This window comes from Zeus faber, assembly GCF_960531495.2.
Source record: "Zeus faber genome assembly, chromosome: 12".
NCBI lineage: Eukaryota > Metazoa > Chordata > Actinopteri > Zeiformes > Zeidae > Zeus > Zeus faber.
The window spans coordinates 8,802,721-8,863,668 of NC_137196.1; the positions used below are offsets into that span (position 1 = coordinate 8,802,721).

A 60,948-nucleotide genomic window follows, 5' to 3' on the forward strand; every position below is an offset into this window, starting at 1 on the left:
AGGAATCATAAACACACGTCACATATCGAATGGAGCAGGAATGTTTCGACTTTAAGACTTTATTTTACATATTGGGCTGATTGTTGACTTAACAAGGTTCACTGTAAGATTTACCCAAGCACCGCTGCATAATCTTAAGAGTTTACAGACAATATTTTGAGACCAACTAAATATTAGAAGGCAATACCCACAAGGAATTCATATTGCAACATTTTAGGTACTTAAATATAATAATACAGCTTGGTGATGGCAAGGATGCTCACCTGAAAGTGATCCAGCATCTGTTTCCATGACAACACCAGGAGGGCCTCTTTGCGGACCTTTTTCGGGATTTCCGAGTAGAGCAAGGAGTTCTCTCTGCTTCCGTAAGGCATTCCTGGTTTTGGGCAGAGGCAGAAGTCAGCGGACAAGAATTGTCAGTTTGGAGTAAAGCCCTTCGGCTCCGGCAGGGCGGAGCTATTTGAGTACGGGAGGACAGAGGACGGCCAACTCACCGAGGTAGTAGAGCCGATGGGAGTGGGAGCCACTCTCGTCCTTTTTCTGCACAAACTGGAAGTCATGGGGTGCCTTGTTGGCAATCATGCCCGAGTACTTCCTGCTGCAGTGGATGATGTCGCGGAGGCCGTCCCAGGAGTGCTTCTCCACGTAGAACTGAGACGGGACATCCTCCATCTCTACCACCTCCGTGCTGTCCGAAAGGCCATCCACCGCCGTCATGCTCACAGTAACACAGCTGGAGGAGGGGGTTAATACATGTTTAATGAAAACATGTAGGGGGGTCACAGCACAAATATGTGTAGATGTTAAACAAAAGAACACTGGCTTTAAGTTTTATAAGTACATGAATAGAAGTCCCATTAAGTAAATATTTCAAATTTTTCTTTATTTTAACACAAGTTCACTCATTTTACACGAACAACTCCACTCTTTTAGTATATAGAATGATGTGGGTTGTACAAACTCAATATTTTTACTTATGGTTACAAAACCTTATAAAGGATTTTTGTGATTGAATAAAATATTTCCATATTCGCACCACCTTGTAAAATCTCATAGCATAAATGTAATATTTCATGATGCAGACCATAAAATGCAATATAGTAAGTAGTAATAGTTCAAATTTCAATGAGGCAAGGTAACTTCTTTAATCTTGAACTTCCTCATCATTTCTAACAGTGTAGCTGCAAATGTATTCATCATATGGTCAACAAATAACACCCTGAAACCACGTCCGAGATATCACTCAGGAAAATTATGCAAAAGCATTTGCATAATTTGCAGAGACACCTTCCTCTAAAAACGAGTGCTAATGGTATGTGGAGCGCCCCGTACCTTTTCCAGATACCCTCTGTATTGTCGCAAAGCTTGACCTTCTTGACTCTATGCATTCACTGGTCGGCACACCGCACCGCGACTCTGCAACCTACGAACAGCAAACATGTTTAACTCTGCGATGGGGTCCACTTTTACAGCGTTGAATGGTAATATTTTGATACAAGAAAACGCAAACGCATGTGTCAACACCACAGCAAGGGAGAGATTAAGGAGACAGGGGGGAGCATCCATTGGTTGTAGTTGCTTTTGTTGCTGTTTTTGTTGTTGTTTTTGTTGTTGCTGCTGCTGCTTTTGTTGTTGCTGTTGTTTCAGGGGCATTCTTTTGACATGACCAGCCGACAAATGTGTTCTTTTTTTATTTTTTCTTAAAGCGCATTGTGTTGCCCTGGTATGAAATGCGCTTTATAAATAAAGTGTGACTAACATTTCTCAGGCTGTCACGATCATGACATCTACAAATAACAAATAAATATACACAATGCAAATAACTGCGATGGACAATTAAAAAATAACATTTGTGTTAATAGATACACACATGACCATGACCATACATGACATTGGAACATGGGAATATAAAATCAGGTAGGCTGTTCATTGTCCTCAATGCATCTGATGGAAACGCACGTACTTCGCGTTCTATTTATTATCGGCTCAATATTCCCCGTGAATTTGGACAGCAACGTATTCATGATATACGATTTCGCAAAAACATCACAATCTCCTCAAATAATTGCGATCAGTCGATGGGACACCTCTTAATTCACAAATGTCAGCGTTCTCCATATGGGAAGGACCTAACCATACATAATGCAACCACATTTGCCTATTTGTTCAGTTGCATCAGTGTGGATTTGATGAGATCTCAATGCGTTTTGGTGTTGGACATTTGTAGTGGTGTAAGCTTAGAAAATCTATAGGTATCGGTCGTAACTCCGGGCTCAGTGAACGTAAACAAACACATCCAGTGTGATCGCACCAAAAGACGCGAATGTGTTGATGATGCACTTTCAGACATTTCAAATTCCACCCACAGCCATTAAATCAATCACCGTCATCCCCACGGAGCGGGAGCGGCTGAGGAAAAATGGGTGAGGAATACATGGTGGCGAAGGGTGGAAAATGAGATAAAAACAGAATGTAAACTCCTGGAAAGTGTTTGAAAACAGGAAGTGCGGTGTTGGAAAAAAGGAAGTGGAGCTAGTGATTGACCACTATCAAAAGCCTCCCGTGGACACCAAACTCACAAACACCACTTACATGTGTAAAGAATGTGTTAGAAATAAAGCATACACATTTATATATGCTGTAACTTACATAAGCCGTATCGATGAAGAGCAAATACATTTGTTGTACGGACCACCAATAATCGTTAGCGTGGATGCTATGTGGGTGGATAACCAACACAGTGGAATAGTAAATGACCGGCACTACAATAACGGTTAGCTCGTTAGCGCGTTAGCTTAAAACAAATCTTTGTTCTCGTATGTCAGATAAATGGCGGAAGCTGCGTTGTAGTTAGCTGTCTACTGTCATTTCTTTCAAGACTATTTTGAACCGAGTCTGTCAAAGGGTACAAATAAGCACGGCTCCGGCTTAGATACATTTTGACGTGACAGCTCTGCCCTGTCACCCCGAGCTAGCTAGCTCGGCTAACTAGCCGTGGGCTAGCGGCTACTGGTTTCATTATCCAGAGCGGACACCTTTACCACGGGTCACTCGGAAACAATCTGAAGGGCGGTGAGCACTTACCGATCTGGCCCTTGTTTTTCCACCAGAATCTGTACGCCCTTCTAGCTTGGTATCAGTAAACAAACGATGCATGTACTAAAGGTTGTATCCATGGCCCAGACTGCGGCCGGACGCAGAATGTAGCTTGCTCCGAGACCGCGGCGGAACTTTCCGCTGGGGTCGCTATTGCAGTCGGTACCGTTTGGGTGCGACACAGACACTGACGTCGCGGTGGAGAAGCGGCGCCCCGCGCTGCAGTGGCGGTTCATGGTAGATCACTGAGGTCACTTTCCCTCTTATCTGCAACTAAACCACATATTAAATAGTACATTATGAAATCTAATTTTGAGAACCCCCCCAACCCCCCCCCCCACAAAAAAGGCGCTGATGCATTCACTAATAACTTGTATTGACATGTAAAATCCAATGTGATCTAGTTGGTAACACTGCTCAGGTTTATGGGATGTTCAGAATATTCAAACGTCAATTACTCATCTCTTCATTGTTATCAAAGCAACGTGATAATATCCTGTCAAGTCACAGATCTCCATAACTGCATTTATTTATATTATTTACTTCATGTTACAAACTAATAAATATGATATATAAAAACAAATCATTTACCATGATTCATTTTTGACATTGGCCTTAAAGAATTGCAAGTCAGACAAGTGTGGGGGAACCCTTTTTTTTTTTTTTTTTTTTATTCATACAAAGAAAACAGCCATTCTACTTCAGCGGGATGAAACGTGAAGAGTGAGTAGCTCCAATACCGGGGCGACCATGCTTGACCGGCTTGTAGGTGATGGAGAACTCCCCGAGGTAGTGACCGCACATCTCAGGCTGCAGAGGGACAGACAACAGCTTAATGGAACAGGATACCAATAGAGCAGCATCATTAGGTCATCAAAATATTGATCAAAATCCAATTTTCAAATAGACAGCTAATGGTCAAGACAAGAGCATGCATTTATATTTTATATAGAGGGTCACACCATACTTCAAGTTGTGGGATCTTGAGCGCATGCATACATACATAAATACCTACACATATATTAAACCAATAAAATAAGCAAGCATCTGTTCCCTGTATTAAAAAAAAAAAAAAAGAATCACATCTACGGTTGCGTTTTAGTCAAGAGTTCAAATTCTCTTGACCAAAAGTAATTTCTCCTCGCATTAATTAAGACCCAATACTACAAAAGCTGCGTGCCTGTCCCAACAAACTACGGCGCTGTATTTTTCAGCTTTGCCATCACTCATGACAAACTAGAAAAATTATGTTGGGGGAAAAAAAATTGAACCATGTTAATTCTGAGGACAAATAGTTCTTCATGTGGAATTCCAAATGTATTTATTTATTATTAGTTTAGTAGTCACTATTAGTTTAATGATCATCTTATCATTTAAGACCAACTCCTGTGTTTTCTACTGGGTGATAGATAACCTATACCAGTGCCAGACAGTCACTTTTAGAATTTGTCAAGTTGGCAACCATGCATCAGCTTTTTCGTTGCCAATACCAACAAAATTGTATCGAACTGTAACCATTTCATATTTCAGTGACTATGAGCCTACATAAGTATAATCCACGTTTTGATTCTCATTTGTTTTATCAGTTTCTTAGTCAAAGTGGGTGATAATGGGGCAACCAGACACCACACAAGATTGTTGACCATGGCCCAAATCTGGCTGCTTGGGCAACCATTACCATCGGGCCCTGCTGTCAACAGCCTATTCAGGTGAACATGGAAGCACTAACTTTTGTACCGGCGCTACAACCCAACACGACATTGGTGCTATTACAGTTACAGATGACAACCCGTTGAACACTTTATTTGAAAAAGTGCAGATATATATGCGTCTCACCTTGATTTCAACCTGGTTGAAGGTCTTGCCGTTGTAGACTCCGACCATGGAGCCGACCATCTCGGGCAGGATGACCATGTCTCTCAGGTGGGTCTTGACCACCTCCGGCTTCTCCATCGGTGGGGCCTCCTTCTTGGCCTTGCGCAGGCGCTTCAGGAGGGACTGCTGCTTGCGGCGCAGACCACGGTTCAGCCTCCTCCTCTGGCGGGCACAGTACAGCTGCATCAGCTGCTCACTGGGACAGAGGAGGAGGAGGAGAATGAGGCAGATATAGCCAGGGGTGATCTTGGCCGGTAGGATGGTGCAGTATCACGATGGGGACAGTTGAATACCTTGATAGACGTATGTGATTAACATTAAAAACCTTATGAACCAGAAGATCCAATGAGCAACTCACTAGGACATGTCCAGAAGCTGGTCCAGGTCCACACCCCTGTAGGTGAACTTCCTGAAGGTACGCTTCTTCTTGATCTCAACATCCGCCTGTGGGAACCATATTGACCGCCGTTCAGAAACAGCGCCACAGCTTCACACGGTTAACATTTAACACATAGCAACAGCGAACACTTCATTATTTGGCCATTTTAGAGACAACAGCAGCTACTGACAATGAGTTACTCGAGCCGGTTTTTAAAACGTGAGCAGTGTGTGTCAATTGAGGGTACAACATTGGTTCGGATTGCTGGGTTAGCTTAACTACTATGGGTGAGAAAATACTGTAAAATGGCGTCTTAAGACTCCGTATCGTGGGATAATTCTCCGTTCGGGTGTTTGTAAAGGTGCTTGACAATTCGACGCGATGTTCGGTTGACATCGCGAATATTAGCCCGCTCGAGATGGAAGTAGATGTTTATTATCAGACTCCAGACCGCCAGCGCACCTACCATATTGCCTGGTGTTCCGGGGGAAAAGAACCTCCGCAAGTCTCGTTGGGCCAGATATCGCGAGAATCGGACTGTGCTTCCGGTTCACGGGTGTCATTTCCGGTCACGACACGCAACTCCCGACCTTTCCCAGCAGATGGCGGATTTAGCCCATTTTTCCACACAGTTATTCAACGTTTATTCTACCGGGAGTGGATCGTTCGTTTTAAATCGACCGAAGTCCTCGATAGACGTTCAACATTTACTCAGAGGGGCCTCCACGAGAGGTTTGTTTCTTCAGGCGGACACGAGTTTGCAAATTTTCCGGCAGCATCGTTGGGAACAGTTAAACATATCAAATCCATTCACTGCGATTTATTAAAATAGTATTAGAGTATAATATCACAGCATATTATTATCGTATACTAATTATAATTGTATAAATAATATTTGAATACATATAATGTATGAACATTTATTTGTATGCAGATTATTTCATTCTTCAAGATTCAAGAGGTTTATTTGTCACATACATATACATACCTTCATACATACAGTATATGCAGTGAAATGTCATTGCAATGCACCCGGTGATCACACACAATATGTTCTGGACTGAACACAATAGCTACCTAAGACAATTCTTTTCGAGACAATTTTACAATTATAACATTATCCAAGATCCGAGAGGTTTATTCATCATACACATATACATACTTTCATACATGTATGCAGTGAAACGCCTTCGGGGTCTAGCATCCGTTATTTATTTCTACTTTAATAATTGACTTTCTAACTTTCTCAAATGTAATGATTTATAAAATAACCCACTTATTTTCACACACCTTGTCAGTTCAGCTGTAAATTTCAGCGGTGTCCCTGGTGTGTAATATCATAAATGTTGTGTATAATAATATGTATAATGCTGATAAACCCTTCAGGACAGGTTTCTGATTTGTCTTGCTCAATATGACACTTATTAACTATTATCCAGTCAAGATCATTCTATATATATTTTTGTTTTTCCATTGTTTTCTTTTTTTAATATCCTTCAGAAGGCTGTGAAACATTCACCACCCAGGTTATTTAAAAATAATGGTTTATCTCATCTTGGGTGTTATTCCTCTTTTCTTTGTATACATGTTCTATCTATATATCTATTTATGTGCGTTATGATTTGTCAATTCGATTTTACTGAAGAAATATGGCTTCGTTCCTCTTTAATAGGAACTGTATCCAGTATTCGCAAGAATTTGAATGGGCTTCACTAATGCGGTCCATTTATGAAAATAACTGGCCTTAATGTATGAAATTCAATGTACATCTTTATTAAACTTTATTCACAAAACATGTTGCAGCCATTATATAAAAAAAAAAAAAATACAACCAAAATTAAATGGACCCATAGAATGTTTGGTCCAATAGTCAATGTACAAAATAGCCTAAAGTTCAATTACACATATGCATAAATAATTACCTTTTATGATGAAATGTTATACTATGCTTGGTCCTTACAACATGAAACATCATACTCACTGACAAGGAATCCAGTATTTTTTGCTTGAAATGTTTAAAACTTCACTCAAGAACATTTTAAGATACACCCCACCTCCCCCCCTTCCCAAATGTCTTTAATCCAAAGAAAACAAGCCGGCTCCAGTTCTACTGGTTATACAAACAGAGAAAAACATTTCCCAGATAAAAAGCAGAAATACCAGACACAAAGCAAATTGAGTGACAGTAAAGACAGAATATAATGGTAAAAATCATTGGGTTTGTTACTTACAAACCAGACTTTTTGTTCCCTCATAAAGCAAAAAAAAAAAAAGAAAAAAAAGTATGTGTAAGCAGCTTTAGCAAATTCACATTTTAAGCATGAAATACACATTGTTTACGCATAGGATATAATGAATAGGGAGAAATACAGCCATAAAGCCAAGGAGGTTTTGGTCTTTATATATATTAAAAAAAAAAAAAAAAGTGTAACTTGATGTCATTACCAAAACCCTTTCACAATCCATTTATGTAAAACCTAAGGGTACTCCTTAAATATAACCAAATGTCACAATGAGAGAGAGAGAGAAAGAGAGAGAGAGCAAGAGAGAGAAAAGGAAAAAATAAACTACTAAGCCAGAGTATTGGCATTAGTGGTTCCACTATGAATTGGAAAAAACTGTAGAAAAATAAATCACTAAAAAGTAGTTTATTGGAACATTATTTTTGTTTGTTTTTATAGAAAAAGAAACATTTATCCTTATGGATATAAAACAATACCCCCCCCCCCCCCAGTTTACACCTTCTCCCACAAACCGCTTCTTTCCTTTTCCCCAACATCATTCTAATAATTTGTCCCGTCGCCTCGGTACACCTGCTGCTCCTCCTGGTAGCCCTCATCGTTGTAGTCATGGATGTACTGGCGGGCGTTACTCGCCCCGTTCTGCCCCTCTTGTTCTTCTTCCCCCTCCTCCTCCTCTACCCCCCCCTCCTCCTCCTCTTCCCCCTCCCCTACTCTCTCGCCGCCCTTGGGGCAGTACTTGGCATCATAGATCTGCCGTCCCAGCCCGAAATTCTGGCCACTCTGGCTGGCTCCCTGGTTGGACCCCATCTGCAGGGACATGGTGGTGTTGTCGCACTTGTCGGTGCAGAGCTTCTGGTCATAGATGGCGCGCCGGGTCCCCGGGGCCGTCATTCCAGCCTGCGGGAGGGAGAATGTTTATTTATGGTGAAAAGGCGTTTAAGATTTGCGAGATCATGGCCAAATTCAATGTTAACCCTGGGTTTTTGGAGAATTCTCAGCAATATTACTCTTCCTTTGCATTTGCCAAAGTGATTGAATGTCAAGTTTTCCCCCTTATTGGAACCTAGAGCGTGGCAGCAGACTAGATTGAGAGAAGAGCGAAAAAAAATAATAATAATAAAAAATAAAATTGTATCTGGACCAAGACCAGAACCAAAACCAGACAAGGAGCTGACTAGTCCTTCAATTACCTCTCTTCAATTACCTCAAGTCCAGGACCTTCCTCGTCTAGAACCAATTCCTCTTAACTTGAGCAATGTCTCAGAAAAACATTTTATTTTTTAACTCTGGATTAATTTAAGTAGGATTGTCTTAGTCCTGATTTAGATTAAACCCCATTATAATTTAAAGAAAAGTCACGTACCTGACTGGCTCCCTTGTTGGTGCCCATTTGCAGGCTGATGGTGGTGTTGTCCATGGGCGGCATGATGTGAGATTTGGGGTCATACAAGTGCCTCCTGGTGCCATACGCATTCATGCCCGCCTGGCTGGCGCACTTGTTGGTTCCCATCTGGAGAGAGAAATGGATACAAGAAATTTCTCAATAAACATTTTGACACATTTCTCGAAGATAAAGCCGCGAAGGATTTCTAAACGGGAAGCTTATTATTACGCCAGTATGTCCAACCTTGTTGCTTGCTGATCTCCCCTGAGATCGGGAAGATCTCCCAATCACTGCCCCCCACCCCACTCACACCAGGCATGAACATAAGCTGAGGTTTAAAAAAAAAAAAAAAAAAAAAAAGCAAAGTACCTGCAGCCCGATAACACACTGTCCAGCCTTCATCTTCTCCTCGTCGAATGCCCGCTCCTGTTTGTTGGCGTACTTTACCCCGATGTCCACCCGGGACTGGCAGCCCTTGGTCTTGGCCTGGGAGACATTACAGTGCAGGAAGTTAGAAAATAAACTATGGCATAATTTCCAAAATTGCAACTCTAGGGCAGCATTATAGAGGAATAATATTATCCCAAATGACTTTATTCTAATCTTCCAGGACTAGTGCAGCAGCAGCAGCAGCATCTCTCACCATGCTGGCGAGGGCGAGCAAGGTGGTCTGGACCTGGGTCAGGTTTCCGTTCTCAAACAGGTCGTTGGCCTCAAAGATATCGTGAGGCTTCAGACCGTATGTCGTGATGGCCTTGATAAAGTTGGTCAGGTTCTCCAGCTGGAAGCAGGAGGAGCAAAAGTCGGAATTACTTGCCGTGGCAGATGTCAAATTTTGAAAAAATAAAATAATCGTAATATTTAGTTACGAGTGAAGTGAAAGATGTCCATTACTAATAGTCATTGTTTACCCCAAATACACTTCACACACACACACACACACACACACACACACACACACACACACACACACACACACACACACACACACACACACACACACACACACACACACACACACACACACACACACACACACACACACTTTTAAATCTAAATCTTACTTATAACTGTCCCCCCCCCTGCTGCGACACCTTAATAAATGTCAAATCTTATTCACCAACTTACTTGATGCCAGTTCATGGCTGACTGATTGATCTTCTTCACAGAGCCTGGCTGAAGTTTATTTATTAGCCTATTAAGAATATAACAAATATGAGAGAAGAGAAACTGTAAGTTATCAATTTATATAAATATTAACTTTTATTAATGTAGCAGTACTTAAAAAAAACAAAATAACAAACAGTCCTCGATACGCTTTAATCTTACAATTTGTGATCCTCACTTACTGGCACAGGGTGACGCCATTCTTCAGACCTTTCTGGAAGTCAGGGCCAATGGGAGAGCCAGCCACATCCTCTATCCAAACCCTCAGCTCCTCTTCCTTTTGAAGGTCGTACTTCTGAGCAATCTAAACAAAAAACAAACAAAAAGGCAGAAAGATTAGATGTGTCCCATTGGGGGAGGGGGTCAGAAAAACCAACATTGTATCATTTCAATGCCAACAGGGGGATTTAGATGACATTTAACTGAATGATTGATAAACTCACTTATGCCAATAACCTGTTCCCCTTCCAAAATAAACCACAGGAAATTTTAAGTTGTTTTTTTTCTTCATTATAAATGGAAAACACGTCACAGAAATGCTTGATTTCACCAGTAAAAGCAGTAGTGTTTATAGTACTGTGGTACTGTGTTTAGGGTAACGGCCGTTTCTCAGAAGGTTTGTTGTGACTGCTCAATTCACATTTCCACGGCCGAATCCAACTTCCACAGTTGGCTCCTGTGCGATATTGTGTCTAAATAGTATTTTGCTGCATGCTGAGTCTTGCTTAAAGGCAACACTGACAAGAACCTCACACGCAGGACTGCAACACAAGGACATCCTGTTAGGTGAAGTACTTTATTCTTTCTGGAGGAATTCAGAAAGTGTCCATTGGGGAAGGTACGGACTAGTTTTTTATTTTTGTGTAAGACCAAGGCTATGCAGGATGCCTGACATTGTTGTGAGGGATTTATTGTTGAGGTATTACTGAGATTTAGTAACTTTACTAGTCGGAAGTATGAGGTGCATTTTAAGCCGGCGATGAATGCAACACATTCAGGAACTGCATCCGTCACAAACAGCAAAGCAAACCAAAAGTAAAAACAAAAACACCAAAAAAATAATAGCAGCCTGTTGAAGTATAGAATTCAAATGGAGGAGGGGAAAAAAACAAGGCACGGCAATCAGGAAAATTTTAGCCTGAGTGCCGGAATTTTAGGTAGTTGGACTATAAAACATAGGCTAACAGTTGGTATTCCTCAGGAATGTACGGTTGTCTTCCAATTATATTTCCCTTATTCAATTACCTCTGCATTAAAAAAACAACATGGGCTCCTTTAATTGCCCACAAAGCATCCGAGAGACGCCGTGTAGAAGGGCAGGCTGAAAGCATGGAATTTACCCTGCAGTGTTTCAATAAAAAGGTTTGAAAGAAGCAGCTAGGATGCAGACGTAAATTGAGGCAGCATTGGCCTTGACAAAGCTCCATGTGGCCCTGGCCTTAACCCCCATCCAAAGCGTTTCCCTGTGTGTTCCGCGTCCGTCTGCAGCCTCTGAGTTCAGAGGAAGGAAGAAGCCAAAATCCTTAAATGCTTCACATTGCACAATCTACGTCAGCGGGGGCAGGAAATGCCACACTACTCAAGTCTCCTACACTCGTCCCTGGGGGTCAACATTCACAAAAGAAAAGAAACAAACACATTTTCGTTCCAACAGACCTGTGGAATTGTAGTGAGGGGATGATGGCCCCGCCCATACATGAGCAGAAGTCAAGGAATGCATTTTTGAAACTAGATCAGCTGATGGTTGGCTACTGGTCGAATGCCAAAGCTAAATTCCATAGATCCCAAACGGCAGCAAGTTTGGAGTTGCACTCGTACTTTTATCTACTCATTGCATCAAGTGCAAAGTGGGGAGAAAATTGAGACCCCTGTTATCTCCTAACAAATTAGGATTTCAGGGCTAAAATAGGCCACCTGAAGAGTGCCATACATTTTGACATCACGTCACAGCATGAACGGAACTTCCATATTTGTGGGAACCCCTGCATGGAAAGGTAAAAGTTAAGACGGTTCAGTCTCACGACAGCACCTTTCTCGCACCAGCAGTTACTTCAGAAAACGCATCTGCAGCGTCACAGTGGTATTTTAAGTGGATCCGGATGCGCAGACGTCTTGCGCTTGCAGCTCTAAATAAACAAGGTGTCCTCAACCTAAGAGCTGTACATAAGACATTTTGAGACTAAATATGCTCACGACGCATTTCATTTTTACTTGTTTTTCATGTTCCTTGTATTTTAACCATTGCATTGCATCGCCCTTGAGGTGAACAGGGGAGACGCACGGGGAGACTGCGGGGCGGGAGCCAGGGGAGGACAACGATAAAAGGATGGAGGCGTCCACTCCGGGGCCAGCTAATGGGAAAATGACATTACCCACTAATGGGGATCACACCGCCGGGAATCCAGCTCCACGGGGAACACAACACCCTGGAAAACAGGGGTATAACTTTCTGTTTTGCCACAACGACAAAGTTCTCGTCCAAAAAGGGACAACGCCCATGGCCTTTCTTTATTAGTGCCTCTCCCTCATCGTTACGTTTGGGCCTGGAATGCGATTCACGCCACAGGCCGAAGAGACTTATCTACGTAAATAACTATTCCACGCGTTGCGTCACAATCATTTCGAACTTTTCAACGGGGGGGGAAAAATACAAGTCGTTATTGAACTTCCGTGGTTATTAATCCGTAATTACCGTCCTCGTCCGTCTTTTATGTACAAACCCGGAACCAGCGACGAATCGCATAAACCTGCGCGTGTTTACACGCAAACCTGCGTATTTACGCACCAACCAACAAAGCAAACTTTTTTTATTTTTTTATTTTTTTTTTATTTTTTTTGGGGGGGGGGGGGACGCCACACAAATGTTGAATAAAGCTTTCGCAGCGGACACGCACATACCTTATTCTTGACCTCCGCAGAAAGGCCGTAGGCAGGACCCCTGGTGAAACCCGCCATGGTGCGACGCGCGGTTTGGAGCGAGCGAGAAAAGTTGTCGTTCGGCGTTAAAACGAACACGCGCACTTCAGCTCAACCCGTTTCAGTTTCCCTTCCGATGAGAGCTGGCAGCGGACTGGCTGCTTCCCCCTTTTTCACCGCTCGCCGCCAGCCAATCGGGGCGCGCCGGCCAACCCCCCCCCAGCCCCGCCTCCGCCTTCCCTTTCTTGGCTTGTTGGGTGACAGCAAAAACTCCTTATATGGAGTGAAACTCCCCAAAATTCCTGAATGGCCGGCCGGGCCCCCGCGTGCCAGACGCGCCGCGGCCCGGCCCGCGGAGCCGGGTGGGACCCCGCTTGAGTCACCGTCGGGGGGGGGGGGGGGGGGGGGGTGTGGGAGAGGATCCCCCCCCAAAGAATGTGCGCGGCGCGGCGCTACTGCACGGGGTGACGTTACGCACGAGCCGCGGGGATGACTACGCTCCGCCACCGTCGCCTCGCGGAGCCCGGGTTAGAACGGCGATACCGGCCAAAGGAGCTGGATTTAAAGGGCAGCCGTCGTTCAAACCGGAGCCAGAGCTGGCCGCGGTGGCGTTCTGTGATATTGTGACGCTTTCCACAATCTGTACCGGGAATGAAGGCAGGACGGTCCGACACCAGGTCGAGATTAAAGGTCTCTGCATTGAAGGCGGAATCGTGAAGGAAAAACAATCTGACATTTTTTTTTTTTTTTTTTTTTAAGAATTCCGACTTTAGATGATTGGGATTAAAGTCAGAATAATGAGTGGGGGGAAAGAAAGTCAGAATTCTGAAATTAATCTATATACTGTATGTATTTTTTGTTTTGTTTTCATGGAGCAATCATTTTGTTCATGTAGGCCTAGTCCGCCTTCATACTGTTGGTCAGTTGGCTACAGATGCGCTTACATTTATAAGGCACTAATACCTCATATATGTATATTTAAAACAGGTGAAAGCCGATCCTGACTAATACATGATTTCAGATGAGTACATAACCTATGGCTATATGCTCGTGCTCTGGGGAGTAAATATGGGATACCAGGGGACTAAAATGACCACAGCTACAGCACCAAGCCATTGCCTCAACTTATTTGAAACCACAGCTGTTTTGCAGATTCTTTCTTATGCAAAACGGGTTTCTATAATAACAGTGAATAGTTCTGTAATGAAGTTGGGTATGATCATTGGCAGAGGGAGGTGATCAGGACCGATACGGCTTCATCAGTGGAAAATAAAAAACCCCACTTCAAGTATCCCACATGGCGTCTTAGATGTCATTGTTTTCATTTCATTGTTTTGATCGGGTTTAGACTGTTAAAGTAATGGTGTTTTGACCGTCCACAGTACCAGACCAGGTTCATGGTCTTTTCCCACCAAGACTACTCCAGTTGGTGACACCCACATACTATGATTCAGAGCCAGACAGACATCATTCCCAATAAAGTCACTGACTCATTACGACACTTGGGTGAAATGGTTGGCACGTCATCCAAACAGGTGTAAGGTATGAGGTGTGCAGTGATGACGCCCACTTCCGCCAAACAAGCAGGGACCTGCAGGGAGTTTAGGGCCTTGCCATCCACCTGGTTGAGATTGATGGGATTTATTGTGAAAATGTGACATATTTCAAAGTTGAAAGCAGAAGTAAACGGACCGCAAACTGGACACGAAACCCAAACACCCATTTCCATCAAGGCCGTCGATGATCCATCGTCAGCGAGACCTGCATTCTTTAGAACAGAACAGTGATTCTCAACCTTTTTCATATTAAAGACTCAGTGTGACACACATTAGGCCACGGGCGCCATTCGATACGATTTGCCTCAACCTCATTACGGCATTGTTCAATCTGAGAACACTTTAATTGTCGGGCACGATTTAGTCCAAACCTCCACGGCTACATTATAGTTCTGGAGATTGGAGCTATGATCAAAAGTCATTGTTGTACATCTGTGCTAATGTCTTGGCAATTAAATAATAGTGAGGTTTAACTATTAAATCATTTCGCCGGGGACCCCCTGGAACCTCTAGGACCCCCGGACCCTAGGTTGAGAACCACTGCTTTACCTAAATAAAGTGCACCCCCGTGTGGACGTCCGGGGTCACTGTAGCCATTGCATGCTACAGGTTAAGAATTGATAAACGACTATACGATTTTGGGAGACCCCGCACATAACGACATATCATGATATATTGAACAGTTTCGTTCATATAGCGAGCAACCGTTTCCCAAACAGCGCCACACGCTGACAGGCTCCACCCAGCAACAACCAGTCCTAATCTCGCGAGACCACACGAGATTTCACGCGCAGGCGTGGCTTCGCGAGTCCCGCCTCTCAAAACAGGAGGTCTCGCGCGACCGTAGCGTAAACAAACATGGCGGGCGACGCAAAACGACTAGCGGTGCTTCTTTTGCACCGTTTCATTTTTGCAGAAAATCCAAAAAGAGAAATGATAATAACAAAACGATAGCAATGGACGAGGCCATGGAGACGGCGTGAACATGGAGGTGGCCGCTGTTGTGTTTACGACTTCTTCCGTTTCAGTCAGCTTGGCTCCCAATTGGCTATCGGTCTTTCCCACGTGACAACGCGCAGCACGCGTCCTCGCCTTCCCCCGGCACTGCAGGATACCCGATCGTAAATATTTAACACGATTTATATTTGCGATCGGTTCCGGACGGACTCCCGAGCGGCTCGAGGAAGTAAAAAAAACAAACAAACAAACAAACAACAAAAAAAAAACAAAAAACACTCGTAACATACCTCACACCACAGGATAATCTGGCAAAAAAAATCGGGATTTAGCTCACGATTGTCGGGAGGAAATCGAGCCAATATCGGCTTTATTATCTTGTAGTGTATTTATGTTGACTGTAATAAGTGTAAACACATTTGCATGGGTGTAAAATATATATTAAAAAAAACAACAACTCTGCCGATAACAGAGGATTTAGATCATTTTATTTTCAAACAATTTAGAGATGTTATTAAACACTGAACAAATAAAGATGCCCAAATCCAAACTCCGTCAAACCAGAGACAAACTGGATTCTCATCGCCCCTCCCTTAGCGCTTTCCTTTATTGCAAGCTTTGTTGTGCGGTGTATCATTGTCTGCAATTTTTACCCATACTGCATCAGTATAAAAATGGTGCATATACCAGTGTTTTGTTGACCATGGAATTTGGAATTCCCACACATAAACCTAGCTCCAAAGACAGGCGTGTTCTATGCGGGAGCAAATCCGGGTTTACCGTTTTACCAAGGCACATTGGTAGGGATGAATGACAGCGTGAGTGGATAACTACACAGCCTGACCTTACAAGTCATAACCATCGCTGCCCAAAAGCAATGACAGATGAGTATAAATAGAAATAAACATTAACTACCAATGTTCTGTCACATGAAATGTATCATGAAGAACACCTAGTAGGTACTGCTTTCTCTCTCTCGCTCGCTCTATGGGCTTTAGGCTGGGTTTATCGAAAACACAGAAGCAAAATAAATTAATGTAAAATTAATGTCCCAAATGTATTTTTTTTATCAATATTCCTAATACTATGTACACAAAATTGGAAGTTGTGGGTGTGACCATCATTCACAGTAACTGATTTTCAAGTCAATAATGACATGACCAACAAATTCAACCTATGTCCATGTTCATCCAGAAATGTTAAAACTTTGCAGAAAAGGCCTGACAAATTCACTAAAGGAAAGAAATATTTAAGGAATGGTATGGAAGTTGGTTTCAGCAGATAAGCCTTTTAATCTTTCCATCAGAAGCAGTTTTGCACCAACACCAGCTTTTCTGACATTGTCCTTTCCTATTTTATGCTCAAGATAGTTATAGGTCGGTGCTTTAATACTTTGATTAGCACCAACTTTTTTGTATTAAATACATGATGCCAGGTAAACTGTTGAAAGCATGGACATAAAGTGAGTGGTAAAAACAGAGCGAGAGAGAGAGAGAGAGAGAGAGAGAGAGAGAATAGAGAGTAAACTATGGAATGTTGGTGACCAAAGTGTTGGCCAAGCAAGAGGAAAGACCACGGGTCTAAATTCTCCCTCTTCCATAGTGCAGAACAGGCAGACAGCAGTGTGATGCAAACAGCAAAATAAACCTCTACTCTTGAACATCTGTTTGGATAAACCTTCCACAAAAGTACTGGTGAAAATAAATACATAACAAATTTATAATTTACTCTTTATATCTCAAATAAAGCTTCTTGTAATTGCTAAACACACCCCAGCGTCCAATGCACTGGCCGTGCTCAGCTTTACCTGTGCTAGATGAGCTCTTTAAACGCCTTTGTGGGCACTGATATAGCAGTGGGAACAAGCAAGCTAAACCCCCACCTTCCCTCGGATAGAACTTCTTTAAAATTCCTTGTTAGTAGCTAGAAGGGACAGAAGAGAGGACATCGCCATCCCTTTGAGCCAGACATGGGGGTAAAATTCATGAACATTATACCCACAAGGAAATTACAAGACCATCGAGAACACCAGCAGTCCTGCCAGCTTGTGTATCATTCTTTCTTTTGCCCGGTGGGATGGAGCTGCCCACTCTGCCAGTCGCCCTTCTAGGTTAGTAGCAGCACTCTGCACCCAGAGCCCCATGATTCCTGTGGCTTTCATTTTGAAATATATAACAGAAACAGCCCTTAATTTCAAAAACGCAACTATTCTCCTGCTTGTTTCTCCTTTTAAATCTTTCTATACCAAAATCTCAATAAACGTTCAACAAGGGAAAGGCATTGAGGGGGTTTTAACAGGTCTGGCATTCCTGGAACTCACAGTGGACAAACAAAATCATGTAGCCCATCTCTGTAGGGAGAGAAATAATAATGATAGAAAAAAAGTGGGCGGGAAAGGAAAGCCACTTTCCCCAAACTCCTCAGTCTAGGCAAATATATGGCAGGATGTTGAGTTTGTTTTCGTCCCCATGAGGGTCCAACGATATGCACTCTGTCCAATCATACCAGGTGCCTTCCGTGTCGTAGCAGCCGTTCACCCCCGGCCAGTGCAGTGTGTGCATCCTGCTGAGATCCTCGTCCGTCACGTCACGGCTCACGCCTGGCAACTCCCCCGGCAAGCTGTCTGTTTGCAGAGCGTGGGTCTTCCTGGCCTCCTTGACACCGTGTTCCTCCCGTTTCAGGTACTCGGACATGAAAGAGTGTGCGCTAGGGGCCTGTACCCCCGAGGAGTTGAGCATGTTGCTTTGGAGGTTCAAGTAGGACTGGATGATTTCATTCCGCGACAGCTCCTTCCAGTTTGTCTGTTGGAAAGGGGTTGGGGCGGGGCCAGGGGCGGGGGCGGGGCCAGGGATAGGAGTAGGGTCCAAGACCGGGATCAGGGACTGCGGCACAGAGCTCTCAGTCCTGTGTCGAGACTCAGTTGAGTCGTGGGCGAGGGCCTCCTCCGTGTGAAAAGGTTCCTTATGTACCATGGGCTTGATCTGGCCCGTCACAGGGTCAAAGGTTATCCTGCGTTCTTTTAACCGCACTGGCTTAGTCGTGTCCTCCACTTTTTGACCGTCGAGGTTTACGGAGTAGTCCCTGGACCGGTACTTTTTCCTCCTCTTTCGCTCAGAGCTGGAGAGCACGGCTCCCTCTAGGTCCTTGGGCACTGCAGAGGCCGCTTCAGAGGGTCTGAGCAGTTTGAGGCCGTGCTGTGAAAGAGGGGGAGAAACCGAAGGGGATTCCAGTGTTTCAGATGTGTCATGTGAGGGACCCTGAGGAGAGACCCCTGAAGTACTGGCCCATGGCATTGAAGAAGACCTAGACGATGAGTGTGGCAGCCGGTCACTGTAGGACGATTGGGGTGGTGAGGTTAAAGGCGGGGCTAAAGGCGAAGGAGAGTCCTGGGGAGACGTGTTTGGGACACTCCCTTTTGGTGCGTACACTGAAGAGCGCTTGGTCGCAGTTTCTTTTGCACTCCTCGGGCTAGTGGGAAGGCCACGGGGGCTTTTGGCTTGATAATAACCTCCTCCACCACCACCACCACCACCACCACCACCACCATCGTCCATTCTGGCCTGCTGCTGCATCACAGCAACCTTGATCAGAGAGGAAGTGCTCGGTAGTTTCGCCACTCCAGGGGAGCTGGGGCGCGGCTTAACAGCATTGACGGGGATCCTGTTGTGTTTATCGTTTTCCAGGTGTTCTGTCCGAGGCCGGTCTGGAGATGGTACGACCTCTTGGTCGGGCAGAGCCTCGGGGCTGCCGGCCAGCCCGTTGGTGGCGGGCGGCGGCGAGAGGGAGTTGTCGTAGCACATCTTTGATATTTTTTCTGGCAAGTGCACTCCACTGTCTCTGTTCTCTGCCCGACGCTTGCGGCTACTCGATTTCTCCGCCTTTGGCGAGTAAGTGTTATGAACGTCATTTCTGACTTTGATTTCAGGGCCCTTGCCGACCACAGAGACGTCAGGGGCTGAGGTGTCTGTTCTGCAGGGGTGAGCGCCACCGTTGGTGGAACCCGGGGCACCTAGGGGTCCACGCGAAGCAGTCTCAGCTGCCACTGGCTCAATCAACTTCTGCCAATTCCGTAAGAGTTTTTTGGCGCGCTTGGCAAGGTCTTCATCCTTGGTTTTTTTCCTCACATCGTTTATCAATTTTCCTAATCGCGTTTCCTGTACAGGCAGAGTAAAAGAAAGAAGCATTAGATTGTTGCATGTCTTCTCCTGAATCCTGGCTACTACAACTGGGTTGGTATGTATGTATGCCTGGCTGCGCTTGTATTATATCTGCCCCGCTATATAACTTCATGGCTGGCATGGCCATCTTGATGGTGGTGGTAGTGGGAGGGGGCATCGGTTACAGGTCCCTTCAAGGTTTGGTTTTCCTTCTGGGCTTTTGAGCATTTTTTCTTGCACATCTGAGGACTTATGGGATTGCTACACTGCATGCTCTTGTGCCACGACGGCAATTAGCAGAATGTTGCAATGATTTGCTGCAGATATCATCAGTAAGCGTTGCCGAACTGAGCACAACTGTCATACACAGATGCACTGGGAGCCCGAATTCTATTTTTACACAAAAATCTTACTTTACACATGTGGCTTCCACACAAGATTCATATATGCATTACTAAAAAGCTATACAGGTACTCCTCACATAACCTACCTGTTTAACAACCATTCGGACTTACGACCAGCCCTCTGACCAGTCTGTATTGTACGCTGCACGGCGTCTCAGCGTCAAGCATCTCATTTCAAGTTCAAGAAATTGTCACATACATATACATGCGGTCATACATATATGCAGTGAATTGTCATGACACTCTGTGATCACGCACAATAAGCTCTAAAAATACTAAAATGTGCATAATCGACACCACAAAGGGGCAGTGCCACAATTGAGGTCCCATCACCCTTTTTGTGTCTGTCTCGTTCCCGCAGTGTGTCAGTATTCACTAGACTGGCATTCACAATCGCTACGCCCCCTACCGTGAAAAAACACCAATGTGCTTAACAACCTGGTCCTAGGAACGGAACTCAGTCGTTAAGTGAGGAGTATCTGTATTGCTAAAAATGCTGTATTTTGTATTTGAAATTACCAGAAATGATTACTTTATATGGTCATGCTTGAGTTTTCAGTCAAACATGAAGCATATACAGTATGTTCTTGTACAGGATGTAACTTTTGATCAAAAAGCATTATTGATGGACTGCATTTTAAATATTCAGACAAAAACTGGCTGCCAGTAAAATTTACAGACAACAGAGACAGATTTCTTAACAAGGGGGAAGATCACAGACTGACGCGGTCGATCCTGAATTAACTTTCACTTTGTTGTAAAACTTGGTTAAACTTTGGTACGTCTTCATTGGACCCTTTATGAAAACTGAAAAGGACCAAGAGCTGTCAAGTTTACAACAGGGGACATTTAAACAAACAAATGACAAATAGCTAAATTAATATTAAAAATCCAAGGTCTACCCAGCCCACCCAACTACAAAATTGTGTTTCCGTTTAAGGCAGCTAGACCAGTGTTTTATCTACCCCTGTGCCATAGCACACACTAGTGTGTCGTGAGAGCTCACCAGGTGTGCCGGGAACCGTTTTCAAATCCCATTTTAAAAAAGCTATCATTAAATAAGCTGCTGTGCTGCAAGATAATAATTGCAAGGCTGTAATAATTCATAATTTCTAGCCAGAATAGCAACTGTAAATTCAGAGCATTAAAAGAGAGTACTATTGGTATACGATAATAATAAGAACTGTGAGACACAATAGAGATATGTGTTTAACAGGATAGACGTGTCCCATTGAATTATTTCATAGTACAGTGTGCCGTTTGAGAAACACTGAGCCAGACCACTGGTACACCAGGCACAGAAGCAGCCTGGGTGTGCTCTATGACTGACGTGCCTGAGCTGCCTGTAAATACGTTCCTGTCAAGCCTGTTGGAAGCCTGTCTGGAATAAATTGTGTTAAAATGACACCGTCTAGATAGGAAGATAGTCACAGGAATACAACAAGAATACTTAAATTGGGACTCTGAACTTACTTCGAGTGCTTCTTTGGTGATGGGATACTTTTCCAGATAGGCAATTACTTCCAGGACAACCACCATATTGCAAATCTGCAGGGAAATAAACCGAAAAAACAAAAGCCGTTCATGTGGCAGAGGTAAACGCATTCTGCATAACACAACCTGGAACCCCCTGCTAAGTATGGTGAGCCAGCTGTGTGACAGTTGTTTTATTAACAGCTGAGCCTGGTACAGCACCCATTTTAAAGTTTACACAGGGAAGCGACTGGTAAATAATCCTAAACTAGCATGGTAATCTTTGTGTGTTTCAAGTAATTACTAAACTAGAATAACACATGGAGGTAGAAACGACGTTGGGAATCAGTTGGCTCGGGTTTGAAATAGAATTCTCCTTTGGTGGATAATAATAATAATAATAATAGACCAAAAAAATTGAAAATCTATAGAAGGTGTCTACTTATTGGTCATGATGGCCACACATGTCCAGCTATAAAACAGTCCCGAAGCTGTCCCGTCGTGCTTAGTTGCAACGTGTGTGATTGAGGGAGTAGCTACGTTTTAAAGTAGCGACAGGTGATGTCAACTCGCGGAACCGTCATGTTTCTCCTCCTTGAGTGACTTTTGTTGCAAATTCTAATAAGGAGGGTGGAAAGATACCGGTGTGGATTGCGAGAGTTAAGCTGATCAACTAAGAAAGACTGCCAACGTTAAAACTGCTGGTTAGCTAGCTTAGCACCGAAGAGACGTTTAGCTGGTGGAGGGGAGCGTCTTGACTATTTCCCGAGACAGGGCTCCATTAGCCGACCTCCATATCTCGCGCTCCGCGGTTTCCGTGGGAGCCCGGTTAAAAGGGGCGAATGCGCAGACATAAAACAACACCGAACGCGACGGAATCTGCCGCTTTCCACCCCAACAGGCCTAGCCGTTCTGGCTAGGCTAACAGCTAGCCCGCCACACACACACACACACACACACACACACACACACCATCCTACGCTGTAGCATTCGCAGCAAACGCCAACCACGATACCAGTAGCAGGCTAACGTTAGCCCGCTAGCTCACTCACATTGCTCTGACTGTCGACGGCCTGCAGCAGCCGGTCCCTCATCTGCTGCGGGGTAGCCGGGACCGCTGTCATTGCCCGTTCGGTACGACCTGAGGCGGCTGGGGGTGGGGGGGTGGGGGGGGGGGGGGATCCTCCTTTAAAAAAAAACAAAAAACAAAAAAAAAACAACACTACACAACCGGGCGGCGCGACGGGACTCCGAGAGGCCGTTAGCGACAACGCGCCGCGCACCGGAGCAACATATTGTTCCGCTAACGCCGGGTCTGTGTCACATGGAGACGGGGCTACGCGCTGCTCGCACCGCTGACGGCCGCCTGCTCGGCGCTCTGCTGAAGTGAAGCCCCTGCCAGCTGCGGGCTGTCCGCGGCCTCCCGCTGCATGCCGGGAAACCGGCGGTGTGACGTCGCCGACGTCACCGCGTGGCGCGTCCACAACGGCTGTGCGCGCACGGGGGGGGGGGGGGGGGGGGTGTCGGTGCGCCGGTGCGCCGTCTCCGTTCGCCGGGGTTTATATTTTGGGATGTCGCGCTCGTATGTTTGCGTGGGCGTTCAATGTTCAGGTCGCACACGCGAGTTCAGTTGGCGGCGGCGGCCGTGCACCCACGGAGGGTGAAGAAAAAGCACGTCAACGCCTTCTCGCCCGCGTGTGTGCGTGTGTGTGTGTGTGCGTGTGTGTGTGTGTGTGTCGTTGTCACACGGATGACAAACAGGCTTTTCTCGAAAGGAAAAAACAAAATTAGACTTTATTTTTATTATTGTTATTATTTTTTTGTTTTTCTGTTTTAATTTGACATGATATTCGTTTAAAGTGCAGTAAAGCCCTTTGGGTGGAAAAGGGGGAGAGGGAAAGAGAGAGAGAGAGAGAGAGAGCGATTTCACTGAATTCTTTTGTGACTGTTGCCGAGTCAAGATAGCAACATTCAAAACTCCTGGGACGGATTTAAAAAAAAACCCAAAACAACAACTATTATTTGACACGTGTGACAGAGATTTTGGCGAATTTTAGCAAAATGCTTTTAATTTTCGTTATTATTGCGTCATTACATCATCTTCCCAACAGGTGGAGACATTGCTCTTACGTTTCAACTAGGACGTCAACAGGGGACAGAGGTATAAGCGCGGTATGTCATGACATGAACTCTTAACGTCAACTCTGACAATGTAATCAGTCATTAAAAGTAAAGCGCAAATAAAAGCATAGTCATATCAACAAGATTGGGTTCAACAAACCTGATTGTGACTGTCATAGCTGATGACTAGGTCAATATATATAGGTTGAATTAATTGTTTGGTTGAGTAACTATTGTGCATAATCTCCTGTATTTCACTGAAAATATGTATGAAAGTATGTATATGTATGTGACGAATAAACCTCTTGAATCTTGAATTAGAGAAGACATAGGGCTATTTACATATTAGATGGGAGTTTAAACTTGAAATCTTTCATGTTTTTGTCTAATTTCTGTGTTGTTGTTTTTGTTATTTTTATTATTATTATCAACAAAAGTAATAACTAATAAAATTTAATTATCACCACATGTGAGTCGAAAGAAAGAATGAAACAATGGTTCACAATTAATTTGATATGCTATAAGTATATGTTCGATGTATATGTGTATGCGAGACAGTTCCTGGTGAAATTCTAAAAGATGCGTTGGCCCTGTGCATGTGTGTACATGCGTGTACATATGTCTGCACATACGTGCATGTGTGCGTACACTTATGCCCTCTTCTTTGGCGTTAACTGGCACCACCTCCTCAAAATGCTCGGATTTGTGACATCACAAAGACCGCCCCCCAGCCACCAGCCGGGAGGGGGGATGAATTGACCTCAAATGTAACCCTATGTGTTTACATGCGTTTCTATGACGACTGGACTCTTATTTTCACAGAGGAAAGATCGAGGACAAATTGATTCACTTGTCACCCTGCAACCATTTTTAAAAAGAGATAAATAAAAACATGAAAAAAAAAATGAAAAAAAACGTAAGAAATAAAGACTCCGTGAATTCTTGTGCATATGTCGGTATATTTAATCTCATTTCACCTACAAATAGTAATGCAAAGGTACAAAGACAGAAGCATTGACAAAACAAAACAAAAAAACACACACATTAGGTACAACCTGAACCTTACTGTATGTCATCTTAATTTTAGCACGCGCATATACCGCCAACTTAAGAGTTCCTTTCCTTTTTTTTTTGATATTTCATATTTTTACAAATAGAAAAACAGAACATTTTGGAGAACGTTGTTTTATCCATAGATTTTTAAAGGGTAACGTAAAAAAAAAAAAAAATTAAGTTACCGGGTTGCCAAGCTGTGCTGAAGAACACGAGATCTTGCATATTCAACGCACATACCTGTGTCCCGTCGCTAAAAGTATGCGATAAAAAGCACGTGCTGCGCTCCCGGGGAAAAAAAAAAAAAAAAAAAAAAAAATCAGCACTGTAATCAGAAACAAAAGCACATCATAGAGAAAAATTTAGCTGCCATTGTATGAGGCTTGAATCAGCGTCGGGCTGTCCTCAAAATGCAAAGAATTCATAGTTTTTTCTTGTCCCTGTGAGGTGATCATCTTTCTTCAGCGTCGGTCTCTCGCATCCTGTCCCGTGGGCCTAACGTCTGATTGTAGATATTGATATGAGCTATTTCTCCTCAGAGTGATTATCACAGTTAAATGACACACATAGAGCATAACGGAATGGCTGAAGGGAAACACAGATCGAGTTAAAAACGTGGTTTGAAAGTAAAGGTAACAGTATTTCTCATTAGATGAAGTGCTGTGAAGAAAATAAACTCCCTGTGTATTGATGTTTGTGTAGTGTGTAGGATATATCAAGCTTAAAGTTTCCTTATATGTATTTAAGATTTACCCAAGTAAGTGCTTGGGATGGAAATAAGTATGTGAAACGGGAAAGCATGTGTGAAGGATCAATTTAAAGGGCTGGTTTGTTACCTTTGGCTTTTTGAGTCTGTCGCTCATGAGGGAGGAAATGTTGGATATGTAATGAAATCAGGACATATTTTTACTCCAAATATTAGGATAAGAGCTGGTTTCTCTGGTGCACTAGAGTGAGTTATAATGTAAGAAGATGTCTAAAAGGAGGTGTAATTCCAACATAAGTAAATGAAAGTATCTCTCTCTCTCTCGCTGGCCTTCGAAAACACACACACACGTACAAGATAGAATTTACATCATTTTTCCGTATCTTAAATATAACAGCCAGTGTCGGAATAACCTGATGAGTCTGTAATATGAAAATAACACCACAAGATTCTTGTTACATTCCTAAAAAAGGACTCTTTGTCATTGAAATAAAATAAAACAAACCCAAAATATGTTGTCTGAAATTGAGCATCCCACTATGTTAAATAATCTTGTAAAAAAAACAAAAAAAAACAACTTCTAAAACATTTTATGTGTAAACTTTGACATGGCAACGCCGAGACAGTGATGCATAAAGAGCATAAAAAACAATAAATAGGGAAGTATGCAGGCCATTGAGATATATAATAACCCTTCGAAACCTGCATCCCACCATAGTGACTATCACATTTTTAAACCCTCATTCATGAAAAAAATGCTAAATGTCCAGCTGAGCAAACTACTCGCTGTTGTACTGTAAAAACGAGCTCTCCCCTTTTTCCTTGACATTATGACGCGAAACCCAGACACAGTTCATCCGACGGCCACTAGGGGGAGGGTCCAACTGTCGGATGCGTTTACGGATTCGGTGTAAAGTACGCTTTAGTGACGGCGAATAAAAGAACAAAACAGCAACGAGGACATATTGCAGCACGTTAGTAGTCAGTGCATTTTCTCACTTTGACATCATAGCACAAAGAATAATCACAAAACATTGTCCAGACTGAAAAAGCAATATAAACAGCTACTCTACACCTTTGCCATTATATAAGCACATATAGTATAGTGTCAAAGATTAAACCGCAAAGAATAGCATAAAAAAAAAGGCCAAATAACATGTTTCCCAAGCTCTCGTGTCGAACTTAAAAGAGTTTTACAGCCGACACACGTTACAGACGAAAAGACAAATTTACCAAAAAAACAGAAAACCGAAACACCGAGACACGAAATAACAAAGTACAGCGCACCATTTGCTCCTTCTTTTTAAGGGACGTCAGATTTTTTTGCATGACATTTGTAAGAAACACAAATAAATATATAAAGTATATACAAAAAAGTGCGTGGAACAGCAAAAGAAAATCCAAACTGAGTCAGAATGGCGAAAAAAAAACAAAAACATTTCCTTTGAATTTCATGCAGTCATAAACATCTAAAATCAAACAAGTTACTCTCTGAAAACATAAGTCAGTCGTTTGCACCCAAGGAGGGAAAAATAAATTTCAATTCATAGAGCTGACGCCGTAAAAACGTCAAATAGATATTTGCATGCAGAACAAAAAAAATATAAAACAATTTATCAATCTGATAGTCACGCAAATATTTTTTCTTTTTTGTCCTCACAGACTAACGGAGGAAAACTGAGATAGATCGAAAAGAAACAGAAACTGCTAGAAAACGGCAACTGGATAATGGAATGGCCTATTTTCTTTTTTTTTTTCTTTTGGTGAATAATCTCGTACAAGGTTCCCTAATGCACCGAAGGAATTATTTTCATGACTCTCAATATGGGGGCATGCAATTATTTTAACTGTGTGGAACTGCTATCTAAATACCTCGAGGACACTTCTGCATGATTTGTAACAAATAAGCGACCTGGATATTATTGATGCTTTCATCAGTCGGAAACAATGTCGATGGATTTCAGACCATATTTGATATTGAAGGATGCTGCAGCTTATGTAGTATTACTATTTCTTCCAAACACGCTCCCACAACTGAGTAATATGACCAACTTTGAGGGTCAAACCAAGAAATATATCCACTTAGTTCCCTTCCAAAAATAGATTGTTTCTTGAAACCTTGGATAACAAAATATTCACTGATTAAGTAGAAATGTATACCTCTTTGAAATATTACCTATATATGATCTTTCAAAAATACACAAGGCTTTTCTTTTATATATCTTCCATATCTTTTTAAAGGCCAAGATTAATTTAATACGGGGAGCAACAGGTCCAGTGCACGTTCATGTCACAGGAGTTTGAAATAAAAAGTCCTTTTTTATATATATATATATATATATATATATATATATATATATAAAATAAAGTAAACATTAAAGTGCTATGCCAAATGCAGTTTCGCGTGAAGCAATCACCCAATAAGAAAAAAAACAAAAAAAACAAAACATAAAAATAAAGTAAACCCACACGTATATTCAAATCCACAGCAATTCCGACAGGACAAACTGACCCAAGACACATGAAGGTATTGAAATGTCACAAGAGAGCAAATGAGAGGATGATAACGGGGGAAAAAACGATAGAACGTAAAAAAATAAACTTATTAGGTCAAGCAGCGATCAAAGTACATTCCCAAAACATAAAATAAATGAAAAATAAAATAAAAATAAAAAACGGTATTTGACACACTGAGCACAGGAGGAAAAAAATGTTCAGGAAACCCTCAGTCACACCTCCCCTTGTGCCTTCTTTTACAACCAATTAAAAAATTAAAATAAACCCTATATGTCTATCCATCTATCTATCTATCTATCTATCTATCTATCTGTCTGTCTGTCTGTCTGTCTGTCTGTCTATACAGTATATATATATATATATATATATATATATATATATATATATATATTCTATATTGTATATACAGTATGTCACTGCCCAAAATAATTGACCCAAGTTTTGCATAGGTATGATTACGCAAAGATGGAATTACTTCCCGTATCTTACGGGAAACATTTCACAACAAAACAAAAACTATATTTAAAAAATTTAGAAAATGAGAATTATACACTTAAAAACACCTCTGTGACGTTTGTCATTGACAAATCCTTATAAATCGGCAAATTTTAGTCTAAATCATGACATGCTGCCCTTTTTTTATGTATATGTTTTTTACTTATTTCTAATATTCTTCGAAAAACCTGAAAATGAAACCGCTCAAAAAGGAAATGTCACTGGAGTAAGGCAAAAACAGGTACGCACAGTGATCTGTGATTTCATGCATAAGCCAAGACTGTTAAATACTCCCGAGTGGCTCCATCGCTCACTCGAGATAGAACAAATCTTTTTATGATTCATTTTTCTTTGAGAGGGAATATTTTAACTACAGGGGGTAGTGACGCTTAGGTGGAGAGCGCATTTCGAACGATCTCGGCGCAATGAGACGGGGAGGACGTGAAGAGGTGGAAAAAGCGGTTTCTTCCTTAACAACCAAATCGCCAGCTCCATGGCCAGATGAACGGTTCTGTTGCTTAGGTCAGTTTCTAGGCAGATTGAGATTTCTTTTCATCAAACTTCCTTCAAAATGCTGTTGACAGGAAGACCGGCAACAATTGAAAAACAAACAAACAAAAGTTGAGTGTATATATATTTTTTTAACTAACTAATGACAGAACCGCGAGTGAAAACCCGTGCGATTCCTCCATCAGTCATCCAAAATCGAGCTTCAAGCTTCCCCTTGATCAAAATCAAGGCGGCAGCCTCAAAAAAGAATCCAATTCACGATGTTTCCCTTCCTCCCCCTCGGAGTCAAATGGTTTGTTTGTTGGATCTCGGAAACCTGGCGCCGCCACTCGTTCGACGACCCCCTGGTGCTCCACCCTGACTCGGTGGGCGTTTCAACACACACACACACACACACGCGCGCACACACACACACACACACGTACGCACGCACACGCACACGCACACACATACACATACACATACACTGACGCGCGGGTGGGGGTGGGGTGGGGTGGGGGTGGGGTGGGGTGGTGCGTTGGAATGGCGGCGGTTAGAGCCGGTCCAGGCGGAAGGCGTCCTCGGTGGCCGGGTCGGCCAGGACCATGTCCGGGTCGTTGAGCATGTGCAGCCCGTCCAGCGTCAGCGGGTCGATCTTCAGCTCGTCCAGCGGGAACTGGCCGTCGACGTCGAAGCCCACCTCCGCCACCAGCGAGGCCACCAGGTCCTTGGGCAGACCGGGGGGAGACTCCCCGCTCACTGCGGAGCGACAAGCACAGTCAGATCCAATGAGGACGTCGAGCCGGTCTTTACAGCCGTCGTCAATAATGAATGGAACATTTCAAGGTGAACTGAGATGTTAACAGGTCAGTTAGTACATTTGTCATAAACCCCATTTCCCTCTGCCTTTGCCTACTTTAATTCAGTGTTTAGGGGTGGCGAAAGATAGAGATAGCTATTCTGTTTTATTGAAGGGAGACCCGAGGTATGCTTAAAAACATTGTTGTGTTTTGGTATAACCCAAGCTGAACTGATCCCATTTAGCTAATGCAAATGCAACAAGGAAAAATGAAAGTGATATTTCTATCCACAGCGAAAGTTCAAGCCACATGCGGAACTCCATATTACTTTACATTGCATTTAGCAGACACTTTTATCCAAAGCGACTTACAATTATCCAAACACCGAAGGACGCAGCCATATTACTGAGCAAACTGCAATAGTATTGTGATAGCAATTTTTATAACATTGCAATAACTAGACTGTAGACACTGTAATAACTTAGTAATCCAAATTTGACCAAAAATGTAAGGTTGGTTTTTGGGCCATGAGGCCATGGGGCTGTTAAGTACTGTATCTGCTGAAATCTGAAGTTAAACAGATTCAACTGCTGAAGGGTGAAGATTTTCGGGGTTGGTTTGAAACGTTCGCAAAAAAATGACGTTAATAATGAACAAGTCTGAACGTGGACGACTGTGTTTCCGCACCTGTGAGAATGATGTTGGGGATGTTGCCGTGGCTGCTGTAGCCGAGCTGCCGGGGGTCCTGCAGGCTGCAGTGGCTGCCGGTCAAGCCCATCATGGCTGCCTGGGTGGAGCTGAGGGTGGAGGCCTGGTTGTACGGGCTGTTGATGGGGCTCTCGATCATGTTGAACTGCTCCAGCTGAGGAATGCAGCAGACGGAAGAAAACCACCCGCTAGGAACCAATACCCAAGCCTAACATCACTCATTTAGTCTAAGTGAGAGACAATGCAAAGCCAGACGGTCACTATCAAAAATGAACCCCCAACATGGTGATCAGGACCCTGACACGAAGCAGAAGGATCTTGCATTAATCTGAGGGCAGTTCCTTTTTTCTGCTAATGACCAATTGGCTGCACATTATCCTGCTTAATACACAGCCACTACCTAAATAAAACAATACATTAAGACAGAATATTATACATTGATTATATTAATATATTGATTTTTTTTGGGGTCGACCTCCGTCGCCACCGGGCTCTGACATTTAAAAAAATACCACTTGTCTGGCGCACCTGTTGTGAGAGATCGCTGGTCTGCCTGGAGGTGAGCTGCTGGTCGTAGAAGTCTGCAAAGACACTGCCCAGTATGGAGTTGTGCTGTTGACAGAAACAGACCGCCGCTTGTTAAAGCACAACGCTAATACTCGTAATCTACACCAAGTCGATACAGGGAAGGAGAAGACGGTTTGATCAACGGAAAAACAGAAAGGGCCACGGCCACATCACAAAGCCCTGCCACACAGGACCTGGATAACACAACAGCAGTTTTGGTGTTTATATTTAAGTATACTGACAAATTTGTTCACAAACCAGGATTTCTATGTCATTTTTATAATGCCGAACCATAGAAATGGTTGTGCACAGTTGTTGTAAAAGTAACATAAAATAGAATAAGAAAAATATTCTAAGTCTTCCAACGATGTAACAATCAATGAAAGTTTTAGGGTGGTTTGATACAATTTTTAAGTATATATTACATGAAAAGCAACTGCTTCAGATGAATGAATATATATGAATATACATTAATACTATATATATATATATATATATATATATATATATATATATATATATATATATATATAATAATCCTAACCCTATATAAAATATATATAATATATTTATATATATATATATATATATATATATATTTATTCTGATAAAAAATGCAGCACACTTAACACACCACATAACATTAATATATAACAGAAGTCTCTGATACCATCGTCCAGTGGGACAACTGTGTGTGTGTGTGTATGTATGTATATATATATATATATATATATATATATATATCAATTGTATTTAACAGGCTAGCCTCTGAAAAAAGCTTAAAAACGGAATGAAATTTATGGAAAAAAAAGAATGATATTGCTGTTACTGCACATTAACTCTTTTTTTGTCTCCAACTTTCGAGTCATCTGGTGTCGGCTAATTGCCGGGTAGATTATTCGGTTAAAATATCCGCACGGAATCGAGACTAGAAGTAATCGGATCATATTCCCGGCTAATGCTCCTCCCACTCGGAAACTGAATTATATATCTGCCTACGTCCCCGCGGGGCAGACTGGAATAATAGAGAGTGGCCTGTCGGTTCTGCTTTACCCGACGCGTAACCCCGGGACTGTAGCAAAACACACACACACACACACACACACACACACACACACACACAGACACACACACACACACACACACACACACACACACACACACACACACACACACACACACACTTGAACTCTAATGCCCTATTCCCATGCACTCCTCACTTCGCTTCCATAAACACATATCGATCGGCCCACATTCGAGCTGACAATTGAAGAAACCAGCAAACAAGAGTTCTTTCTGATTCCTCTGTCAAACCGCAGGTGTCAATTTAGGTCCATGCCAAAAATCAAATTAAATGTCAGGGTTACATGTGTGGCATGTTTATTGTCTAGGCCGTCAAGGACTTATTTACTCTATGGCTCCACATCTCCGATGCCCCGAACTCGGCCGACGTGTTTACCTAAGGACGGCTCCATTCGTTCATCTCGCATTACAGCGACACCCTGGAAGCTTCGGGTCAGTTTGTTTTCACGGGTGACCACAAATCAAGCCCAAACACATGCTGACAAGGGCGAAGCCATCTCCCTTTTCCAATTTCCCCACAAATCATTTCCCAGCTGCCAGTCTCACGGCCAAAACCTCCCACAGGTTGGCAAAGAAAAAAAAACCCACTGGAAACCCTGATGAAAAAAGACACAAACTGAGTCTGATCGGGAGACTTGATGAGGGAGGATACGGCGTGTGGGGGAGGACAGACATCACAGAAGCAGCAGCAGCAAAAGGAGGAGGGGGAGAAAGTTAGGTGGACAACGACATCGCGAAGACATCCACAACAGCGGGTGTTTGGAGACATCAGTGTCCAGACCTGGGCAAAATGGCGTGAAAAAAAAATATTATCCATGTCTATACGTTAGGTTTCCCATGACATACTAAAAAGTGAATTTACATCAACACCACCCCCCTCCCCCCACAAATAAATAAAAAACAAAAATCTTTTTTTTTTTTGCCCAGATCTGCTGCTGGTGGTGGTGGTGGTGGCGACAGCGGAGCAGCTGAGGTGGGCGGCCGGAGGGTCGGAGGGCTGACCGCCGGCAGCGACCACAGAGCCACGACGCACGGGGAAGCTTACGGACGCTTATACAGGCCCCGGGCGGCCCTTACTTGAGGGGAGCCTCCGGGTGAGAAGCCTTGGGCGGAGACGGGGGAGGTCGGAGACTGATTGGCTGATGATCCGACCCTACTGCGGTACTGGCGGAGGGAAGGCGCCTGATGCAAAAAGGGGGACACGGCTCCGGTTATTCAGCGGCGGGAGGTTCCGTACGCTGGCGGGACAATGTCTTCTTATCGAATGTGTGTGTCCAGCCAACTCTTCTGATTGCGTGTCGCTGTAGTTTGATTTAATGGCGTTAGGAAATGAACCTTATCTGAGCTGGGTGCAAAAGCAAAAATCCTACTCCCGGCGTCACTTCAATTAGAGAATTGGAGGGGGGCGGCGTGACTTGATGGAATTATGAATGAAATGTAAATCGACTGTAAATATAAATGAATGAAATGCAGCTGAGGCTACCTGGATTTTGTGTGAATTACAGACTCTGGGTCAAGGCAGAGATCCGATACCGTACGAGTACGTGAATGATAAATTAACAGCGGCAGCCATGCACGGGAGCTGAGTTCGGAAAGGAGGAAGAAGAAGAACAAAACGTCTGTAAATGGCCTTTCTAAGAACCTTTCCAAGGAATTCAAAAAAGTGCAACGGGTGAAAGCAACCGCTGCTCAGTGTCCTTTTATTTCTTCTTTTTAGTCGTCAGAAGTAAAACCAAGAAAGTTGAGGCACGAGGTGATTTATACCAGAGAGGAACAACATCAGAGGAACCTGGAGTGCTTGTCAGAAAATCAAACTATTAAAGGAGAATTCCAGCACTTTTTTCCATTGGGATTCAACCTGAGTGATAGGCATCAGAATCTTTTAAGCGGATTCCAGTATTGAGAGAACAGCTTCAGCTGCAAATCTAAAGATCGTAGAAGAGCAAAAAGAGCTTTTTTTTTTTTTTTTTTGGTTTTCCACTAGTGCCGCAATTCGCGATGACGAAGACCTCCGAGAAGGACAGGCAGTGGCTGAAACGTCGCAAAGCATCGGGAGATGGAGTTCCTGAATCCCAATGATGAGAAAAAATAAGGTTCAATTAAAAAATAAATATCGGAGTGATCCTTTAGCTGACTCAAGTCGCTCTTATGACTTCAAAGCAAGCAAGAGCACAAGCCGCAACATTATTCATCTATTTATAGATAAGGCATCAAAATATTGGGAAGATAAAGCGGCTGTGTGTGTGTGTGTGGGGGGGGGGGGGGGGGGTATTTTTGGGGAGAACAGCAGGCAACGGCACTCACCGCGTTGATGTCCATGGTCTGGCTGTCCGGTGTGGGGGCGGAACTCTGGTTCTGGACCAACGAGGACAGCTGCACCAGCCCCATGTGCTGGAGAGGAGAGACAACGCACACACAGTCTGACACAAAATCGGATTTGCCCTTACTCCTTACTTTTGCTTAACAGTATCCATTTAGGGGCGCTTTGGTGGAAACAGATTAGGCCTAATCTTGGGCTAAATCACACTTTTAGCCTGGGAGAACTCAAACGGCCTTTCTAAGTGATGGTTTAAAATAGTCTCAGACTTGCCTTAGTCTTGGTTTAAAAAAACCCCAACTGATTCCGAGAAGGAAGATTAGAGCTAATCTAGGTCTAAGTGAAGGCTTTAATTAGACCCTGCCAGACGCAGGTTTATTTTGGGATTAATGGATGTGGGACTCCAGGTCAACCATGACAGTAGAGAAAATAGATTAAGCAACATCTCAGAAAGGCATCTAACTGCCTTATATGGCTCTTGTAATGGGAACAGTCTCCAACCTCTGGATATCCAACACCAGTATCATACCCAGTGCAAACTAAACTGTGATGTACAGATGTATGTAATACTTATGTCCAAATATGCCTTTTCATGAGGATAGACGCAAAGCACGAATAGCTTTCTTGCACGGTCAATTATCCCTTAAATACTATTCCGTCAAAGGGACGGTTGGAAACGGATGCAGAGATAATTTAGAGTACTACTCCCTTACTGGCTGGCTCTGGTGTGACTGGGAGGAGGGCTGCTGGCCAAAGGCGTACTGGGAAAGCTGCTGCTCCAAAGCCATGGCGTTGATGGCCGCCTAGACGGGAGGCAGAAACAGACATCATCACCGGTTGTTTTTTTATTTTTGTTGTGAATATTTTAAAAAGTTTAGACACTGTAGGCACGTATCCTACCTGAGAGAGTGTGAGTGGGGGAGACAGAGCGGGGGTGAGCTGCAGCGGCTGATGTTGGCTGGAGTCTCCCACATTGAGGATGAGTGGAACCATGTTGTCCTGCACCTGCTCCACTGTCATGGCCACCGGGGGCTGAGTGACGCTCAGTCCTGCTGGAGTCACACAATGGTTAGAAGAAACTTAGTGGAAACTTGTTATGCATTTTGAACTCTTGACAGGGAATATCAGATGATTAAAAATAGGGCTGTTAGTGATTAACCGTTTTACCGTTAACTGACAATAAGAATTTTGACCGATTAATACTATCAGATGAACAGTAAAAAAATAAAATAAAAAATGAAAAAGGAAAAAAAGTTTATTGCATGGTAAAAGAGAAATAGGGAGGTACAGTCCATTAAATGTATGGGGGACTTATTTAGTCTCTGTCTGATTATTATTAATTATTTCTAGGGCTGTACCCGACTCCGAATTTTGTCAGTCGAATCGGATTCGGCTGTTCAAAACAACTAAAAACACACTGTTTTTAATTGTTTTATTTGGAGGAATGGCTCCAAATACGGAACGGCTCCACGTCTCACCGCGAACGGGAAGTATGGAGAGCTGTGTTTATGTATAAAATATATTCATAATTCCCCTTATTTATAATTGTAATTTCTAAAGCCCAATAAAAAAAAAAAACTTTTTATCAGGGTGATCCCTTTCAACCTGTCCTACCCTGTCTGCCTCCGGAGAAGGAACGTTCTCCTCCCGTTCTACCTCTCCCTGTCCGCTCGCTCCCTCTAGCTCCACCCCTAACTGTCAAAGAAACCCACTATTTGTGCTTTATTTGGATACGGCTCCACCCCTACCTCACGGCAATCTTACTGCTTCCATTCCCACATCATACTAGGTCGAGAGTGAGAACATTTACGGAAGGACTTTTACGGAACATCGAGACAGGACCCCTTTCCCAGATGACGCCAATACGGAACATTGCCAGTAGATTTATGACTTAAAGTGCAAGTAGGAAAAGGGCTTTAGCAAATCAAGGGTCATATCAGCCAGCAAGCTAAGTGAAAACAAATGCTCCCTCGTCCGATGTGCTGTGGGGGTGGTGTGGTTTGAGCAGCCACCCCTGTCTTGGGTCTAGGTGATTGGGCCCGGGATCGGCGTGGCTGTACACCTGTTGCTCTTTAGAGTAACCAAGCAACAGGTTAAACCTCCATCCCCACACACACACTGGAGAGGAGCTCTGGTCATGACGTGTCCATCTGCGCCGAGCTTGTTCCACCGAGCCCACTCCCTACAACAAACTGCTCTCCCGACAACATCGTGTGGCAGGCGAAACTGCCACATCCGTGTTCAGAGTTGCCAGGTCTGTGGTTTTCCCACGGAATTGGGCTACTTTTTAAGTTTTGTTGTTTTTTTTTGTCTGCAGGCGGGGTAGGCTGGGTTGCTACTAAACTAGCACAGGCGTCTCCCAGAGATCCACAACTAGAGCAGCGTGTTGGAGAGCGACGACCACAGCGCCTCCGGCAGTGACGCTGCCCCCTCTCCACCTGCACCTGCTACCACGGATGAAGACCAACACCCGGGGCCATATTTACAACAAACGTTTTCCGACATCAGAGTTGTCTGGCTTTTTCTCTCCACAGCATTTACTTTTACTATTTAAACTTAAGTACCTTAAATATCAGCCACTTTAAGACTTGTACTCAAGTAGTATTCCAATGAGTGACTCACTTTTACCGCTGCTTTTAAGACTAAGTAAGAGTGTGGTCTGTAACACTTGAGAACACAAAATGTCGGACTCTGAACATGACAAATTTGTCAATTGAAGGCTGACAATTTGGAAACCCGAATGTGTGAATGTGGAACGACCGACTTAGGTCGTTGAGATGCCACTGCTGCCGTTGCTGCATGCTACGCCCAAAAGATTTTGTTTTGGAAAAGTCTTTACATCGAATTGGTGAAATTGGAGCATTAATTGGCAGCGACAGACTTGGCATTAGAGCTGTCACAATCGTGAAATTTTAGTTGGCAAATAAATGTATTTTTTGTTCATTGTATGTCAATAGCAGACTTAAAGCCTACAATAGTGGATAAATACACATCCATCCTCTGAATAAGAGCCATTTAATAAGGTGGACAGTTTATACGCCTCAACTCAACTTATGGAAACTCAACTAATTCCTTTCAATTTGAAGACAATAATACATTTTTTGTACAAAATGTAATTTCTAGTTTGCAGGGAGCCATAGAAACAAGAGCACTTAAACAACCACTTGGGCGTTATCAAATGTACTAAGCGCCGGTGTGTCACCTTGCTTGTTGCTCAGGTTCCCCGTCCTGTTGGAAGCGCTCAGCGGGGCGCCGCCAGTGTCGTCGGCGTCCAGCGGCGTGGGCAGTGGAGGAGGGAACTGGATGTTGGTCAGGTCAGGCAGCGAGCCGCCGGTGTTGTGGACCGCCGGGATCAGCGAGACGGTCAACTCCTGGTCTGGAGACGGGTATATGCTGCACAGCGACCAGAGAGACCGGTCGACACAAAGATATAACATATAGACCACTTGTAAAGTGTTTCAAGATGGTGAACAGCTATAAATGAACAATGTGGCTTGAACTGCACTGGGTTCATTTTTCTAAAATATTTGATATCATTACATCTGGAAACTGGACGCTTTAGTTCTGTCCATTTCAGATGATTGGCAATCAAATGTAATCGGGTCAATGACACGACGCTCGTTTATTTGTTGTGTCCGAATCAATTATCATTCAAGTAAATGACATGCTAAGACACCATGTGTGTAAAATACAAACAAAACATATATTTTAAACCACTTTTTTGACGTTCATTAATTTTCGGAGTGTTGTGGCTTACAATTTCTAGAATGTCAGGCGCCGCAACCTGACAATTTAAACAAATCGACCAATTATGTCAAAAATCGAACAAACCAAGTCTTTAAACTTAATAGCGATACAGGAATAAACAATAGTATATCAACTGTATGTACATATATATATTTTTTTTCCTCCAGCCTTTTCACCCAATTTGGTTCATCTACTGTAAATAAAGACATATTTTAAGTTGTATTGACATAATGCACTATGATACGAACATATGAGTACTTATCATACCAATGTATGATACCAATATAACATACCAATATAAAAAAACTGTACATGTATTCACTAATAACACAACTTTTTATTCTGATTCCTTACAGCTATGTTGCATGTGGTTGAATTTAGAAAGAGTTCGAGGTTGCTCCAATGGTTGATGGCTGTTTCTAGCCTCTCATGTAAGTCGCTTTGGACAAAATCGTCTGCTAAATGAATAAATGTCAAATGTAAATATGAAGACGAGTCCTTAAAGTGAATCCCTCAAATCCCTCAAACTCAAAGTATTAAAGTCAAAGTCATTTTATATCCTCAAGGAGAAACATGCAAAAAAATAAAAAATACATTTAGGGCACTCTGAGGACTTTGGATTGCTAACTGTCATATTTTTTCCCCGTAGCGGAAGTTACTATTGCCGTGTCCGGCCACGTTCCGCCAGCGAGCGCTATGTGACTCTGGGCAAAATGTAAGAAAATAGAACGCCAGAATAAACCTGCTAATAACAACGTGACACCATATCAGCCTCCTCTGGCGTCATTATCATTATGTCACGCTCGTCATTGGAGAACAAACTACTCACTTGATTCCTGGGACTTTACAGGGCTTGGATCTCGTCATAGCGTTCTGAAAAGGGGAACAGACCCGTTCCCATCAGTTAAGAGTGCACGCCAAAAGTTAAAATGTGTCAACAAAACCTCCCCTGGGGGGAGACGGGTCTCACCTTCTTGCAGTCCCAAATCTGTTTTTGTCCATTTTCGTCCACTTCCTGTTTGACCGCGTCCGACCCTGGAACCGTGAGCAGGAGAACTGCAAAGAGAAGAGCAGTATTACGTTATCAGAATCAGTTTATTCCATCAGATACATTTACGTTACTAGGAATTTGTCACGGTAAGGTTTTGTGCGTTTCTCCCCAGACAATTAGTATTTAAAAAAAAAAAACACGCTTAACAGTCCGAAAAAATAGAGAATAAAAAAAATAATTACAATAAAACAGAATAAAAATTGAAGTAAAAAAATAGAAATTAAATTGTCACATATATACAAATAGCCAAAAATACAATTACAAAACAGAAATAGTCAGATGCATAAAAATATAGAGAATATACAAAACAAAATGCAACACTATGCACATTTATAAGCCCCTTTTACACAGCCTGTTCAAGGCGGGAATGTTGCGCCGTTATTCCACCTTGCCGTTCTGTGTAAAAGGTACGAAGACAGAATCGGAAAGCATTGTTGATCCGCAGCAGAGGTAGTCACAGAGGGGAAACGGGTTCCGTAATTCCGTCTGTGTAAAAGGCACAGTCGTCGTGCCAGGACAGGGCTGTGATCTTGTCATTACCAAGTTTTTTTGGTCGGCTGGTCGCAGTAAAAAAACGTCCATTCAGGAGCTGCGCCTTGTCAAAATGAACCTTTAAAGCTATTATGGCTGCATTCCTCTATAATTCCATTCAAATTTGTATGCTTTCTTATTTTTAATAGTCAAAGATATTGAGTATCAAAAATAAATTAAGATACATTTTTTAACACTCATATTTGGAACTAGGGGAGGGGGGAGGCGGTGTTATGCACACGGTTTGCTGCAGCTCTGCAGCAGTTTCACACATTCGCCTCCTTTACGGAGAAGTTCCCAAATGGAGAAACAATCCCAAAAACTTCTAAAAGTCTTGTCAGAGCCTGGAGCATGGATTCTGTTTCCACATTAGATGACTGTTATACGGATACGGTACGGTGCGCTCCGATGCCATTGCAGCGGTACAGGGCAGGCACAACCTCACAGCTCTGCTGTCAGCAAGTCAGTACCGTCCTCACCTGAGGCTAGAGCGTTTATTAAATTAAATTATTTTAAATAATATGTTCATTAAAGCAGTGTGATTGTCCTCAATCGTATGTTATATGTCACACCAGAGGCCCAGGCTGTCACGCCCCCATGATCACGGCATTATACCGGAAAGCCAGCATAGAATCCCGGCCCACGTGTACTCAATAAGCATGTTCATAAAGAATTGCATAAAAACTTAATTCCATTAAAACAATGGTCCCAAACATTGGTACAAGGTTGTATGAAACACGTCCGCTCTCCCTTTAAACAAATCCGTGGCTCAGCCCGAGAGTCAAAAAGCTGAATCTCCGAAATGCCTTAAATGATGTAAAATTCATCAAAGAAAAAAAAAAACCATCCAATTTGTGAAGACATTAAGTGCAGGCGTTCATCGGACTGGGAAGCACATGGATACATCCTCCACCCCCCGTCCACTTCTCCTCTTCTGCTCACAAGTCATGTCCCTCCTCTGTCTTCAAAGCTCCGTTCTGAACCCTTTTATCTCACACTGGAGGGCATTCGGGCTCAACAATGACGAGAAGATGGCAAAAAAAAAGCAGAATTCATAAAAAAAAAAGCAAACAGCAGCGATGTGAACCCTGATCTCTGATAACTCAATAATGATAACAAAATATAGCTGCAGGCAGCAATACAGGGTAGTCGGCCCTTCGTTAAAGTTCAATGGACGAGTGTGCTTTGGCTCTGTGTTCCAGTGTATTTTGTGACTGCAGAAGTTCATTTGTTCCGGCCTGGTTACAGTGTAATTCTATGATCGGGTGGTATTTGCAGCTTTGGGTTGATTTCCTACGCTGCAACTAACAGCTCTGTAACGTCTATAAATTCTGACAGTGGTCTGACAGTTTTTATTTTGTAGGTTTTTATTGTTGTATTGTGTAACTTACTCTGGTGCGTGTCAGTTGTCCTCAGAAGCATATATTAATTTATGACGTTTAACACACTGCACTTTGTTTAATCTAATTGTCTTCTGGTAATAATTTGACTTAAGGCAAACCTGCCTTCTTTTTTCTCACTCCATACAAAATGTGCTACTACCGCATCCCTACAACTTCAAGGTCACCCAGAAAGCCTCGTTATACCATACACCGATGCATTCCGGGTAACCTCAGGTCCCTGCAGCAAACATCTTCTGCAAAGACCTCCTTCTCTGTTGGCTTATAGTTCAAGTTCAAGTTCAAGAGATTATTTGTCACATACATATACATACGGTCATACATATATGGAATTGTCGATCTGCAGTTAACAAGGCAGACTTCATTTCTGGTCATGCCAACCACCTCTCCTTGGAGCTCCTTGCTCTCACTGAGACATGGATTAAACCGGAAGATAGCGCAACCCCGGCTGCACTCTCCACAAACTACACATTCTCCCACACATCCAGACCATCTGGCCGTGGTGGTGGGACTGGCCTGCTAATTTCCAACACATGGAAATTTAATCCACTGCTGCCTTTAAACAACTTTGCCTCCTTTGAATATCACGCCATCCTGGTGACTGCTCTGGTGAAAGCCAATGTGGTCTTCATCTACCGTCCACCAGGACAACTAGGTGACTTCCTTCCTTCCTGAGCTTGACACCCTGCTGTCATCAATTCCTGAGCATGAGTGTCCCATGCTCGTCCTCGGAGACATGAACATCCACTTGGACAGTGCGAGCTCGGCTGACTTCCTGTCTTTGGTTCGCTCATTCGACCTAAGACAGGTCCCGACTCCACCGACTCACAAGGCTGGCAAGAGCTTTATCTCATTCTTGCTCGGAGCTGCACCACGGACAACCTAAGGGTCACTCCTCTTCATCTCTCTGACCACTTCTTCATCCACTTCAATGTCCAGCTACCAAAACAACCCCCCACCTCCACACCCATGGTTACCCCCCACCCATGACCACTTCTCCTCTGTGCTCTCCTCTTCTCTTCCGCCCCATGGCACATTCTCCTCTCTGCAGGTTAATGATGCCACTGACTCTCTCTGCTCCACCTTGAGCTCATGTCTGGATAGCCTGTGTCCACTATCCACCAGACCTGCTCGATCAACCCAGTCGCACCCTTGGCTGACTGACACCCTCCGGACATCGCGCACTGACCTCAGAGCAGCTGAGAGGAAATGGCACAAATCCAAAACAATTGAGGATCTTGCAAGCTACCAGACACTGCTGTCCTCCTTCTCTTCCAGCATCATGCTGCCAAGAAGGCCTTCTTCAACGATAGGATCAACGGTGTCACAGACACACGTAAGTTATTCGCCACCTTCAAGTCTCTGCTTTACCCTCCACCACCTCCCCCAGCTACTAACCTCACTGCTAACAAATTGGCAGCCATCAGCAGCCAATTCACTAAACAACTTACTCACGACCTGTCTCCTCCAGCCCTAGGCTCATCGTTCCCTGTTTTCACCCCCCTCGCTGAAAGTGAGGTATCTAAACTACTAACATGTAGCCGTCCTACTACCTGTCCGCTAGATCCGATCCCACCTAACCTCCTTCAAGCCATATCACCGACCATCACCCCAGTAATCACACATATGATTAATTCTTCCCTAACTTCCGGCACTTTCCCTTCCGCTTTCAAAGCGGCCGCACTGCTGCTCAAAAAACCCTCACTCGATCCCAATCAAGTAGAAAACTATCGGCCGGTCTCTCTCCTCCCATTCCTTTCCAAAACCTTAGAGAGGGCGGTTTCTAGACAGGTAACAGAATACCTGTCAAGAAACAACCTTCTCGATACACTTCAATCTGGCTTCAAAAGTGGTCACTCCACCGAAACAGCCCTGTTGTCCATCACAGAGGCCGTAAAAACTGCTAGAGCTGCTGCCAAATCCTCGGTTCTCATTCTGCTAGACTTATCAGCTGCTTTTGACACTGTCAATCATTGCATACTCCTGTCCATACTCTCAAGTACGGGCATAAGGGGCAGTGCACTGTCCTGGTTCGAATCTTACCTTACTGGGCGCTCGTTCAGTGTGACATGGCAAGGCCAGCTGTCTGTGCCTAACAACCTCACCACAGGGGTGCCCCAAGGCTCGGTGCTAGGACCCCTCCTCTTTGCCATATACACGACCTCACTGGGCCCGATCATCTGCTCACATGGCTTTTCATATCACTGCTATGCGGATGATACTCAACTCTATCGGTCCTTCCCGCCCGACGACCCCACTGTCTCGACGCGGATCTCGGATTGTCTCGCTGACATATCCACATGGATGAAGGATTATCATCTTCAACTAAATCTGGCGAAAACGTAACTGTTGGTCTTCCCGGCCAAACAAGGTATTTATCACAACATTGATATTAAAATCTCTTGTTCCTACCAAGGCTGCAAGGAATCTTGGTGTCATTATCGATGACCAACTGACATTCTCGGACCATGTTGCCGCCGTCTCCCGGTCCTGCCGCTTCGCACTACTCAACATCCGAAAAGTCAGGCCGTACCTGACCTAATATGCCACTCAACTGCTGGTACAAACCTTGGTGATGTCCCGTCTCGACTACTGCAACGCCCTCTTAACAGGCTTGCCGGCCTGTGCAGTGAAGCCACTACAGATGATACAGAATGCGGCGGCGCGAATGGTGTTCAACCAGCCAAAGAGGGCACATGTCACTCCGCTGCTCATCGAGCTCCACTGGTTACCTGAAGCCGCTCGCATCAAGTTCAAGTCTCTTATGCTGGCCTACAGAGTGATTGCTGGGAATGCTCCCACCTACTTAAATGCTCTTGTAAAAGCACATGTTGCCCCCCAGATGCTGCGCTCATCAAATGAGCGTCGCCTGGCTCTGCCACGGCAATCCAGGTTATTCTCATTTGTAGTTCCACGTTGGTGGAACGAGCTGCGCAAAATGACCAGAGCAGGGACCTCCCTCTCTGTCTTTAAGAAGCACTACAAGACCCAGCTCTTTAGTGAGTACCTCCTCTCCTAACTTACAATTACTTAGCACTACTTAGCAGTATTTATTGTTACACTAATGTTGTTGTTACACTAATCTCTGTCGCAATGTAGCTTGAATGTTATTCTCCCTTGTAAGTCGCTTTGGGTAAAAGCGTCTGCTAAATGTAAATGTAAATGTAAATTTTTTCAAACATAATAAAGTTATTAGTAATAAAATAATACAGATTGCGATTGTTGGTCACAAACTTCTTCTCCATAATATGAACCGATCTGGATCAAACTTGGACGCCATGTTGGAACTGCTCGAATACACCTCTTATTCATTTTGTCTGTGAGTTCTTTGGATCCATGACATCCATAAAGTTCTGATGTCGGTTACGTCTCTACGTGCCGCCATCTTGGTGAAGTCCAGATTATTGACCAATCACTAGACTACAGTGCTATCACGTGACCTGTGCGTGCCGTCATTTACTCATGTGTGCACATTGCAGCGATGATAGAAAATACAGTTTTTTAATAAGTTACTCCACAATAATGGACCGATCTGGATCAAACTCGGACGACGGCATGTTGGAACTGCCCCAAATACACATTTTATTCATCTGTGAGTGCGTTGGATCCATGACATTCAAACACCACCGACGTCAGTATTTCATTAACAAAAACAATAGGACTCCCACCCCTTCAGGGCTGGACCCCTAATAATAACAACCACAAAACCCCCAAAAATGTATACCGTGGGCACAGTATTACAGGGAAAGGCTTACAGTTCAGAACCATGGTTGCTTGATACCATGGTATACCTTAAAAGGGTATACCTTCAAACAGTATACCGTTACATTCCCATCTGCGGTACCTCTTTTGGGCTGCAGCTCCTGCGAGCCTCCTGCGAACAACACCTGCTGGGCTGGAGTCAGCGTGCTCTGATGGAGCGCAGAGTCAGAGTTTGTCCTGCAGCACAGGAAATTATCATAGTAAAATTATAATAATAATAATAATAATAATAATAATAATAATAATAATAATAATAATAATAAAGGACAACATGTAAAGAAGCAGCGCATAAATCTGCTCTCAATCGACATTCAATCACAATGTTGCAGGTAATAGGAAGTGAAGTGCAAGTAACATTTAAAATAAGCCATGAAGTAATGTTCCCACACTAAAGTGTTCACTTCACACAGAATGCATAATCGCATCCGACAGTCGTTTTTTTCCAGTATAACAGCGAGTAGAGTCGTTTGATCAGCTGGACATTTACCATTTTCCATGAATAAAAGTGTTATTCCCGTTATAACTGTTTGCAAAGTGCGTAAAAATAATTAATACATACACACAATTAATTTTTATAAGAAGAAATCGATGGTGGTATATGGTACATGGTGACATCCAAGGTTAACACGCAGAATCAGACTCTCCTTAGGAATGAATGCACTTCCGGTTTGATCTTGTCGTTTGTCATATTCAATGTGAAGCAACCTTAAGATTCAGAGGAAACATTGGAAGAATATGGGCATGTGGGATATGTGTTTTTACCTCCTCCAGCTGGTATCGGCTGGCGGGGACAGATATACTGAGCCATATGGACAGCTGTCGATGTGAGATCTCAGGTTAAGAAAACCACACCCAGAGAATTAATTTCTTGGTGAATAAACGTCTATTCAATACCTGGACCGTAACAAGGAGCCACTTATGAACAACGTCTACCCCAAATGCACTAGAATATCGTTTCAAGTGGTCTATTACTGCCTCAGGGGAAAGGTAACAGACAGTATCAAAAATGTATTTGCACAATGTCATAAAAAAAGGATATTTGACGCCCATGTTTATCGACGGACAGGGGCTTCCGGTGCGGCGACGCGATTCGGTTCCGGTCCCGGTAGACTCTGTCCACCAGGCCGTGGTGCCGCGTTGTTCTGCTGGTGTCCAGCGCTGAATTTTGAAACAGCATCTGAACAGAGACAGCAAATGAATCACACAATATCAATTGTTAATAAACACAACAACAAAAATCTACCTTGCCACCAAGATAAAAATATATATTTAGTCGGCCTGCTACCTCAAAAGGCATATCAGCGGTGCTGCTCGTGATCTGGTTGACGTTTGGCAAAGACCCTCCGTAGTACTGTCCGCGATTCTGCCCCAACTGCAAGTACTGAGTCTTCTGCAACTGCAGCTGGGCGACATTAGAGATGAGAGAAGGTGAAACACAAGATAATAGCTGCGGGAAAATTGACAGCACCAACCAACCAACAAGGGAACCAGGATAGTCAATAACCTTTACTCAAAAAATAATGTTTACCTATACTAATAACTTCTTTTTTTGTATTTACTTTACTTTTTATTGTATTAAAAAAAAAAATTGTAATCCCTGTACCGCGTATGTATATGTACCTGGCGGAATAAACTCGTGATCAAATCAAGTCTGATTATGCCAGTAGGGCAGGCCAATTTGGAATAATTTATTAACATGACATATCCGTCAGGATAATCATGAATGACAGACAGACAGACCTTTATATATTTAAAATCCCATAATGTTCATCACATTAAACAATATGGAAGTTATGCACAGTGTTTTTTGTTTCATTAAATTACAATAAATACGTCTACAATGAAAAACACATTGTGTTGATTGATTTTTCTGGAGAGACAGGGAGCGGGTACGCACGGTGGATTGCGCAATGGTCAGCGGAGCGCATCTTGCGGAGCTCGGCGGCACAAGAAAAAAAAATCCAAAATACGTGATATTTACGGGCAAATAGAAAAACAGGTCATGATCATTTTCGACCTTACCTACACTCTCTGCCCCCAGAGAAGGAATGTTCTCCACCCGTTCTATCGGTCCCTGTCCGCTCGTTCCCTCGGGCAAGCAAAGGGCTTATTCCCAATGTCCCCGCATTGCAACTCTAACTCTAACTAAAAGACACGTCTAAGGTCTGAGTGGCATTTTTAAGATTTAAGATTTTAGAAATATTTGCACGAAATAAATATTTATAAAATCCCTCTATTTTTCCTTTGCCTATCCCATATTCGGATCCCCCCCTACTTTACGCGCTTCTTCCGGCAATGTTACTGCTTCTATTCACAACACAGCGGTACTGGCATTTGCCTGGAACTGTTACTCGGTCTTGAGGTGAGAAATTGCTGGAACAGATTTCCCGGAATATTGATCCCTGCTCCCATTCACACATGACCCCATGCAGGAAATGTTCCGGAACATTTCAGGGATAGATAGCATGTGTGAAAGGATCTTTAACATTTACCCATCCTTAAACTCACCGATCCCAAATAATTACTTCTATGCACGTGATCTCAGACAGCGACACTGGAGCCATGGTGGCTGCTGGATGTCTGCTTCATTAACCATCTGTCCATGAGCCATTGAGATGCAAGACCTTCGCAGACTTTGACGTTGGGGAATTGATGCGGAGGAGGAAGATAGATACGAGAGGTATTGTAAAATCTAAATTACAAATTCAATACTCAATTTACATGTATCAACATGGTATAAATTGAGGATCTTACACATTTAGTTAATTGTCTTGATGTCTAAAGCGTGCTTCACACCGAATACAACAAACAACAACAATTCCTGTGGAGAGTTGGATTTGCCATGTGGTCAAGGCTCTGGTATGCGTTCAAACTGTTCAACTCTTGTGACACGTTTCGGCCCGGCACTGCTACCGGAAGTTATGTCAGTCAAGTTTTGTTTTTTTTATTGGAATGGGGCTTCAGTAAATAAAATAATAAAAATTAAATAATGACATCATTAATATATGTTGTGATGCAAAACTTCCTCCGACGGCCACTAGGGGGAGGATCCGACTGTTGGATGTGAAGAGTCATTCGGTGTAAAGAAGGATTAAGATAAAACATTTTGGAAGTCCGGCATCAGAGATGACGAGTAACTGATCAAACCCCATCCCGCGGAACAGGATATCACAACACCCAGTAATCCCGGTTAGCACGGTCCAGCTTCTGCAGACAGCTGGATTTGCAAAGCTCAACTCCCAATGGTGTGGCCACAGCGTTTGTCCCCAAATCACCCCGAGTTCCTCTCCTCCATTAAGCAGCCCACGACTGGTGAAACTGATTTTTCTCCGCACGAGCCCGCCATTGAATTTTGTTGTCGTAAAAAAAAAAAAAAAGAAAAAGAAAAAAGAACCTGTTAATAAAAATCACTAAGCCTCCTCCATCTCTGGTTTATTTTGACAAGGGTCTATTTCCACAGGGTGTTCATTTAGAATTAAACAGATTCATATTTGCGCTATTGACAAAGGATTACGCAAAGTAACGTTTCGGGATGAGGACGGGGCAAACAACAGTCTATATAATTCCTTGATCACAGGCAGAAAAATGTGCAGACAGAGACAGCCAGGCACAATCGATTCTAAGTGATAGAGAAGGAAAGACAAGGAAACATGACAGAGACAGACGACCGGTAGAGGTATCCTGGGGAAACTTAGTCTGTGGCATTTTGCCTTTAAAGCTTTACTTTACTCTGAACTGCATGAGCTTCAGAACTTTTTGAAAACACCAAAAGTGTGGAAGGCGGCCAAAGCTTTTTGAACTGCTGTGCACTTTTCTGGGATAAATAGGAGACAGAAACCAGAAAGCAGGTCAGCTTCACAGCGTCAACAGCACATAAATCAGGTTTGCTTTGTGTTGAATAATGATTCACAATGTTTGAGCATGGAACGTTTACCACACAATTGGATATCTACGGCACAATTTCAGATCGGTTTAAAGTGGAAATCCATCACATTGTCTGTGTTGGTTGGATTACACTGCAAGCCCCAGAATTCCATTCAAAACTAGAGAAAGAAACGTTCCTCCAACATCCGGGTTTATCCTCATCTTCGTCACTGTCTTTTCTCGAAAGTTTGCTTCCTTCTGATCGAGTGATTTTAATTTCCTTCCACACTTGAGGTGGTGGGGATTGTTCTTTTTTGTGAACGTTCACACGTCCATATTGATAGTTTACTGACCACAACCAGCTACTATAGTTTATTAAATACACAGCGGCTGCCTTTCACTTCTTGCCTGTGCCCGATCTTAGCATTCTTGTAATGTTAACACTAAACAGTCGAGAATAGCACATGCACAATGCAAATACATGGAATGGCTTTTTCTTATAAAGTGGCAGCTAAATAAATATGCTATAAATATGACATATTTTCGAACAAAATAATCTTATGGTTTACAACTTTAATTTAGCGGGGGGGAACAGAAAACAGAATATACTTCATTTTTACTTCAATGTCAATTTCCACCATGGGTAGACTTCTGTTTATGGATAACACTAAAAATAATGAATCAAATCAGAAGCCTTTACTGTGGCTGTTGGGATTTATTTCGGCGGCCTGTGAACCTTGATGGTTTATAACCCGCATAATCTGCGGGATTTATCTCCCATGTCAGTGCCAGTTCCATTTCAGTATTAATGGGGCCCGGATACCTGTCTGACAAGTTCCCGAACCGCCGCTGCGTGGACCAATATGTCACACGCCTTATTGTGAAATAACAACTCGTTACAGTGGGTCGCGTCGATTTGACGCGGTCCAATTTCCACGCGCGCCCCTTCCTTCTCTTCCCCACTTGTCTGGGACGCGACCGTTCAACTTTTGGGACGAGGGCTGCAAGCCACGCAGCCTCGCGTCACGGTATCGGCGAAGAACACATCGAGTATTTCGCTCCCCCCCGGCGACCGCCGCGACAAACCGAGGCGGCGGTCGCGGCGCGCGAGGCGTCGTTTGTTATTGTTTACCTATCCCGCGCGCGCTGCGTGCGGTGCCGCGCGCTTCGGACGCGATATCTGACAGCTCGCGGGAGACAAACGGAGGATTAAAGGCACGCGGCTCAGTCCAAACAACGGAACAAGCCCTCACCCTGGCCGCCCGCGTAATGCTCAGGTCCTTCATCACTTCTTCGAACGCCGCCGTCTCCTCCGCCTGCTTCTGGTTGTGTAAAGCGATTTTCTCGCTGAATTTCCGCGGATTGTTCGGAGTCGCCATGTTTCGCTGCTCCGCCGCGCGCGCTCCCGCCCAACGAGCCGCTCCGCGTGCGTGCGCGCGCGCGCGTGCGTGGGGGCTCACGTTCCCTGCGCGTGGGCGGCGTAGCTGGCGCGCGCCGCCGCATCTGGATTGTGGAACAGCTGCGGCCTCGTTCTGTTCCACTTTTCGGGAGGCAGGAAAATAGAATTTTCGCCCCGGTTGTATTGTTGGGTTATTATGTCAACTCGTAGAGGTTTTATAAAAAAAAAAAAAAAATCTAAAAATCTAAAAAAAAAAATCAGTAATTCATTATAAACAATGAATTATAAACATTGTAATGATGAATTATATAAAAGAATAAATAAAATCCTTAAGAATGGAAATGAATGTTAATTATCCACATTAGTAAACTTTTCTTAGCGAGCAATATAAATGTATTACTCGTTAACTGCTAGAAATTATCTTCACAGTGTATCTATCTTCCCCTCTCTCTCTCTCTCTCTCTCCCTCTCTCTCTATATATATATATATATATATATATACACACACACTGTATATATACACTGTGTGTGTATTACTATAAATATACAACGATCAGCCACAACATTAAACCACCACTAATAAGCACTAATATTGTATAGTTCCCCCTCAGCTCTGACCATGGAGGCATGGACTCCACAAGACCTCTGAAGGTGTCCTGTGGTATCTGGCACCAAGACGTTAGCAGCAGATCCTTTAAGTGCTGTAAGTTGTGAGGTGGGGTCTCCATGGATCGGGCTGGTTGTTCCAGCACAGCCCACAGATGCTCCATCGGACCCTAACCCCGACCATCCACATGATGTAGAAGAAAACATGATTCATCAGACCAGGCCACCTTCTTTCATTGCTCCATGGTCCAGTTCTGATGCTCACGTGTCCATTGTAGGCGCTGTCGGTGGTGGACAGGGGTCAGATGGGCACTCTGACCAGTCTGGAGCTATGCAGCCTCATATGCAGCAAGCTGTGATGCACTGTGTGTTCTGACACCTTTCTATCATAGCAGCATTAACTTTTTCAGCCATTTGTGCTACAGTAGCTCTTCTGTGGGATCAGACCAGAGGGGTGAGACTTTGCTCCCCACACACATCAATGAGCCCATGGGGGCCCATGACCCTGTCGCCGGTTCACCGGTTGTCCTTCCTTGGACCACTTTTGGTAGGTACTAACCACTGCATACTGGGAACACCCCACAAGACCTGAGTTTTGGAGAGGCTCTGACCCAGTCGTCTAGTCGTCACAATTTGGCCCTTGTCAAGATCAAGTTCAAGTTCAAGAGTCACATGTATGTCACATACATATACATACGGTCATAAAGTTGCTCAGACCCTTACACTTGCCCATTTTTCCTGCTTCCAATACTGCTTCAGATCCTCTAAGGCCTCTTTGTGAGTGCATGTTACAGTTTGGTATTTGTGGGATAGGGTTACCGCTTCACATGCAAAGAAAAAATAGAGATGAATTATGTATAGCAATGGCATCAACATCATACGGGCCTAGCAGACATGTTAAAAAAAAACCAACAACTAAAATAATAGCGACATGTAAAGCTCTCCAAGGTTTCCAATTTCATCAACAATTATAGAGCAAGCCTCACCTTTGTTTATTTTGTTTGTTTGTACTAGTAAATGTACATGTCTACAGGGTTAAGTGAAAGAGTGAAACACACAATTCTGCAAATTCAGCAAAGCCTTTGGAATAAACTCGCGGTGAGTCAGAATGAACTCAGTCGCTCTTGCCATTCAGGAGAGCGAAACTTGGCTACAAGGGTTACCATGACAACCATTGAAGAAGAAAAAAAAGAAGAGGGGGACTCCAGGGCACGGGAAGAGTGGGAGACCGTGCACGGGATTATTGATACTGCTGCTGACTCAGAGTTTTTAACCTGAATAGGAAATACGCTTCAAATATGTCAAATAAATAAATATATAGATATAACATCAGTGTACATCCTGTACGCCCTCTGTTTTTGTTCATGCGAAAAGTCAGTATCAGCTGCAATTCTCCATTCTTATGAAAACATAACTCGGGCAACCTTGAGTGGAAGCTTCATGTCCACATGAAAAAATTTCAATTTAACACCTAAAAGTCTCATTGTGTTATGTCATTATCAGAAGAGATACATACTATTGTGTATTGTAAAATTGTGTTCATCCATGAATGAACTTCATACTTCTGGTTTGATATGGAACCCATTTCTGAGTTACAGAGATAGAGAATCTTTATTGGAGAAATATTTATGGAACTAAAAATAGATCTTTAACTGCCAGTGGTAAAAAAAGGATTAGAAAAATCAGTGTCTTCATACCCATGAATAATTAATCATTAATTGTAGGTCGGCACTTTATTTTATTTCATTATCATTCAGATTAAGATTACAACATATGAGGCCTCGTGTACTTTGTCATTGGGAACTGAAATCAACAACAGGGGGAGGTATTGGTCCTTGTAACAGATAGAGGCATAGGTATAGAAAGCCTACTTTAACCTCATTTGACGCACACACACACACACACACACACACACACACACACACACACACACATATATATATATAAGTAAGTACATGCAAATCAGAAAATACAGCAAATCATGGGCACTGCCGTTTACACTTACTGTATGCAGTTATTTTTGAAACATGCATATTAATTAATATTTGCCCCCGCTTAGTCTTGGCAGCTGTTTTCCATTTTAAGCAATCTTGCAGGAAACCTCTCACTTCAACACTCGCTGCCAAGTTCCACAATTTGAGAAAAACAGAACTTCAAAATTTGCATCCGTCAGAGACTACATGCAAGGGAGTGACTTAACACGACAGAAGATCCTTCAGACTTGTGAGAGCCTCATCTGGTAAGACTGATCTCTTCTCCTGTATTGGCCAAAATATTTCAAGATAAGATAAGGTAAGATAAGATAAGATAAGAGATGTGATGAGATAAGATAAGATGAGATCAGATAACATAACATAACATAACATAACATAACATAACATAACATAACATAAGATGAGGTAAGATGAGAAGATAAGATAAGATGAGAAGACAAAGTGAGATAATTAATCCCCAGTGGGAAATCCATGCAGAGGAGTTGACTAAATATTGTAGACTCAATATACTTTGTGACCTACTTTAGCTGTTTATTTATTATTAATGTGATGATTTATATGTTTTGCTCTGTATTGTTAACATGAAAAATGTCATTTCTATTATAATATATGATATTATACCATTATATCTTATAGATAATCTTTGAGGTAATAGCAGTATAATTAGTCTGGGTCTGTTTCCACTGATAGCATCCCATAGGTGCAGAGGCCTCAAGGATACAGATTAGCCTTCCCTGGATAACCACAGTGTGTGTGTGTGTGTGTGTGTGTGTGTGTGTGTGTGTGTGTGTGTGTGTGTGTGTGTGTGTGTGTGTGTGTGTGTGTGTGCGTGTGTGTTTGTGTGAAAATTAACTGTGTATTAAGCACCTTTTATGTTTGGATGGTACACAAAGGGTGGTTAACATTGTAAGAAATAGAATAAAGAATGCGGTTTGGGAACAAAATAAAACAATTTAAGATGTGATGTTATGGGTTTGTTGCTCTTCACGTACTCAGATCATGAGACACAATACGACCTGTCTTGGAGGGAACAGCACAATGGCGTGTACGGTGTCCTCCGGTGGCCCCACGCCTGGTCTGGCCGGGGGCCTGACCGTGTTCATTCTTCTCCTACTCGGGGTTGCGGTCGCCCTGGTCGTGTACAAACAGCGCCACAGACTCAGGACAGCAATGGGGCTGGAGCGCGGAAGTGGAAGATACGTGGAGAAGGAAGGTGACACACATACACAGCAAGACGGTTCACACCACTACACCAGCATGACAAGAGCGCAGAGTCCTATTTATGAGAACTTCACCAGTCTAACGACTGACCACAAATGCACCGTGGGATACGTGGACAGGTAAGCTTTATACTGTATGTATATATATATATATATGATTACGCACATTTGAGTATTTTTCGTATTTTTCGAGCTTATAGAGCTTATTGTGCGCAATCACCGGGTGTCATGACATTTCACTGCATATATGTATGACCGTATGTGTATGTATGTGACAAATAATCTCTTGAACTTGAACTTGAACAGTACAAATGCAGTTTACAGTATACAGTGTATTTGCGCGCACCGCGTCCTATGTGAAAGTTCCTTCAGTGTCATACCGCGCACATATATACCAAATTGGATGATGATGTCACAAAGCGCTCTGCTCCGCTACTTCCGGTGCCTCAGCTCGCTACTTTCAGTTCCTTCCTTCAGAAAAAGTTTTTTCTTTTTACTCACTCCTCCTATAGATATGGTCCAATGTGGATCAAACTTGGACCACCGTGTGTGTGGACTGCCACAAATACAATTCTTATTCTTTCATGGCCATGGGTTCCACGTTTTCTGAGCGCCAGGCATGTTCAGCCGGAGAATGACGAGAAGAATAATAACAAAAACTATAGGGTTCCCACCCTTCGGGCTGGACTACTATTACTAATAATATTAAATGTAAAAGTAATAATTACTTTTGATTACCTTTAATTAATTGGATTAATTTGTTTGAATAATGCAATTAATTAATTTAATTAATTTATTAAAATAAACAAAATAAATACAATAAAATAAAATAATAATAAAAACAGAATTAGTATTTGATTTCAAAATAAAATAATGGGTTTCGCACAGGCTCAGAAGTCCAAACCTATTCGATGGAAAGTGGCGGAAGAAGTAACCAAAGCTTACGCAAAATGACCCCAGTAAAAGTGAAAGTACCATGATGATGTTTCTACTTCAGAAAAAGTAGTTATGTACTGGCTCTTAAATGTACTGAAGGTATTAAAAGTAAAAGTACTTGTCATATTCAGTCTATAACATGTCCTCAAGTACTGTACATTTTCTACTGCAGATGACCGCTTAGCATATCCAGATTTGTCTTGCTTTTGATAGATATTAATATAAATCCTGATTTCAAGAACGTACATGGATATACATCCAGATGTATATAAATATAAGTCCAGATAAAAAATAACTAATGTAAGATGACCGCGTTAGAAATGTAGTAGAGGAAAAAGTCTTTAGAATTGAATAGACAAAGTTCAGACACTTTAAAATGATGTACTTAAGTAGAGTACTAAAGTACTTCTTCTTTGTTACTCTCCACGACTGGAAAAAAAACATCATACCATCGGAGGGGAAGAAACGCAACCCTTGCTATTTATTCCCAACATTGCTGTCATTCCCATTTTTCTGAAATTGCACACTATTTGGAAGTTTGCCCTTTCCCCTTTTTTCTCTTTGCTTCAAAAAAAAAAAAAAAAAAGATGACTCAGTGGTGGACTTTTTTTTTCCTACGCAATGTTACCAACTCGGTCTGTGTGATTTATTTATTTTATTTTTTTTGCACAATATTTGTCTGTGTGGCATAACCACACGACCCTCACACCGTTTTTCACGTCTCCTCCGCCACCAGGTCAATGGAGGACGATCTGTACCTCCAATGCGACTCGGCAGACGATGCCATTTACAGCAACGACCACTGCTGTAGTCTCGCCATGCTTCCGGAACCGCACGACCAAGAGCTGTACATCCTACCAGACACCTTGTGACCTCTGCAGCGACACGCACACACATATATACAAACATACAGGTTTATATAACATATTACATATAAATATGCACTGAGGTACAGTAGTGAAGAATAATGTAGAGGATGCTGTAGAATGATGTTGCCTGTGTTAAAGGATAGTCTTGTTTGTGTTTTACTTTCTTTCTTTTCTTTTTTTTTTTTTTTACAAGAATTTAAGGGGTCATCATTTTCACCCTCCCCCACTCACCCCCCACCCCAGAGAACCACTTGTGCTTCCATGACTCAAAGTGCTGAGGCCATCGTTTTTCAGCTTTGTTTCTTTTTACTTTTTTTTTTTTTTTTTTTTTCCCCCAGAATAGCACTGGAGACGATGCGTCGCAGTCATTCTGACCCGAGGTCACCGCACGGTTGCGATTTGAAGCCACGCGTGCTTGTCACACCGCAAGTCGGGATCCGCGGTCGGATCAAAAAATCAGCCAGAATTTGTCAAGCGATGTCTGTAAGCGGCTGTGTTAATCCACACAACTTCAGACTTGACAGGTTCATGACGCAGTTAAAGTGGTAATCCGTCAAGACGACCAGCATTTCCATTTGCGCTTGAAGCCAAAGATAACACTCCAGATCACAGAAGTACGAGTTGAATGGACAACAGTGCTCGAATTGTTTGTGCTACTTTGTAACACGTAGTCACAATATTTTAGTTACATTTTCTCATTTTCAGCTCAACACCTTTGAGTGATCATTGACTCTGGTGCATAGGATTCAGACTGCTGAACGACGCCGATCACAGCCCGCTTCACACCGAATGCGTAATCGCATCCAAAAGTCCACCGTTGACGTACTGAACTTCCGGTAGAAGTGTCGGACCGCAACACGCAAGTTAAAAATGTGAACGCCTCCCGGAACCCGCACCGCGGCGCATCACAGTTTTTCATGTGCGGATTCCAGCTCTCATAGGAATGAATGGACTCCCAGTTTGTTCGTGTCGTTTGTCGTTTTAGGTGTGAAGCCGGCTATACGCTTAATTATTTAAGTATCTTGTTGAAAAACTCAAGATGAGAGAACATTAATTTAAAAAACTTTGTGGTCAAAAGACAACCAAATATTATGAAACCTCATGTAATAGTATGAAGCATTGTTCATTTAATTTGTGGATCAGGTGTCTTTTCTTTTATTTATGAAACCAAAGGCAATAGAGAATATAGGGTTTAAATATATTTGTATTATTATTGTAATGTATGTATTAAATTTGCAGGACAGTAGAAGAAAGTGCATAGTGAGAGATCAGGTCTCCACAAAAACTGAAAGTGCCATAAAATGTAAAGACATTAAACCATTAATAAAAGATGTACACCAATGGACTTTTAATACATTTTTATTCTAACCAAAGAGCATTGCTGAGAGACAAATTAAAATTAATGAATATTCTTTGTTCTTAAATTAGTTAAAGTATTCTTTATTTTCTTTAGTTACACTTTTGTCAGTGTCCAAATGTATTATGTTCGATCATGGATAGATAGAGACGTAGATAGTTACATCCCTAATTACGATCGTTTCTGGATCATGCAGAGTGCACAGTGTGACCTTGGAGATACTCACAAGTATCTCCAAGGTCAAACCTGGGAGATACTTGTGAGGAGATATGTGCGATATCATGTCTAGAAGTTACACTTTGGAGTCTGTAGTATCACTGCAAGAAGCCATTTACGTGCACACACACACACACACACGCACGCACACACACGTGTGTATGTGACAAATAATCTCTTGAACTTGAACTTGAACACACACACACACGCTTGTTGCCTTCAACAGAAAGAAAAATATAAATTCTCTCATCCTGTGAAAATGTTCTGAAATGTTCCATCCCCACATCCTTGACCCTGCCATCATTCTTGCGTCAGGCATTTTAGTTCGATTACCGGTAAGTTTGTTGTAAAATCAACATTGCAACGACCTCCTTTTGACTAGCCAGTTACATTGAAGTCACTCATTCTCTCGGCAGTACGTGGTTGTCAGAGATCGACGGTTCTTATTATAGGGCACGGATAAAATGTGTGAATAAAATTTGATTCACTTTTTGTAATTATTATTTCTTTATTAAAAAGATAGAGACAATATCACAGTAGACCAAGAGGTTGTCCGTAACCTCTGGACATATAATGTCAAATATAAGAACAGCACTGAGCAAAGACTGACTTAATGTTAAATCCATTGTTTCCAATGTAAAGAATGAATAAAATGTTAATTTTTCTTTTCATACATTTATTGAAATGCATAAGACAATACAAACTGAGGAAATACACTACTTTCAAACCACATTATTGGACTGTCATGGCAGAGTAGTAACACAAAACATAAGATAACGTCACATGAAAAAAACAAAATAACTTTAAAAAACATAAATATAACTTACACTGTACAATAAATAACCAGATATTCAAAGGCAAAGATTATAAAAACAAAACAGGAAAAGATAGGTCTATTTGTGCAACAGTAAGGTTTCTGGTCTCCAGGATGTAGTCTATATATTTGCTATCCAATTTCAATCATATAAAGTTTTGAAAGCAATGACAATAACTCAAAGAAATTTACAGTCGAAACAAAATCCAGACGTCTCTCAACAACAGAAAAAAAACCTTCTCATCTATCTCACAATGCAGGATGTGACGGATGGAACGTCCGCGCTCCGTCTTAACCGTCGGGGGTTTCATTTGGTTGGGATCGTTGTGACATCTCCCCCTCCAAAAAAGGTGCTCAGGCACAGTAACATTTGGTGACGATCAGATTGGTGAAGGGCGTCACCTTCAGCCGCCCCGTGCTGTCGTAGTACATCAGGATCAGGGGCTCGTAGGCAGCGGGGACGCAGCAGGGCCTGGGCGTCTCCCCCTTGGTCAGCTGGTGGAGCCGGGACTTCACCTGCGTGTGCATGGCAGCCGGCTTATAATTGTGGGGGCAGGAGCCGTCGCAGAAGTGCATGGTGTAGGAGGTGGGCGCCACCACCCAGTCAGACCAGCCGATCTCCTTGAAGGACACGGTGACCTCCTTGCGGCAGCACCACCCCTGCTCGCTGCAGGCATCCTCCTTGGCGGAGCGTGGCCGTCTCTTCCCACCGGCCGGACGGGGTTCCTCACGGCTTATTTGGAGGCCCACCGTCGGATTGGCTTCGGGGTCCCCCGCCTGGCCCCCTACCAGCCCGAGCTCCACGACCAGGGACTGGACGTCGTCGCTCCTCCGCCACGTCTCCACCCCCGGCCTAACGTCCAGAGGAAACGGGCCGGAAACACTGGAGTTGGTCACGGTGTCTAGATACAACGTGGCTGTGGTGTTGTCCGGCCTCATCCCCATAACTTTAACGTGAATTTCTTGTCTTATCCCAGACCGGGAAGCTCGTGGCTCTCCCAAGCTCGGCCTGGAAATCTTCAGCTCCGCTCCGACAAGTGTCCAGTCGCTCCAGACGATCTGGTTCTTGTAGAAAATGGCTCTGTACCACTGGATTTGTTGGCCTGATTCTGGAAGATGCACTTTCACTGGTTGCACTGAAACAAAGAAATCAGAAAAATAAGAAGAAATATGTCTGATTTAAGAAACAGCTTTATCCTCCTCAAACCGCAATAATTTATTTTGGGAAAACGAAATCCAAAATTAAGATCTAAACCTACGCGATCCCATAAATCCTATTGCAATAAAGTTGAATCACAATGATCAAAATCCCATAGTCCATTGTTTACATCTTTTCTTGACGTCTATAAATTCTGCCCATTCCGTTTATGTTTAAAACCTTTTCATTTTTTGTTTAGAAGATACAACTAACATTCCCATTGATTTTATTTGTATTAGCCACGATAGACTCACACAACAAGCAGTTTTGAACTATTAAGCACTAATCACTGTCAAATCCAGGTAAGGGACAAAACTCACCTGTTTCTGGGAACAGAATGGTAGATGTCCTTTCTCTAGACTTGGAGGATCCCCTTATTGCCTGGCTTGAGTTTCCGCCCAGAGCCCTCACTTTCTCCCTGTAGAGCTGGTACACCAGCCCCAGATCCTGATGGGAGGCTTTCGTGGACAGCCTGGGCTCCCTGTCCATTCCCAAGGAGCCCAGGATGCCCGTCTTCACCGCCTCCAGGAGCAGGGTCCTCTGGCCGCCATCCGGGCCCCCCGGGTTGGGCGCACCGTCCCGGGCCACGTGAGGCCGGGCCTCCCCGGGACGGAGGCAGCAGTGGAACAAGGTGGCACAAATAAGCAGTACGCGGAGCGCGGGCGATCTCAGCATGGCGAGCTAGTCGGGTTGGTCGAGTCTCGGCGTGCGGTGGATCTGCTTGCACGTTGGTTGCCGTTGTTCTGAATGAAATTCTTGACATGCTTTCCATTTATAAAGCTTCTGTGTTGCCACACCCCTGCATGGTCAGGTGAGCAACACTCCTTTCTGGGATTACTGGTAAGGCCATATGTCCTCAATCATTATGTTTTCAGGAGGTTTTTTCGTGTGTGTGACATTGGCTTCAAGGCATTGCAAGAAAAATGCCCTGTATGCTACGCTGGTGGCAAAATGTATCATTGATATTACTCGCACTCAAGTACACTCACAAAATACTGTTGGTGTGTCGCTTCCTCCTTTTCAAAAGAGAGAACCGTTTATTACTGTTATCTAAGCATAGATCTCATCATGTTTCATACATACAGTCCGATTAAACACGCACGAAAGAAAGTCACCTAAAGTATGTAACATGGTCCAGTATTGTACTTACAAGTTTTCTTTAAGATAAAAAAAAAAAAAAAAAAAAAAAGCTCTAATCTACATTTGACTATTATTTTTCTTTATTTTGGAGCTGGCAGTGGAGAGTGGTTAAATAAACTGGGGGAAAGGACTGTTATATGTCAGGAAGCTCTGACTGACTGTGCAGGTCATTCCGCTACAAACCAGGATGGCCCAACGATGACCTGAACAAATGAATGATCAGTCTGAAACCTTGATCAATCTCTGCCAAAAACCCGCTTCGTTTCTCTGTTTATTCTGCGGGGATATCCGGCCGCAGCATTTAACTAAGAGCAAACAATTGCGATCTGTTTCACAAACCGTGAACGATCCGTTCATTTATCATATTATTTAGTCAGTAAA

The 60,948-nt window shown here is 43.1% G+C and overlaps 7 protein-coding genes across 9 annotated transcripts in view; 1 reads left to right on the plus strand and 6 right to left on the minus strand.

Moving 5' to 3' along the window:
* The window catches only part of dpp9 (dipeptidyl-peptidase 9), a 25,509-nt gene extending 22,291 nt beyond the window's left edge, over positions 1-3,218 (minus strand). For 2 of the 3 annotated variants that reach the window (XM_080011654.1, XM_080011653.1), the window contains exons 1-4: positions 3,085-3,218; positions 1,333-1,423; positions 495-733; positions 264-376 (exon numbers count right to left, since the gene is read on the minus strand). In XM_080011654.1, the coding sequence (XP_079867780.1) occupies positions 264-376; positions 495-733; positions 1,333-1,388 (408 nt within the window). In that variant the 5' untranslated portion in view covers positions 1,389-1,423; positions 3,085-3,218. The remainder of the gene's footprint in view (positions 1-263; positions 377-494; positions 734-1,332; positions 1,424-3,084) is intronic. The other variant, XM_080011655.1, reaches the window with a different exon arrangement.
* A 519-nt stretch (positions 3,219-3,737) lies between these two features.
* On the minus strand, positions 3,738-5,877 carry rps15 (ribosomal protein S15). The gene is made up of 4 exons (XM_080010798.1): positions 5,817-5,877; positions 5,330-5,415; positions 4,933-5,167; positions 3,738-3,906 (listed from the first exon to the last, which is right to left on the minus strand). The coding sequence occupies exons 1-4, from the start codon at positions 5,817-5,819 to the stop codon at positions 3,793-3,795; spliced, it is 438 nt and encodes a 145-aa protein (XP_079866924.1). The 5' UTR covers positions 5,820-5,877; the 3' UTR covers positions 3,738-3,792.
* Positions 5,878-7,102: 1,225 nt separating this feature from the next.
* cnn2 (calponin 2) lies at positions 7,103-13,189 on the minus strand. Its single transcript, XM_080010274.1, has 7 exons — positions 13,043-13,189; positions 10,327-10,448; positions 10,106-10,172; positions 9,621-9,758; positions 9,347-9,463; positions 8,957-9,103; positions 7,103-8,490 (listed from the first exon to the last, which is right to left on the minus strand). The coding sequence occupies exons 1-7, from the start codon at positions 13,097-13,099 to the stop codon at positions 8,134-8,136; spliced, it is 1,005 nt and encodes a 334-aa protein (XP_079866400.1). The 5' UTR covers positions 13,100-13,189; the 3' UTR covers positions 7,103-8,133.
* A 2,902-nt stretch (positions 13,190-16,091) lies between these two features.
* crsp7 (cofactor required for Sp1 transcriptional activation, subunit 7) lies at positions 16,092-22,838 on the minus strand. Its single transcript, XM_080011667.1, has 3 exons — positions 22,660-22,838; positions 21,608-21,682; positions 16,092-19,727 (listed from the first exon to the last, which is right to left on the minus strand). The coding sequence occupies exons 1-3, from the start codon at positions 22,729-22,731 to the stop codon at positions 17,994-17,996; spliced, it is 1,881 nt and encodes a 626-aa protein (XP_079867793.1). The 5' UTR covers positions 22,732-22,838; the 3' UTR covers positions 16,092-17,993.
* Positions 22,839-29,541: 6,703 nt separating this feature from the next.
* crtc1a (CREB regulated transcription coactivator 1a) lies at positions 29,542-50,197 on the minus strand (the record flags this gene model as incomplete). The annotated part of the gene is made up of 15 exons (XM_080011254.1): positions 29,542-29,747; positions 30,476-30,650; positions 31,025-31,108; positions 33,224-33,328; positions 34,451-34,537; positions 35,177-35,266; positions 35,364-35,512; positions 37,666-37,856; positions 39,040-39,083; positions 39,181-39,266; positions 45,037-45,131; positions 45,717-45,778; positions 45,994-46,131; positions 46,252-46,356; positions 50,072-50,197. The coding sequence occupies 15 exons, from the start codon at positions 50,195-50,197 to the stop codon at positions 29,542-29,544; spliced, it is 1,743 nt and encodes a 580-aa protein (XP_079867380.1).
* Positions 50,198-53,983: 3,786 nt separating this feature from the next.
* LOC307238560 (uncharacterized protein) lies at positions 53,984-56,069 on the plus strand. The gene is made up of 2 exons (XM_080011598.1): positions 53,984-54,157; positions 55,710-56,069. Exons 1-2 carry the CDS (start codon positions 53,988-53,990, stop codon positions 55,843-55,845), a joined length of 306 nt encoding a protein of 101 aa, XP_079867724.1. The 5' UTR covers positions 53,984-53,987; the 3' UTR covers positions 55,846-56,069.
* A 2,514-nt stretch (positions 56,070-58,583) lies between these two features.
* Positions 58,584-60,102, minus strand: gdf15 (Growth differentiation factor-15; the record flags this gene model as incomplete). Its single annotated transcript, XM_080011255.1, has 2 exons — positions 58,584-59,365; positions 59,748-60,102. The coding sequence occupies 2 exons, from the start codon at positions 60,100-60,102 to the stop codon at positions 58,584-58,586; spliced, it is 1,137 nt and encodes a 378-aa protein (XP_079867381.1).
* Between the last annotated feature and the right edge of the window lie 846 nt (positions 60,103-60,948).

Bases quoted from the DNA above. Each gene is read 5' to 3' on its own strand.
- rps15 (XM_080010798.1), bottom strand. The intron at 5,168-5,329 runs GTGAGTTGCTCA...CCTCTGTCCCAG, and splicing joins CAGCTTCTGGACATGTCCTA to TGAGCAGCTGATGCAGCTGT. The intron at 3,907-4,932 runs GTGAGACGCATA...GTCCCTCTGCAG, and splicing joins TCAACCAGGTTGAAATCAAG to CCTGAGATGTGCGGTCACTA.
- cnn2 (XM_080010274.1), bottom strand. From the start codon at position 13,099: ATGGCGGGTTTCACCAGGGGTCCTGCCTACGGCCTTTCTGCGGAGGTC. The intron at 10,449-13,042 runs GTATGTGCGTGT...TTTTTTGTTTAG, and splicing joins CTGCGGAGGTCAAGAATAAG to ATTGCTCAGAAGTACGACCT. The intron at 9,759-10,105 runs GTAAGTTGGTGA...TCCTGCTTCCAG, and splicing joins CAGCCATGAACTGGCATCAA to CTGGAGAACCTGACCAACTT.
- crsp7 (XM_080011667.1), bottom strand. From the start codon at position 22,731: ATGACAGCGGTCCCGGCTACCCCGCAGCAGATGAGGGACCGGCTGCTG. The intron at 21,683-22,659 runs GTGAGTGAGCTA...ATTTCCCTGCAG, and splicing joins CCGTCGACAGTCAGAGCAAT to ATTTGCAATATGGTGGTTGT. The intron at 19,728-21,607 runs GTAAGTTCAGAG...CTGCCTGTACAG, and splicing joins TCACCAAAGAAGCACTCGAA to GAAACGCGATTAGGAAAATT.
- LOC307238560 (XM_080011598.1), top strand. From the start codon at position 53,988: ATGGGGCTGGAGCGCGGAAGTGGAAGATACGTGGAGAAGGAAGGTGAC. The intron at 54,158-55,709 runs GTAAGCTTTATA...CTCCGCCACCAG, and splicing joins ACCGTGGGATACGTGGACAG to GTCAATGGAGGACGATCTGT.